Here is a 70189-nt window from a genome sequence, read left to right as displayed (position 1 = left end):
TCTATAAAAGTCTTTCCCGGGATCTCTGGGTGGCGCAGCGGTTTAGCGCCTGCCTTTGGCCCAGGGAGCGATCCTGGAGACCCAGGATCAAATCCCACGTCAGGCTCCCGGTGCATGGAGCCTGCTTCTCCCTCTGCCTGTGTCTCTGCCTCTCTCTCTCTCACTGTGTGCCTATCATAAATAAATAAAAAATTAAAAAAAAAAAAAAAAAGTCTTTCCCCTACCCTCCCATCAGGGGGAGAGTTCTTAACTACTTCTGGTTTGGCATTGCCCTATTCAAATAGATTTTTGCTCAAACTTAAAAAAAAAAAATTTTTTTTTTAACATGGGTCTTAAACTCACAACCCTGAGATTAAGACCTGAGCTAAGACTCATGCTTCACTAACAAAGCTACCCAAGGGCTCCAACCTTAACATGCTTAATATATCTTAGTTTAGATTTTATTTTTATTTTTTAAATTTTTTTTAAGATTTATTTTTATTTATTTATGATAGACACACACAGAGAGAGAGAGAGGCAGAGACACAGGCAGAGGGATAAGCAGGCTCCATGCCGGGAGCCCGACGCGGGTATCGATTCCGGGACTCCAGGATCGCGCCCTGGGCCAAAGGCAGGCGTGAAACCGCTGAGCCACCCAGGGATCCCCTTAGTTTAGATTTTTAAAAAAATTTTTTTTAGTTTTGATTTTAATTTTACAAAATGGTGCATACACTATGACTGCAATAATTTTTAAAAGTGTAATAACCAAAAGATGGGATGAGAGAGTGACATGTAACACTGAAAGGTTTTTAGGATTGTCTGTAATATTTTTCTCTCATTCAAAAGTTTTCTTTATTACATCATCTTCAATAAAAACATTAAAACAAGAGGACTTAAATGCTTGGGAAGTGAAGATTTATTTGTTTAAGTGGCAGGATTATGGATGTATTTTCTTTTATATAATTTCAGTTTGATTTTGGGAAAATAAAGAACATATTGAAAATGGACAGATAATAAAATTTTAAAAATACATGTTACTTACAAGAGTATCAAAAATATTAAACACAAAAAAAAAAAAAAAAAAAAAAAAAAAAAAAAAAAAAATATTAAACACATAAGTGTACAAATAAGTGTAATGGAAGATGTATAAGACAACCACAATAATTGCTGAGAAAAATTAGAGAAGAACTAAATAAATGGAGAAACATACCAGGTCTATGCGCTGGAAGACTCAACATAGTTAAGATGTCAATTCTCCCTAAATTGATTGATAGATTCAATGCAACCCAAGGAGAATTTTTGGTGAAAATACAAAGAACCTAGACCAGCCAACACAATATTGAAGGAAAAGATCGAAATTAAAAGACAACATTATGAGAAATCAGAATCTACTATAAAGCTATAGTAATTGAGACAGGTTGATGTTGACACAAAGAAAGACAAAATAGAAAAACAGACCATGATAGAATTTGGAAACAGATTGACACAAATGCAGTCACTTGATTTACAACAAAGGTACCATTGCCATCAGTGGGGAAAGATGGTCTTTTCGACAAATCTATTGGGGAAGAAAAAAGAACCTTGACCCTTACCTCCTATCAAACAAAAATTAATTCAAAATGGATCAGAAGCCTAAGTGTGAAAGGTAAAACAATAAATCTTTTAGGAAACAAAGGAATAGAATATTTTCATAACTCAAGGCAGGCAAACTGTCTTTTTTTTTTTTTTTTTTAGGCAAACTGTCTTGAACAGGATCTAAAACAGCATTACCCATAAAAGATTGAAAATTAGACTTCATTAAAATTAAAACCTCTCCTCACCAAAGACACCATTAAGAGTATGAAAAAATATGGCATAGAGTGCATTTTACTGCACAGATGATAACACCTCAATAAAAAATTGTTTTAAATGGACAGATAAGGAAAATTCCACTTCTAGAAGACAGGTTAGACATATCTTTCCCAACCCTTCCAACTGAGAACAGCTAATCCATGAACATTTTATAAGAAACAAACAAAAGAAGACTATGAAAGGTGGAAAGAAGGAGGCAGACTGACTAGAGATCTCTCTATGACACAGCAGTGTGTTCCTTGGGTTTTCTTTTTGCCTCATATATCACATACTGGGTGCTGGAGAAAATGGCAACCAGGAAATGCTTTATGGAAACCTGCCTTCTCTAGCCAAAGAACTAAGTAAGGAACAAACTAGTGAGACAAGAAACTTTTAGAGATTAACTAGTCTACTCCAGCCAAACACTACCCCCCCCCCAAAAAAAAGTGCTCCCTCCCACTCCTGCCAGTTGAGGAACCTAGACTTACATCTTGCCAAGCTATAAAGGGGAGCTCCACCCAGCCACTGGGATGGTATCAGAGAAGGCTGAGTAAGAAGTGGGGACTTTATCCCTTTTGAGTGGTAACAGCTGCCCTCAGTGTCATCCCATGGTGTGAATGGAGTACATGAAGAGGAGCTTGGACTTCTTATCCAGAAATTATCCACTCTTATCTAAATATTACAAGGAATACCTCCCCATTAGGAGTCAGTGAAGGCCAAGTGGAGAACTTGGACTTCCACCTCTGCCTAGCAGTAATGTGTTAGTGTCCCTCTTCCTCCACTGGAAAAGTGTCAGTGGAGGCCTGTTATAAGAGAAGATTAAATAAAATCCAAAATCCCACAATATTCAAAATGCCCAGGTTTCAGTTGAAAATCACTCATCATGGGACACCTGGGTGGCTCAGCAGTTGAGCATCTCCCTTTGGCTCAGGGCCCAATCCCGGATTCCTGGGATCAAGTCCCACATCAGGCTCCTTGCATGGAGCCTGCTTCTTCTCTCTCTGCCTGTGTCTCTGCCTCTCTTTCTGTGTCTCTCATGAATAAATAAATAAAATCTTAAAAAAAAAAGAAAAAAAATCACTCATCATATTACGAACCAGAAAAACCTCAACTTTAATGACAATAAACAATCAACAGATGCCAATAGTGAGATGACATAGATGTTAGAATTTTCTTTTTTTTTTAATATTTTATTTATTTATTTATTCATGAGAGACACAGAGAGAGAGACAGAGACATAGGCAGAGGGATAAGCAGGCTCCCTGTGGAGAGCCCAATGCGGGACTTGATCCCAGGACCCTGAGCCACTGAGCCACCCAGGCATCCTGATGTTAGAATTTTCTAATAAGGATTTTAAAGCAGCCATCATAAAAATGTTTCTACAAACAGATACAAACACACTACAAACAAATGATTAAGTTGAAAGTCTCAGTAAGGAATAAAAAAATATCAAGAAGAACCAAAATGGAAATTCTAGAACTGAAATATATAACTAAAATAAAAAAACCTCAGGGTATGGGCTTAACAACAGAATGGTGAAAACACAAGAAATTATCAGTGAACTATAAGACAGAATAACAGAAATTACCCATTCTGACCAACAGTGAGAAAACAGACTGAAAGGAAAAAAAAAAAAAAAAAAAGAACTGAGTGTTAGGGACTCAGACTATAACAAAAAATATAACAATCATATCATCTGAGTCTTACAAGGAGAGAAGAGAGAGGGTGAAGCTGAATAAGATACATGAAAAAATAATGGCTGAAAATTTCCCAAATTTGGCAAGACATAAAACTTACAGATTCAGAAAGCTGAGCAAATCCAAATAGGATAAACCCAAAGAAATGCATGCCATTATATATCATAGTCAAATTTCTGAAAGATAAAGACAAAGAAAAATCTTGAAAGCAGAATGGAGAAACACCTTACGTATAGGAGAAAAATAATTCAAATGACAGAGATTTACCATCTGAAACCATGGAGACCAGAAGAAAGTGGAACAATATTTTCCAAGTGCTGAAAAAAACCTGTCAACCAATAATTCTATATCCAGGCAAGATGTCTTCCACAAATGAAGGGGGAAATCAAGACAACCTCAGATGAGAGAAAACTAAGAGAATTTGTCACCAGCAGACCTACCTTGAAAAGAATGGATAAAGGAAGCAAGTTCTCTGAGCAGAAAGCAAATGACAAAAGAAGGAATCTTGGAATATTAAAAAGGAAGAAAAAAAAAACAATGAAAAGAGCAAAAATATGAGTAAATACAATAGGTTTTCTTTCTCTTTTGAGTTTTCTAAATTATGTTGGTGGTTGAAATGAAAATTAGGCCACTGTCTGATGGGGTTCTCGATGAGTCTGAGGAAATATTAGGTAATTATAAACAGGGAAGGGAAAGCAGAAGTAAGGTTTCTACACTTCACCTGAACTGGTAAATCACTGATTTCAGTAGACTGTGGTAAGTAGTGAGATCATAGAAAATAGGTATATTGGTCTTTGCTCCCAGTTCCTGGCACAGAGCTCCTCAAACCCTTGTAATATCCTAAGTGATAAGAGCACTAGGAGCATCTTTTGTTTTAATGTTTAGTTTTTGGTTCTTGACACAGAGTTCCTAAATCCCTTGGAATTTTCTGGATGACAGCAAGATCTTTTGCTCTAATGAGGTGACTCTTGGTGGTCTCCTGGGTGGGGGCTCCTTACCAGAAAGACCAAGCCATGATTAGGAGCTTGGGATTTTCAGCCGCATCCCCTATTCTCTAGAGGGGAGAAAGGGATTAGAAAGGGGGTTAATAATCCATCGTGCCTACATGGTGAAACCTCCATGAAAATTCCCCTAGCATGAATTCTGGAGAGCTTCCAGGTTGGCGAACACTTCCACATACCAGGAGGATGATATACCCCAAATAGAAGGATGAAATATTTTTTAATGCAAAGGAAAGAAATAAATTTTATTTATTAATTCGAGAGAGAGAGAGAGAGAGAGAGAGAGAGGCAGAGACACAGGCAGAGGGAGAAGTAGGCTCCATGCAGGGAGTCGTTTGTGGGACTCGATCCCGGGTCTCCAGGATTACGCCCTGGGTGGGAGGTGCCGCTAAACCACTGAACCACCCGGGCTGCCCTTATTTATTTATTTTAGAGAGAAAGAGAGCATGAGCATGACAGGCAGAAGCAGAGGGAAAGGGAGAGAGAATCTCAAGCAGACTCTATTGAGCGTGGAATCCAATGTGGGTCTTGATCCCAGAACCCCACAATCATGACCTGAATTGAAATCAAGAGTTGGCCACTTAACTGAGCCCCCAGGTGCTCTGATCAGATTTATTTCTTAAAATTCATGTTCATAGATACTCAGATTCCAAGAAGAACTTCACTAATAGAAATAACTACCCATCTTATTAAGTCAGGTTAGTTCTGTGAACGGCCACCACAATGGTCAAGTCACTCAAGTATATTTTGTTTCTTGTAGCAGTACTCTTTGGAAAGTGTAGCAAAGACTGGCTAGTTGTTCTTATCAAATTGTTTCTCTCTCCCCTCTGGGCATACTGATAAACCATGCTTCCCAGCATCCTTTGAAGTTAGTTATAGACAAGTTAATAAATTCTGGCCAGTGGAATGTAGGTGGAAGACCATAAAACCCTCCCATGCATGATACTCCATTCTTGCGCCTCCTCTGTTGGCCATACAGAAGATCCAATGGCGAAACGCATGAGAAGGTCCCAAGGGATCACGAAGCCACTAGCTAGAAGAAGCCCGAGTCTCCAAATTACCACTTGGCAGAAATTCTAAGTCATCTGACCACAAGCATCCAAGTGGAACAGAGTGGTAATAAACATTTGTGTTCACCCTCCGAAATTGTGTTTTTGTTTTGTTTTTAAAATAACAGCCTATCTTGGGCAGCCCGGGTGGCTCAGCGGTTTAGCGCCACCTTCAGCCCAGGGTGTGATCCTGGAGTCCCGGGATCGAGTCCCATATCGGGCTCCCTCCATGGAGCCTGCTTCTCCCTCTGCCTGTGTTTCTGCCTCTCTCTCTCTCTCTCTCTGTGGGTCTCATGAATAAATAAATAAGATCTTTATTAAAAAAATAACAGCCTATCTTGACTATACGTTTCTCAAGCTTCCTTTCTCTGCTTCTCCACAACGGAATTCATCAAGGTATTAGTTGTGACCCCACAAAAAACATAGTAAACTTATTTGGAGAAACTTGCTAACTCTTAAGTTCTTTTCATCAGCTTCCCTTACTTGCTGATAGATTCCACTGAACTTTTTTTTTTTTAAGATTTTATTTATTCATGAGAGAGAAAGAGAGAGAGAGGGGCAGAGACACAGGCAGAGGGAGAAGCAGGCTCCATGCAGGAAGCCCAACGACGACGTGGGACTTGATCCTGGGACTCCAAGATCACTCCCTGGGCCAAAGGCAGGCGCTAAACTGCTGAGCCACCCAGGGATCCCCTCCACTGGACTTCTGAGGCTTATCAATACTTTGAACTCCAACATTTAGAGCTAAAACAACCACTCTTGCTGTTCTCATTTTGAAGCTTATTTACTTATAATCTCTACACTTAATATGGGGGTTAAACTCACAACCCTGAGATCAAGAGGCACATGGCTCTTCCAACTGAGCCAGCCCGGCACCCCTCCCTCCTTGCTCTTTTTATTCATCATGTCATGGGAACTTATCACTTCATGTCCCAGCTGGCATCTAGATAAATGGCAAACACACAAGTTCCAATTTCTACTGAGGTGTCAAACACCGAACAGAGCTAGGATGACACTGTATCTGACAAAGCAATGGAGTTATAAGGATTTTGGAATTACATTACCATACTATCCCTAATCATTTAATATTAAAAAAAATTAAGTACATTAGGTGCTTTTTTTCCCTATCACCTATAGATGTGAATCTTATGAACCTGCACAGGTTCTTAACCTTTTTTGTGCCATATACCCTTTGTAAGTCTAGCAAGTCTGGTAAACTTAATGGGCCCTTTACCACAATAATTTTTTTAAAAAGATTTTATGTATTTATTATTTATTTATTTATTCATTCATTCATGAGAGACACAGAGAGAGAGAGAGGCAGAGACACAGGCAGAGGGAGAAGCAGGCTCTGTACAAGGATCCTGATGCAGGACTTGATCCTTGATCCTGGGATCAGGCCCTCAAGCAGACAGACGCTCAACCAGTGAGCCACCCAGGCGTCCCACCACAATAATGTTTTAGAATGAATACAATACATAGGATTTAAAAATCGACTGAATTAAAATACAGTTACCAAAATATTTTTAATATGTGTTTGTGTCTCTATTGACAGATTAAATAATAAAATATAGAAGAAGGTCTAGTAATTACTGCAATTTTGAAGTAGTGATGAGTGGAAATGACATTTTGAGATGACAACTGTTGTGAAATGAAAATATTCAAGGTTTCTATCAGAGTGACAAAGATCACAAATATTGCTGATACTAATTGGTTTGTTGCCTGCATTCATAGCACCCCTCCAAAAAAGTTAAATTTTGGGATCCCTGGGTGGCGCAGCGGTTTAGCGCCTGCCTTTGGCCCAGGGCGCGATCCTGGAGACCCAGGATCGAGTCCCACGTCAGGCTCCCGGTGCATGGAGCCTGCTTCTCCATCTGCCTGTGTCTCTGCCTCTCTCTCTCTCTCACTGTGTGCCTATCATAAAAAAAAAAAAAAGTTAAATTTTAATTAGAAGTTAATGAAACTAAAGATGAGCTTCTGATTTTATCCATGGAGTTCAGGTTAAGAACTCCAGGACTGAAGGCTTCCTCCGAACCATCGACAGTGTTTCTCTGAGTGCTGGAAATATAAGTGGCGTAAAATGTTCTTCTTTTGTATATTTTTCAAATTTTCCACAATAAGAGACATCACGTGATATTTACAGTATTGCTTGGTAAGATTCAGGGTATAGAAATAAAACTGCAGAAACAAAGCAACACTTGAAGAATATCATTTGTGTTGTGCCCAAGATTACGAATTCGAGAAACCACCAAGGAGCCGATACGGATGCAAGCGCACGAGGGTTTATTAGCAAGCTCGAGCTTGGGTCCAAGTACCCAACTCAGCTGAGTTAGGGTACTTGGACCCAAGCTCGAGCTTGCTAATAAACCCTCGTGCGCTTGCATCCGTATCGGCTCCTTGGTGGTTTCTCGGATTCGTAATCTTGGGCACAACATTTGGGGGCTCATCCGGGATCCGAGAGACCCCCAGGACCCTATCCGGAGGGTTTCACGCGTGGTGAGTGCACTCAACTTTTTCCACCTTTTGTGCGCATATTCTCTGAGAGCTCTAACCTGTAAGAATTCCAATCTGTATTAGGTCGGCATTGGCTTAGGCGGACGCGCTGGCGGGCTGTCGACCCGGGGTCTTGAGGAGACGTCCCTTGCCCCTGCCTGGAGGACGGGGTCCTCACCTGTAAGGAGGGCCGGCTGCCAGCCCTTCGGATTACTTTCTGTCTTGTCTCTGCGGCCGCACTGGAACGTTTGTCTGTTACTGTGTTCTTGTTACCTGTTTGCGCGCTGGTCTGTGTTACCGTGTTCTTGTTAACTGTGCACTTGACTGTTATTTGTTAACTGTCATAACTGTCTGTGCCTTGGTGTGGACGGGGGACATAATGGGGCAGACGCAAACGACACCCTTGTCTCTTCTGCTCTCCCATTTCTAGAATGTTAGGGAAAGAGCTAGTATTCTGAGCATAGACATACAGAGAGAGAGATTCCAAATTTATTGCATATCAGAATGGCCAACCTTTGGCGTGGGATGGCCCCGAGAAGGAACCTATTATCTCACAGGTTAAGGCCATGATCTTCAGGGACAAACTGGACGGCCACCCTGACCAGGTGCCCTACATCCTGGTCTGGCAGGACATGAGCAAGAATTCCCCTCCTTGGCTAAAACCATTTTTACTCCCCAAAGCACACAACTCGGCTGAAGGTAAGGAGAGACTCTGGGTCCACCGCCAGACTCTAGGGGCAGGTCTCCAGGCTGCCAAGCGCAAGCCGACCAATCTGGCCGAGGTATGGTTATGTAAGACAGGGTAAGGACGAGAGTCCTGCAGCCTTCTTAGAGAGAATACTAGGAGAGAAGAGCTTGCAGGACTTATAGTAGCAGAAAGAGTCTATAATAATAAAGTCCAGAAGAACAACAAACCAAACTAAGTGACCGGCAGATCTGAAACCTAGCCAGGATCCTGCTGGCCACAACCATGGACAACCCACAGGAAAGACAGAGACACCTCAAGAAGCTGGCTTCAGGCACAGGTAAGGAGGATGGCCCTGGTCCCTGGAAGGAGCGCCCTAAGCTAAACAAAAACCAATGTGCTTACTACAAAGAAGAGGGCCACTGGGTGAAAGACTGTCTTAACAAAAGACCTAAGGCCCCTGCCAAGATCTTGGAGATGGAGGACCTGGACGACTAGGGTAGCTGGGGTTCAGCACCCCTCCCCGAGCCCAGGGTAACCCTCAGAGTGGAGGGGCAACCTATTGAATTCCTAGTGGACACTGGGGCACATTTTGTTTTATTACAACCCCAAGGGAAATTGGCAAACAAGACTTCATGGGTGCAAGGGGCCACGGGCACCAAACGGTACTCATGGACTACCCGAAGAACTGGGAATCTCAGCATGGGCTGGGTATCCCATTCCTTCATGGTCAGGTCGGGATTTGCTCACCAAGATGGAGGCACAAATTTGTTTCCACCCCAAAGAGACAAAAATCCTAAACAAGGAGGGGCACCCTATTCAGGTGCTTCTCCTGAGTTTAGAAGAGGGATATTGTCTCCACCAAATGCCCTCAGCCCCAATGACTGACATTGACCATTGGCTGCGGGAATTTCCCCAAGCGTGGGCAGAAACTGGGGGAATTGGGCTGGCCTGGCACCGACCGCCATATACATTGAACTAAAGCTGGGGGCAGACCCTGTCAGGGTCCGCCGATACCCCATGCCTCTCATTGCTTTTAGGGGAATCACACCCCACATACGGTGACTACTGGACTCGGGCATATTGAGGCCTTGCCAATCGGCATGGAACACTCCCTTGCTGCCGGTTCAGAAACCGCACTCTAACGATTACTTGGGTGAGTTCTGTTCCGAGCACCCTCGTTTGATATCCTGTTGGAGGCGGAGGAACAGGACACATGCCTGCAAAGCACCAGGGACTTGCTACAAACCATAGCGGCTCTAGGATACCGGGCCTCAACTAAAAAAGCCCAGATCTGCAGAGCAGAGGACAGCACAGACCGTGACCAAGAAACTGCTGGAAGACATCTCACCGAAGTATGGTTTTCTTGTTAAGATTGGATCAGACAATGGCCCAGGATTCGTTTCTAAGGTAACACGGGGAGTGGCACTTGTACTTTGGGCAGATTGGAAATTACATTGTGCACATAGGCCCCAGAGCTCAGGACAGGTAGAGACGATGAACAGAACATTAAAGGAGACCTTAACTAAATTAGCCCTGGAGACCGGCGGGGACTGGGTGACTCTCCTCCCCTTCGCCCCATATAGGGTGAGGAACTCCCCATATAAGATGGGACTGACTCCCTACGAGGCCATGTTCGGTATTCCTCCACCTATTATCCCCAATTTAGCAGCAGGTCTCCAAGGTGAAGAGCCTCTGGCATGTTGGAACGTGGAGAAGGGTTCCATGTGAACAGCAGTTGAACATGGGTCAGTCGGTCCTGAGAGATGGGCGAGCGCTGTTCGGAAGGGACGGGCGTTGGCCTCCTTGCCCTCAGCTGACCGGAAGGGAGTCCGGTTCAGATCCCCGAATCTGGAGGGCAGAGATGGGCGCCGAGGTGTCCAGTGCGGTAAGGCAACCGATCTTGGAGAAGCCAGCGGGAGCCCCGGGGAGAGTTCTCTTTCCTTTGTGAAGGGCAGGGCGCCCTGGAATGGGCTCGCCCCGAGAGAGGGGCCTGTGCCTTGGAAAGCATCGCCGTTCCGGCGGTGTCCGGTGAGCTCTCGCTGGCCCTTGAAAATCTGGGGGAGAGGGTGTAAATCTCCCGCTGGGCGGTACAAACCTGAGGTGCTTGCTGAGTTTGATCACCAACTCCTTTTCTCCCTCCAAATGTTACAACGAACCCACGAGCAGCTGTGGCCTAAGCTGAGGGCCCTCTACGAGACTGGGCCACCCCTGGGCCCCCATCGATACCGGCCAGGTGACTGGGTGTATGTGCGGAGATACCAACACCAGACACTTCAACCTCGCTGGAAGGGACCTTACATCGTGATCCCGACCACTCCCACCGCTCTCAAGGTCGCGGGATTACTCCCTGGGTCCACTACACCCACGTGGGGCCAGCTGCAAGGACTTTGTTAAGACTGCGCAGTTCTCACTTACCCCACTAATGTTGCTTCCCTGTTAGCCATTTAAAAATGTGCATGCAATTCAGCCTTGTTTTTAAAGTTTTTTAAGAGTTAAAAAGATGGGAGCATCTTAACTGTAGAGAGGCTTTTGCAAGCAAGGGGGGTGGTTTATGTGCTGCCCCAAATGAGGAGTGTTACTTCTTTACTGACCACTCAGGAATAGTCCGGGAATCTATGGCAAAAGTCAGAAAAGGTTTGGCTAGACGTAAACGGGAACAAAAACAGCAACAAGGTTGGTTTCAATCCTGGTTTAATCATTCCCCCTGGCTCACTCTTGGAGAGCAACCTGGACCCATGATTGAGTCCTTCCTTAGGTTCCTCTGAGAGGGGGAAATGTGGAGGCCGAGAAAAATCAAGGCCATTCCACCTAAAGTTTAGCATTAGCACAAATACAGCCATCTTAGGTCCCTGTGAATAAGAGCTGAACTTTAAGGGGAAAAACTGCAGAATGTCCTCAATGTCCTCGGCAGGTAATCCCATATCAGAAAGACAACAGAGCCCACGCCCATGGTAGAAAGTCCCATCTTAGAATTCTTCCATCCCTTCTGGAAATCCCCTAGACCAGCCTATAAAAAACCAGCTGTAACCCACTTCGGGGTCAAGTCCCTGCTCCGCTGTGTCGGGTATACTTGGACCCAAGCTCGAGCTTGCTAATAAACCCTCGTGCGCTTGCATCGGTGTCGGCTCCTTGGTGGTTTCTCGGATTCGCAATCTTGGGCACAACAGTTTAGGGGAAAAAAGGAAACAAAATCTTGGATGAAGATGGAAAGACGGAACCTAACTTTCATCAGAGAGACTCAAAGCTGGTGAGACTGTTAATGCCATTTGTCTTTATAGACAAAGGGATCAATTCTTTAATTCATGATGCTGCCTCAGGGCTGAAGCACCATAACTCCAACAGGCCACAAGCCACTCTTGAGCCAAAAGTAAAAAAAAAAAAAAAAAAAAAAAAAAAAAGAAAGACAAAAACAAACAAAACAAAACAAAACCCACAGGCGCTATTACTCATGGGTTTAGTGATTTTTATTATCCACACCTTCTGCATCTTCCTCTCTTGCTAACTTCCCAGCCAGGACTCCTTTGTCTACTCAATGTTCCACGCAGTGGTTGGGAAGAGACAACTCCCAAGCCAGTGAAAGCCAAACTTCTTACCAGGCCCTATAAGACCCTCTTGGATCTGAGGTCTGCACCTCTCTCCCCAACTTCATTGATTTTAATTTTATTTATTTATTCATGAGAGACAGAGGCAGAGGCATAGGCATAGGCAGAAGCAGGCTCCCTGCGGGGAGAGCCTGATGTGGGACTCGATCCCAGGACCTCGGGATCATGGCCTGAGCCCAAAGCAGATGCTCAATCACTGAGCCACCCAGGCGCCCCTACCTTCCCAACTTCCAAATGCCTCCTCCTTGTGTCAGTCTCTTGATTCCTCCAATACATCAACCTTGTTCCAGCCTCGGGGACTTTGCCTTTCCTGGTCCTCCAAACTGTCATATTCCTCCTCCAGAGCTCTCCCGGACCAGTCTGGCTCCCCACGCGCGCAGCTCCAGGGTCCTCAGAGATTTTCCTGATTGCCCTGTGGCAAGTGTCCCCAAGCCACTCCTGCGGTCATGTTATTGCCAGCAGCACTCCCTGAAATCGTTTTGACACCCTTCCATATTGCAGTTGCTCTTACTGGAGCGGACGCTCCTTGAAGGCACGAATCTCCAGCACGGGCGGGCCAGCCCTGGATCTTCAGCAACTACCTGGCGCGGGAATGAAATGAATGAGTAAGTGACTGTAACGAGTGTGTATCTGCGGACTGTCTCCTGGCCTGGACCTAGAAATCGTCTGCCAAGCGAGAGCGCGTGAACAGGCCAGCTGCGTCGGCCTCCCGCGAGTCTCCGGAGTAGCCACGCCGACCGCAGAAGCCCTGCGGGGCCGGGAAGCGCGAAACCCGAGCCGGCGGAGCCTCGCCGCAGCTCTGGGCGCCGACTGCGGCTGCGCGGAGCGTGAGGCGGGGGCGGGGCGGGCGGGGCGGGGCCTGCGCCGCTCTCCGGAAGTGGGTTGGAGCTGCTGAGAGGGCGCCGGCGGGCGAGAGGGCGCGACGGGGCGCGAGAGGGCGCCGGCGGGAGGGGCCCGCCGACCATGGAGGACGAGCGGAGCTTCTCGGATATCTGCGGCGGCCGCCTGGCCCTGCAGCGCCGCTACTACTCCCCGTCCTGCCGGGAGTTCTGCCTCAGCTGCCCCCGGCTCTCGCTGCGCTCGCTCACCGCGGTCACCTGCGCCGTGTGGCTCGCGGCCTACGGACTCTTCACCCTCTGCGAGGTAAAGGCCGCTCGGCCCCTCCCCGCAGTCGGAGTCGGGGGCGGCGTTCCCGGGTCGAGGCCGGGTCTCTCGTCGGGCCTTCCCGTCGGTGTAGGGTCGGAGGGCGGGAACTGGCTGGCTCTGCTGCCGGGACAGCTGTTTTCTTGACGTTTAGTGACGTTTTGACACCTGTGCTCTGTGCCTCCTGTGGGCGTCCACTTAGACCTTGCGCGATAGCCTCAGACTCTAACTTCCAGGTGACCTACGTAGCACGTGCTCACAGGAATTCAGTTCCAGGGGTTCGGAGAACTGTTAAGTGCATCGACCTCATCCGTCGCTCCGAATCTTCAGAGGAGTCGCTGCCAACAGAACCTTTATAGAGTCTTAAGGAGAAACCGTCTTTGCCTCCACAACATGAGCTTCATCAGTTCTAACCTGTTTTTCAAGGCAGTCTACCCCCCCCACCCCCACCCCTTCCCCAACCTCAAGTGATTTCTAATGAATTAGGAAGTTTTGGTGATGCGTTGTTTCTGGGCTCACCATTCGGACTCATTCCTATTTTCTGAGCCTCAGCTTTAACATGTTTAAAAGGGAATTGCTGCCTGCCATGCCAGCTTCACAGTATTGAGGGTCACATGTAGTGGCTTTGTGGCAGCCCTCAAATAAAACGAGTCACCCTAAATGCTTTTCAAGATGAATTTTTTTAAGACTTTATTTATTCATGAGAGACACACAGAGACAGAGAGAGAGAGGCAGAGACACAGGCAGAGGGAGAAGGAGGCTCCATGCAGGGAGATGGACGTGGGACTCGATCCCGGGTCTCCAGGATCACGCCCTGGGCTGAAGGCGGCGCTAAACCGCCGAGCCACCCGGGCTGCCCCAAGATGAATTTAGTTTCAGATGTAGTGTCCTGAACTGAATATATTATTCTAGGAGTGATCTGACCAGGTCGAGGGTTTTTTCTATATTTTGGGTCTTGTTTCCATTAATGCATTCATTGGCTCTCTTACCATCAATGTATGGTAATTTGGCATAGATATGTGCAGAATTAAGACTGCCCTAAGTTATGCCAAACTGTATCTAGAAGTTTGTTCAAAAGCCAGTTAATATGGTTAAACTGCCAGGACAGTCCTTCTCCCCCCTCGAAAAAGATTTAATTTATAATGTAGTTGAATTTTAATACTAGCCTGAGTTCTGGCCGTGTTGTCATGTGAGGAGGAGGAGCGAACAGATTATTATATGTCCACTAACTGCCAGCTGCTTTCCTGAATGTCTCATTTTAACCTTAGAAGAAAGCCAAGGCTTAGAGTAATAATTTACCCAAGGTCACAAAGCTAGTAAATGGCATACTTGGGCTTCAAACTCAGGACTGACTCTGAAACCCTTTCTTTTCCACTATACTGTCTCCTCCTTGGGGAGGGCTTACTTAGGTAAAATTTTTAAATAGAAGTTTGTTTTTATGCCAGCTCCTTTTTGTACCCTCTTATCCTGGTATGTCCCACCTGCCTCCATGAAGGGCCCACAACTCAGTAACCTTATCTTCCTTCAAACTCCACTGCAGGGGATCCTGGCTCAGCGGTTTAGCGCCGCCTTCAGTCCAGGGCGTAATCCTGGAGACCCGGATGGAGTCCCACATCCGGCTGGCTCCCTGCATGGAGCCTGCTTCTCCCTCGGCCTGTGTGTCTTTGCTTCTCTCTCTGTGTGTGTCTCTCATGAATAAATAAATAAAATCTTAAGAAAAAAAAACCTCCACTATATTTCTTAAGGGGTCTGTGTATCAGAGTTTATCTTTGGGTTCAAAACTATTTGTCAGAGTAATGACTCTCAGGAGGGAGAAGAAATGAAGGAATTCACAGAAACATGTGGCTTAATTTCAGCCCAAATAAATATTGAATTGTTAGAATTTCAGACAGAAAAATGAAGTATAGGGATCCCTGGGTGGCGCAGCGGTTTAGCGCCTGCCTTTGGCCCAGGGCACGATCCTGGAGACCCTGGATCGAATCCCATGTCGGGCTCCCGGTGCATGGAGCCTGCTTCTCCTTCTGCCTATGTCTCTGCCCTTCTCTCTCTCTCTCTGTGTGACTATCATAAATAAATAAAAATTAAAAAAAAAAGAAAAATGAAGTATAAAGAATGTAGGTAGTAATGAAGTTTTGGGCAAGGATTACCTTATTAAAAAGCTGATAGGGATTAAATCCCCTTACATTTTTTGTACTTCATCCCTTCTTTCCTGCTGGTTTTGAATTCACAATTCTATTAAAAGTGTAGGTTATTACCTGATTTATTGCAATCTGGAATGCTTTACCCCCTTCCTTTTCTCAACTAAGCATATCTATCAATAACCACCAGCTCTTATATACCAGTGAAATTCTTCTTCCTTGGAAGTCTTCATGGGGTATCCTGTGTGCTTTGAGGTCTCTTTCTTGCTTTCTCTCATTCTGTTTTAATACTTAGGCACTAATAGTTCCATAGTAGTCTCCAAAAATTTTAATTTTTGTATTAATTTTGCCTCTAATACACCTGTAAGGGCTGGGGCCGAATTTTCTATTCTTCCATGTTTATTCAGTTCAGACTATGAACCAGACACTGTACTAGATACTAGGCATTTAATTAACTTAAAGTAGACATTTTTGGATCATCAGAGACCTAGCACATAGATTTTTCCATTCTCCATTCATTAATCAGTAAGTAATTACCAAGTACAGAGGTCAGCAAACTTTAAAAGGCCAAATAGTAAATATTTTGGGCTTTACAGGTCTCTCACAGTCCTGTTTCTTTTTCTTTCTTTTACAACTCTTTTAAAAGTGTAAAAACGGATGCCTGGGTGGCTCAGTCAGTTGGGCATTTGCTTTTGGCTCAGGTCATGATCCTGGAGTCCCAGGATCAAGCCTTGTGTCAGGCTCCCTGCTCATTGGGGAGTCTGCTTCTCCTCCCTCTGCACCACTTCCCCTGCTTGTGTTCTCTCTCTCTTGCTCTCTTTCTTTCTCTCAAATAAATAAAATCTTTTTTTTTTTTTTTTTTTAAGTGTAAAAACCATTCTTAGCTCAGGGTCGACCAGACAAAAACAGATCACAGGCCCAAATAGAGTCCTGATCCAACACTTACTGTATGTTACATAGAATGAAGTAGAAAAGTATTTTCAAAGAAAACCAGAGGCAGTTGGTAGTTTAAAACAGTAAAAACAGATTTAAAAAAAAGATTTTACTTATTTATTTATTCATGAGAGACACATAGAGGCAGAGACATAGGCGGAGGGAGAAGTAGGCTCCTTGTGGTGAGCCTGATGTGGGACTTGATCCCAGGACCCCAGGATCATGCCCTGAGTCGAAGGCAGATGCTCAATCACTAAGCCACCCAGATGTCCCAGTAAAAACAGATTTTATTCAGCAACTACTGCAGTAGGAAAAAAGAGACCTCACTGCAGAATTGGGCTCAATTCTGAATATAGCACGGACAAGTTGGAATTCATAGCCAAGGAGCACAGTGGGGATCAGTGGATGGAAAATGACTAAAAGAAAACATCAGTAGTAGTTCCAGGCATCAAAACCTCAAGAGGATCTAGGATCTCTTTCTTCCTAGATCTCTTTTTAAATTTTTTTTTCTTTTTCTTTTTTTTTTTTTTTTAGGCAGAGGGAGAAGCAGGCTCCATGCACCGGGAGCCCGATGTGGGATTTGATCTTGGGTCTCCAGGATCGTGCCCTGGGCCAAAGGCAGGCACTAAACCGCTGCACCACCCAGGGATCCCCCTAGATCTCTTTTTAAGATGCACTTCATTTTCCAGAAGCCCCTCCAGGAGACCCTCACACTCATTGACCAGAGTTGTATCATGTAATCATTTCTAAACCAGTCATTGGCAGGAGTGGGAACCAATCATGATTCATTCCGAGTTTTATTAGCAAGAGTGGCTGTTGAGTACCGTCTGCTACATTGTGCTAAGCATTTTATTATTGTACTGTCTGATTTTGCACTGTATATTCTGCTGGTGGAGCAGGAGAGGAAAAGGTCTGAGTCGTTATGAAAGACCTCTGAGAGTGGTGTGATGATAGATACTGTTTTGGTGATTAAAGTTCTCCTGTCCATTTGTTGTCTGGATGCTTTCATTATGCTTTCATAGCACTACAGAGTTGAAATAAAAGTGATTTCCTCTTCCATGCATGTTCTTCCCATCTTGTCAACTCATAGTAGAACACAAGCTTTTTTCCGCATTGCCTAGAGTAGACTGGTTAAACAGCGGACATCTGTGCGGAGGACCACCTGGTAATCTTACTGCCTATGTCTGGCTCTCTCTTCAGAACAGCATGATCCTCTCTGCTGCCATCTTCATCACCCTCTTAGGCCTGCTTGGTTATCTCCATTTTGTCAAGATTGATCAGGAGACATTATTAATCATTGATTCCCTTGGCATCCAGATGACTTCATCCTATGCCTCAGGCAAAGAAAGCACTACCTTCATAGAGATGAGCAAGGTGAAGGATGTGGTTATCAATGAGGCTATTTACATGGTAAGTAGTTAAGTAGTAAGTATTACAGGTTTCTCGAGAAGACGTAGCCCAGTGGCCTTTGCCTGGATCTAAACTGAGTCTTAATAACTTGATGTCTGTTCACAGAATTAAACTTGAAGACTCTGTTCCAGTATTGTAATGTTTCCTTTTTGGCTAGCATGTCTATAGACCATGAAAATGAAACTTGTATTGGAAAAATAGATTCCTGTATTTTTATAGAGATATAGCAGGATTTCACAGATACTAAGTCAGCATTTCAACTTTATTTTTTAGCTCAGCTTCAAAATCATCTCGTGGTGGTGGTTGTTGCTGCTGACATTTTGTCGTTTTTTGCATTTAAAGAATTCTCACTTCAAAAGCAATCAGGTGTTCTACTACTTGATAGTTAGAGATAACCATTTACTTTTTTTTTTTTTTTAAGATTTTATTTACTTATTCATAGAGACACACACAGAGAGAGAGGCAGAGGCAGAGACACAGGCAGAGGGAGAAGCAGGCTCCACGCAGGGAACCCGACGTGGGACTCGATCCCAGGTCTCCAGGATCACACCCCGGGCTGCAGGTGGTGCCAAACTGCTGTGCCACTGGGGCTGCCCGAGATAACCATTTATTAAAAGGTCTTTAGCCTTCCCTTGAAGAAAAAGAAAACAAAACGAGTCTCACTTAGATCTCTGCTATTTGGTTTATTTTCTTACAGCAGAAGGTGATTTACTACCTCTGCATTTTATTGAAGGATCCAGTGGAACCACATGGGATATCCCAAGTAGTACCCGTCTTCCAGGTGAGCATAGAACACTTGTCTAGAGCTTCTTCTCCAGAAAACCCGGTACCTTTCTCCATTCTCTGCATATCTACTGCTACTTATATTCAATAGGAATGTAAACTCCTGTTGTTAAGCGTATTTGAGGACACCTGACAGCTATTTTTATTGAGAGTTTTGGATTTTAGTTATTTCAAGTTTCTTTCTAAAGCAAATACAGGCTTTCAGAAATATTATAAATTTATACAGATTATAAAGAAAAAATAAATAGCAGTTTCTGCCTAGAAGTTACCATTCATCTGCTTTGTTAGTCTGCCAATACAGGGTTTTACATAAATGTCACTGATCTACACATGCAGTTATACCTAATTTATGTCTTGCTTTTTAAATCTAATATACATATTTTCATGCATCTTCAGAGGCCATTATACTATTTTAAATAGTTCTATTATCATGTTGAGTTTATTTAGCCACTCTACTGCTAGCTTTGAAATCATCTCCAGGTTAGTTTTTGTCTCGCTCTTACAAAAAATACACAAACACAACTATAAGTATATATTTACGTACATAGTTAACTCTGCCTTACTGCCCTTCCTTTTTTCACAAAGGATTTAAGGCCGCTAAGCTAAAATTCCTTTGCATTATAGTTCAAAGTTATTTTAGTAAAGCTTATGAACAGTGTAATAGATTTTTACAGTTTGAGATTTGGCTCCAGAGATTAGACAACTTTACTGTACTTTTGGGAATTTGTACTTGTTTTTCTACAGTCTTGGCTAACTGTGGGTTTAGTTCTTTGTTTCCTTTAGTATGTAGGTAAAGGAATCTAAAGTTATTGAATTGCTCTTTAAATGACAAAGATTTTTCATGTTTCTTTGAATTATCTATCCCTGTTTCCTCTTGTTCTAAACTATCCATCTCCTTTATTAGTCAAGTAGAATCTAGATATTGATTATGCATTTATAACAACTTACATATTTTGGGTAACAAACTTTTATTAAATATGTTTTCCACATATTTTTTCCCCATTCGGTGACTTTTCTTTTAATTTTGGTTGTATCACATTTCATTGTACAAAATACCTTTCAATATTTACATATTAAATTGCACTTCTCGTCCTTGAGGGCGGTTTCACAGCTTGTGACATTTATGAGGGAGTGTGTCCTTGTTATTCCTCTTGCTTTCTTAGCCAGTAAGGTGCTGTTTGGCCTGAACTTCTGCCTCTTCGAGCTCACACCTGAGCCATTTAGACCCCCTGATGTGGTGAGATTGAGGTTACCCATAGAGGCAGCACCATTAAGTGCTCTCTTATGTTCTCTTCTGCTCTCTTATCCTGACTGCATTTCTTGCCTTTGGAATTCAGAGTGCCAAGCCCCGCCTGGACTGCTTGATTGAAGTGTACAGGAGCTGCCAGGAGATCCTGGCACACCAGAAAGCCACACCAGCAAGTCCTTGAGTCCCAGCATTTCAGAGGCCAGTATTATCTTCCATGGGAGATGACTCCTAAGCCATAGTGGCTGGTTTATTTTCTGTATTCTAAACCATCAGGCAGACACAGTCCTAGGAACCAGTATGGATGCAGTGGATCTCAGAGCCATACAGCAGGTGCCTGGAAACCTAACTCATTGTGTGATGTTGAGCAAAGTATTTATGTATATTTTAGCGATCTCTTTGTAAGGTTTCGCCTACTTTATCAATTGAGGGAAGATCTTAAGAAACGATATGTCAAAAGTAATGTTGACGAAGAGCACTTTGTGAAATTCCTCAGCATGTTCAGGTTTACTTTTTTGTAGAGATTTGTGGAGCAAGACAATGGGAAACTGACATCAGATCTCTTACAAAACATGATTTCCAACTGCACGGACCCCTGTATAAAAGTCAACCCCTTCACGTACCAGTGAGTAGGAAGACATGTCCTACAAAAGACTAGCCTCTGTCCACCTAGCTCCTGTGTTCTGTAGAGGGTGAATTTATGACAACTCTCGTAATAAACCGATCTCTTTCCAAAACACACAGTAATTGCCTGGTTCACACACAGCTGCTTTTTATTGACAACATGAACATGGCATTTCAGTCATGAGTGTCAGGCACATTAATACTCTACTGTTACTCAGCATTGTCTGTGGTTTCAAAACCTTATTTTGCCAAGAGGGGTGACACCAAAGGCCAGACAGATATTCAGCTTTGGTTTCCAGACATGTTAGAGGAGAATAAACACACAAACAGTAGAAGCTTTTGATTATAAGGCAGTTTTCTTCTGTGTAAAACTAATAAACTGTGGGAGGACCCCTGAGGGGCCAGGAGGGAGCGAGGCAGGGTGGGGGAAGTAGCCTGAGCTCAAGTTCATTGTGAACACAGCTCCGTTCTTGCTTGTTTTGGCCGTGGGATCCTAATTTTTTTTAACTCCCAAGTCGATATTATTCTCATGGCCATAGAGACACTCAGGACATTAGAAAACTAGAGTTGTAATTGCTGCCTTTTCCATCATCCCAGGAGTAGTTATTTGGAGCCTAATGGTACATGTGATGTTTGACTTGTTTGAGGTAGAAATGTCTCTGCTAGATCCCAAGGGCCTGGGCAGCAATAGAAATGGGAGATGGCTGTAAAATTTCCAGCCTCGCAAAGCCAAGGTCATTTAAAAGAGGCATTCTCATGTGCTGCTTTTTTTTTTTTTTTTTTTTTAAATCATGCTTGTCAGTTTAAAGAGTGAGGGAGGGGAAGCCTATAGCAGCTGAGGTGTTCAGATAAACTAGTTCCAGCCTTGAAGTTTTTGCAGTGTGCAACACACATACATACACACATTGTTGAAGTCAGAGGCTTGGTTCTTGGATGCTACTGCTAAACCCATACAGTTTTCAGCACTTTATTGAATGCTAAGACTGCCTTAGAACTTTGAAATAAAACTCGGTTTCTCCAATGCCAGAAAATCAGAGTATGAATGAACTCTTTCGTCTTTTTGTTTTCTGTTAGAGGAGGGTAGAGACAAAGTTCATCCCCTCTGCATTCAATACAAGGTCTCAGTTGGGGATGGGGGGTTATAGTTGTATCACCTGGATATTCTTAGAGTGGGACAGAGATCTCCTATGTGCCTTCTCCCCTCTGACTAATTCCCAGCAGAAGTTTGCCAGAAGTCTTGAGGAACAAATCCAGGCCCTGGATTCTGTTTCTGACTCATCTTTGGTGGCCTCACAAAGCAGCAAAAAAACAGTGCATTTGCTTGGTCTTTCAAAGAGCAAGGAAACAAGTGACGACCACCCCATCCTACAGTAGGAAGCACAGCCTTCACTGAGCCCTGTCCAGTCACTAAAATGAGACAGGGAGAAGTCAGGTTGGACTTACCCCCTGCCCTTGCTTGTACCCAGTTGGGCTGACAGTCCAGTGTGAGGGAGAACAGCTTCAGTCTCAGCAGGAATAGTGCCTTTTCCTTGTCCTGCAAAGATAGGAGCTGCTGCTCCAGAGGGGGACTGCAAATGCCTACTCATTTGCAGTGGGGAAGGAAAACATGAGTCTCTTCCTTTTTCTCCAGCCCTACCGATACCTTTCCCACCTGGGAATGGAAGTCCAGTTTTAGTGAGTTCTAGGCTTTTGTCACAGTTCAGATGAATTGGAAATTTTAGTCCTATCTTGTTCAGGGATGTTGGGAAAACTTCAAGTATAAATCCCCACGTAAGGACCATATACAGTATAAAAGATACCAGCCTTCCCAAGAGTATCAGTGCAGAAAGCCTTGACTTACAGCACTGATGCCCTCAGTAACCAGTAACAGTGGACATTCCCAGTCTGTGTCTAGAATCGGGCAGCATCCAGAGCTCAGCATTCTTGTGAAAAAAAGTGGTTTCTATACCAGGTCTGGATTTTTGAAAGTTGGGCCCTGAAACATAAGGCACCTAGAGAGTAAAGGCTTCGTGGACACTGAAATACACATTTCATAGAACAAACAGGGCTGGGTTGGGGGAGGGCTGTCAGGCCCATCACAGTAGTATCATACCCCAGGATACAGATCGCTAACCCCAGAGGTACCAGGTGGTTGGCAGGGAAAGGGGTAGAAGTTTTCACAGCAGCGTTGGCCCTCTGGCAGCACATGGGACAGAAGCAAAGAACTGCTGTCCGTCCAGTTCCCATAGCTGGTGGGCGGCAGGTGGGTTAGGGGGGGTGTTCACAGTTGTTGAGCAATGGTTCATGTAGCTGGCCATGATGAAGGTAGCCTCTGCAATCTTAAGACAACAGAAACAAAGGAACTGAACTGGCCTTGGCTTGAATCCTGGCTTTCTCACATACTAGCTGCTATACGGGGTACATAACCTTCCTGGGCTTCAGTTTCTTAAAGTATCTGGGAGAAAATGTCCAAAGGGAACCATTTCTATGAGGCTCAAAGGCCCAGTGAAATGGATGCCTGTTGGTCTGCAGCACCACTGTCACACAGTACCCTCCTGAGAACAGGAGGGGTGATACTCAGCTCTGCTGGTCTCCAAGTCAGGGAAGTGGATGTCCCTGGAAGAAGTGTCTGTATAGCCTCTCCTTTAGCAGGAGCAGTATTAAAAGGAAGAGGTTGGGGAAACTCCAATTTTAGGATTAAAACAAAAGGGTTTCTACTTACTCTCAGAATGGAGTCAGGAACTATAAATCAGAATTTAAGCTTTGGAGTCTACTTTGTAACTGTTATTTTTGCTAGTCCGTATTTCCCGCACTGAGCATGATACAAAGCTTTTAAAGTAGAAGAGGTCTCTGGATGGACTTTAAGACCATAGAAAAGGGGGAGCATGTGCAGACGTCTTACTTTGGGACTGGCAGAAGCCAGGAGAAGGTGAGAGCACACTGAGGAGAAAGCTGGCTGCCCTGGCTCTGGGTCTGCTGCAAGAAGAGCAAGTAGACACCTGCCTCCAGCCTATGTGATGCTGGGCTGCAAGGGCTGAAAGCACTATGTGGACCAGAGTGCATGCCCTCCTGGCCAGCCCCTCATCCACCAGCTCAGCAGTGACTCCTGAGCTGCAACCCTACCTGAACCCTTTGGAGGATTGATTGTAGACAAGGCCAAAGTTTCACCTGGGGAAGGCCCTTCTAGAGGATGGTCATAACCCAGCTTCCATTTTTTTTCCCCCCAGCTTCCGTTCTTAACTTCAAGCCCACCTCCTCATACTAGATAAATCCAAGTAACATGTTTTAGCAGCTTTCAGACCCACCTTGGGAGCAGCCATCTGGAAGAGCAACTTCTCAATGTGACCTTTCCCAGAGCCCTGGTCTGGAATGGATCTAATTACAAGCATGAAGTCATCCCGGCAGCCACCGAAGGTCATTACTGAAGAGTAGGGGTATGTGACGTGCACTTGCTGTGAGAAGAAGCCAGTTAGTTCTGGGGAAACTTCCCACCTGCCTCCTGAGCTGCACCCCGTTTCTTCCAGGCACAATTAGCCTTAACCAGAAAGGGAGAACTTGGAAGTGGTCCTAATTTGGAGGTCTACATCTTGAATGTCTACAAACTGTGTCTAGACTAGAGGACAGCAAGGCTTGGGGAGGGCGGGTAGGGAAACTGTGGTCACTTAGCTCGGGACTTTCAGTCCAGAGAGTAAGAGAAAAAGGCACTATTCAGAAGGAGGGGTCAGAGCCAGCCCTCGTTGTTTTGTACCATAGTATTGTGGTCCAGGATGCTGACACCATCCTCATTCACAGCAATCCACACCAGAGTGCTCTCTTTGGAAGACAGCTGTGCAGGCTAGGGAAACAGGAAATCCCATCAGACACAACCACAGCTAGGGATGCTCAACCATAAGAGCTTTCTGAGGAAGAAGGCACATTCAGGGATCTGCTAAGCAGTGGTTTGTGACCTTTTCTCATTGTGGAAAACTTGAAAGATGGTATTTGTACAGCATGCCGAAGTAAACACACAGAGACATCTGGCCTTGGAGCTCTGGCCACCTAATTACCATCTCAAGGGTGGAGGGGTACCTATAGCCCATCCTGCCACAGTACACTGTAGGGGCTCTGTGCTGCAGAACAAAGGCCAGCCCTGACTGCTCTGTCATGGGCATGGAGAATGGGCTGTTTTCTCCTAGTGCTGGCAAACTGACAGCATTCCACCCACAGCCTCTCCTGGCTGAAGTGCATCTTGCTTCAGCCAATTTCCTAGGAGCTGCAAAAGAAACAGGAAAGAATGCAATCTTATGGGCTTTATGCTCCACTACTGAGAAAAGGGACTATCTGGTGGACAATTCCTGGAATGACTGATTTTCACTGTCATAGCTACAGTAGAGCAATCCAGATTTCCTAGCTCTCCTACCCAAAAGGCTGAGGAGAAGGATGGACATGTCCTCATTTTCAGAAGCTTCTCCCAAACTCCCAAGACTAAGAGGTTCCCAGGATCCCTCTGTCATATGCCCTTATAACATCCCTATACTTCTCCTTCCATATTGTAACAGTTTGTAAAATAACTTACATGTATATTTAGATAGAGAATATATATAATTATTTGATTAATGTATGTCTCCCCCACTAGATGGGAAGCTCCATGAAGGCCAGGACAGTATCTGATTCACTCATCTCTTGCAATCTCATACAGTGCCTGAGTCCTAGTAGGAGCTCAGCAATTCTTTATTGAATAAATGAATGTCCACTGGTCTAATCTCTACCATCAGTGAATAGGATCATGATCCAGCTTTGAGGACATGATTGATTATGAATAAAGTTTATGCACATCAGACACCTGGCCAAGAAAAGTTCCAGCTAAAATTACTACTGGCCACCTGGGCTTCACTCAGGTGAAATTAACTGTTGCCTGAGTAGTTAAGAGTCCCCTGTGGCCATGCTAAGTCAGCAGAGATGCATTCGTTTAGATTACATAGTTACATATTGTTCTTTTGCACCTTTTAAAAAATGAAAGCATTTTTGAGATGGTAATGTCAAGTTTGAATCCTTGTGTGTGAATTAGTTGGCCGTATATTTTTTCTTTAGGGGTAGCACTGAGAAGTCTGAAAGGAAACATGAATGTTACCCAGAAATAATCCTGGCTGGAAGTCAGTGATCACAACTGTGCTCTGGACCAGAAATGGTGGAGAAACGGCGCCCTCTGGTGGTTGCCAGCGTGCAGGCGGGCCCTGCAGACTGGACTGGCTCCAATTGGACCAGATGTGGACAGCAGCTTGAGGAGAAATCTAGGGCATGTTCCTGAGGGGGGTGTGGGGGGTGGTAATCACTCCTTCCCCCTGGAAACCACCAGCACTTACCCGAGCAGCAAAGAGCTTAGCACCAAAGAAAGGCCATTTCCGGGCCACTGTCAGGTAGATGCGGATGCACTCGGGAGGGGAACAGCCTTGCAGTGCTGCCCACTTTGTGGTCAGCAGATCTGCCAGGTGCCTAGTTTGAATGAATGGAGACAAGTGGGCCACTGAAGTGCCAACATGTTTTCACTGCAGCTCTGAGGCCTTCCCCAGCCCGACAGCCCCTGCCTCCCCACTGCAACTCCCTCCAAGACCTTGCAGCCTACCTCAACTGTTCAGAGGGTGCCCCGTGTCTGTAGCGCCTTGGGTAGAACCTGTCTAAGACGTGCTGGAGGTGATGTTGAACCTTGGCAGGGAGTGGGCTCCCAGGGCCTGGTGGGCTGGGCCTCTCTAAGTCCCCATATTCTACCTGCGTTGGAAGCACATGAAGGGGGCAGTCAAGAGTCTGGAGGTGGGTGAGGTGGGGCTGGGGCTGCTGGAGAGGTGAAATAAACCATTACACTTCACTGCGTCATTGATGGGGTGAGGGTGGATGCGAAAACACTTCTTTGAATGACCCTTTATCTCAAATTTCATAGACCCTAGAGAGATCACCTTATAGTCCTAGATGGTTATTTACATCAACCTCCCTGTTGCAGTGGAGGTTAGTGCCTTATCCAAAGACAGTTAATCAGTGGCAGACAAGGGCAAACTGGATATTCTGGCTTCCAATCCAAAAATATGAGATACAGTACTGAAGATGCTATAGATCCTAGAGTATTTCAGTGTTCCAGAGGTGGCCTTTGGAATCAGACACTGGGCTCAGATAGATACCAGCTCTGCCATCTGCTGGCTCTGTAACCCTGAGCAAGTTACTTAAACTCTCTGGGCTTCAATTTCCTCATCAATTAAGTGAGGATAAGAACTAACTGGGATAAAACAAAATGTTTTAGCAGAGGCTTCTTTATAGGGTATTTGGTAAATGTTTACTACTAAAAAGTCCAACTATTATTTCCCCTCCCCCCCAGCATGTACATTCAGATGCTTTCTCATGGGAACCACAAGGGCATCCCAGATACTTCCAGCAAGACAGCCTCGTAAAGGTAACGGAGAAGAGTCGAAGTCTGAGTGCATTCAGATTCTAAATGTTATACAGTTGTAAGTACAAATTTTAGTACATCCATTCTGTGATACACATTCTTTTGGTAGCATACTTAGTACAACCCCGTGGGGGCGGGCAGGGAGGCATTTTTGTTTTCTGTATACAGAGAAGGAAACTAAAGCACAGACCACTGCAGTGACCTGGCCACGATCTTGCAGCAGGAAGGTCGCTGGCACTCAAAGGCAGGACTCTGGCTTCCACCACCAGAGTTCTGCCCATAATCTGTATCTGCAGAGAAGGGCTCTGCTGGTAAGGAGCCAGCTTCCCTCCATAGCAGGGCCACCCTCCTCTCGGGCACCACAGGGTCTGTGGTCTCCTGTTTCAGGCTGCATGCTATGTGCTCCCTGTGAGTCTGATCCAACTCCTGAACAGAACCTTACCTGAGCCATCAGGGCAGCCATCTCAAGAGCCAGCTCCTTGTTGACAGGAAACCTCCCTGCCACTATCTCCCCACTAGTCTGGGAGGCGAGCAGCAGCCGCTCCCGCTCCGTCTCCCCTTTGACTTGACTCCGAAAGTACAGCCTACAGGGAAGACAGAAGAAGCCAAGACTCAGCTGGGATCCTAAATGGATGAGGTCATCCTGGCATCTGTTCATCTTCATTTCCAAAGAAAGAAACTACTCTTTTTATACCATCTGTGAGCCTATTTTTTATTGCCTCCAGAAAAATTTAACTAAGCACAACACAGGGCAGATAGAGTGCCATCATATCTCAAGCAACAGCGGCACAAGGTACACCTGAATATACTACTACCTTACTGGATTTGGTGAGGGGAATCTGCTCCCTGGAATCATAGCTTATTAGGGAGCTGGATGAATTAAAGATTCCAAGAGACTAATGGAAGTTATTTGCCTGGAGACAGATCTAGGATGGGATTTTCTTATTCGAATGGACAAAAAATCATGGTATCTACTTCTATATTTGCTGGAATTGTTACAGGAGCTATTTATTCTTTGGCCTTAAATATCTAGTGCTCATACAAAATTTCACTTTCCTAATGTAACGTGCAGCCATCGCACACCAGGTTGTTCTGATTTTTTTTGGCAGGGTAGGGGTGTGTGTGTGTGTGTGCAGTTCAGGAACCAAGAGCCTGAGCTACCCAGGGCCAGCCTGGGCCACCAACTACTGTCCACAACACAGTGTTGTCTGTGGATCCACTGTCTGTCCAGCACAGGCCAGCCTGTTGGAGTGATGAGTGCCCCCCCCCCCCCGCCCCCGGTGGCAAGCTCTCATGCTTGGCCCCACCCTAGGGCGGCACTCAGGACCTGTTCTTGTACATCAGCTTCACAACACGCGTGCCACCCTCAGCCTTGCCAGAGTGCAGCTCCTTCAGGGCTTGTTCCCACTTGGAGATGGCATCACAGATCTTAAAGAGGCAAGAGAGGAAAGTCAGGAAAGGCCCTGGGGCAGGACTCAGGAAGAGCAGCAAGGCAGGGTTGAGTGACTGTCCTCCATCAGGAGGCTGACTTGCAGGCCTCATGTGCCTGGGACCTAGAGGTGCCTTACAACCATCTCACAGACAGGAAGAGCCCTGGGCAGGGCATGAGCAGCAAAGCATGGAATGCTGCTCCCATTGGCCTTAACACCTGAGAAGTCTCCCAGAGGCTAGGCAGGCCTCAATCAAAAACTGTGGCCCCGTATTACCAGCTCCATTTCCATTCCACTGACCACTATTCTCTTCCAACAAGTGTACTCAGAGGCCTACTGTGTAACCAAGCCTTACAGACACGCAGACATTTACAAAGAGAATATATAGTGCAGTATTTCAAGGCAACTTTGGTAAAAGACTATAGAAGCCTTTGCCCCGTTGCCATAAAAAGAGCAGACATGACCAGCACTCAAACTCATCAATGCAACAGCGCATTCCCATAAACACTTAACATCCCCCATGGGGGCTAATCACAAACCACAAGACAAGATAGGTCTTAAATCCCATTCAAGGGCCTTTGACTTGATATATATATATATACATACACACACACACACACACACATATATATATACAATTTGAGATCCTTTCTACTGGCGCTAACTGCTTAAAATGTGCTTGAACCTGTAAGCACAGCATGGGCCCTGGCAGACAGGGAGAGAATGAGGTGCCAGGATACAACGCCACAGGTGTATAGCTGCCATCCTCTGCATGTGTACAAGGACAAATGCCTCCCTGTCCTTCCCCCACCAAGAGGAGAAGCAGCTTTTCCCCTGGATACTGCATAGCCCTTCAAGGGTAGGGGAAATATGTAGGGAAAAACAACTTTTCTCTGCCTGTATGGGTATGTTTTAGGATGCCACAGAATGCTGGCCCACAGGAGCACCTTGGGTTCCAAAGCCAACAGGCTGTGAAATAGTAAGACACCAGCCAGAGGGGCTCTTTCCCCACCACCCAAACCCCAAAGCCTTGGGAGTGTCCCAGGAGGCACTCAGTGGGATTTGTGGGCAGGCCATCACCTTGACACCCCCTGGCAGGCAGTGTTCCAGGTCCCTGCCGGAAGGATCGTCTGTGAAGAGGGCAAAGCCAGAGTGGGAGGACTTTCTCATGCCTGTCTCTTGGTTCAGACGCTGGAGGAACTCATCAACTGTGGAGGAGCCATCAAAACCGACCACCTACATGGGAGAAGTGTTAGTCCCAGAGGAAACTTCCTGAGAGGAGCTCAATAGGGCTAGTGGAGCAGTGTGGGTCTGGAAGGAGGAAAGCTCGGCTGAAAGGAGCAAGGGCACATGGCAAATGCTGAAGGAAGCTGGCTTCCGTGGTCACATGCAGAGGGGGAGTGCTTCAGGGATAAGCCTGCCTGCTGTAAGCTGGAGTCAGAAGCTCTGCTGCTCCTTTCTGGCCACTCTTTTGGAGGCCTTTGTCATGCCACTTGTTTGGTCAATGTGTCAGCTTCCCCATTCAGGCAGTGGCTTCAAAAGATCTACTTCCCAGGTGCCAAACAGCAAGGCACTTTTGCAATTCGAGATCCTTTCTACTGGCACTAATCTCCCCACCCCTACCTGCAAATTGCAGGCTCTTCCTTCTGCTTGTTTGCCTATTAAGAATCTGCCAAGCCTGAGGAGGTTTAGTACCCACCTGGCCTAAGGTGTTCTCTGGGGTCGGGATATGAGAGGGCTCAGGAGAGGGAGCCGCGCTGCCTCCTCACCTGGTAAGTCCCATTGGTGAAGTGCACAGGGATGCTGAAGGGCAAGGAGTGGTGGAAGGGGTTGCGTAGCAAGATGGACACCACTTCCATGCGTGATGGCCTGGCCTCCCGCTCCCCGGCCTGCAGGGTCCGCTCCACCGCACGCTGGCAGTAGGTGGCATACTGGCCGGTTTCATTTCTAGAGACAGGTGACAGGTGAAAAAAGAAAAGAATTCCAGGGGATCCACTCATCCCTGCTACCCTGGCACCATGGCTGCCACCCTGACCCAGCCAAGATCAAATCTGCAGTGGGGCCGGTGGTGAGTAAAGCCCTGAACACTCTGGTGTGTGGTGTTACTCTGTCATTCAGGGTCTATCAGCAGCAGGTGGCTGGCACAGATATTTTCTCCAGAAGAACAGGGCAACAGATAATGAAAATGTGGGAATGATCTGGGGACACTGTAGCTTCACGTCAGCACAGCCACTAAGCATGCATATGGACACAGACTGGTGTGCAGAGTAGCCCTGGCAAGCCCAGACCTCCACATGCCCATCTGTGGACATGGCAATGAGGGACGTCTCTGTGACCGATGTGCAAACCTCCAGGGGCAGGGTGATCTGATCCATCCTGGTCCCCCATGGCCCACTTCACCACACCACAGTCAGCAGTGCTGGAGTGGCTCACTCACCTGGGATCTGCATGGCGCTGGAACTGCTGTTTCACGTACCAGAGGAAGTGGTGCTGGGGCAGGAAAAGTGGGGTGCACAGAGCCAGGAGCTGCCAGCACTGCCGGGAGAACAAGCAGCATGGGGTGGGTGCCAGCTGTGCAGTACCACCAGCCCTCACGGCCCTGAGCGACCGGGCCTTCAGCACTCTCCAAACCAGGGCCCCCAGCCTTCTGTGGCCTCCAGATTGGCCATCTGGTCAGGCTTTGTCCAGAACAGCAATCACACAACCTGATTATGCACAGACACCTAGGAGAGGCACAGCCGTACGGAGGCAGCCACTGGTACCACATGTAGAGGGGACCTGCCCAGAACCCTCCTTCCACCTTCCAGCCTACTGGGCAGCCCCGGCCAATGGCTGCTGTCAGCAGCTTCGCCCTGGGGATGCCCACCTGTACGAGCGAGTATTTCTGAGGTGGGCGGCAGCTGGTCTGCTTCATGAGTTGGCAGTAGATCTCGCTCTGCAGCTCGGGGTGAACGAGGCAGACCTGCAGGGCCGTCTGGGCCAGAGACACGTGGTAGTCCACGGAGGCAGCCTCCACAGGCACGTTGATGAAGAGCTGGCAGGACTGGCAGGAAAAGGACAGGGGCCCAGGCAGACCAACGGCCCCTTGATTAGTACCCGTAGTGGCAGTGGGCAGACTGGGCGGCCCCCCATGGCTCCCGGGAGGTCCGGGTTGCCACAGGCAGCCCTTTCTAAGAGGGAGCGCGCCATTCACTGCCTGAGAGCAGCTCTGCCTGCTGAGAAGGCTGCTTTGGGATAGGATCTTTCTTCCTTTAAATGTGTCCATTACATAAGCAAGACATTTTTTAAAGAGAATATTCAGATGGACACAGAGAACATTCTAAAATAGGTCAGAATCTCTCAGGTTGAGAAGCAACCTAAACCTGGCCTTTCCTGCTGCTTGCTACATGAGGAGGGGAGTTCCTCAAGGGGGAGTTTTACTGGCACCTTCCAAGGGAGCCGCGAATGTCTCCCCGCCATAATGGACAGTGGTGAGGACCCTCTGGGACTCCTTCCTTTCCATTCACAGCCCTCTATGAGTTCCCCCTAACTACAAGGTTCCATGGGTTCCACCTGACTATCACCACAGTGGGCAAACTGCTCTGGGGTGAGCCTGGCCTCATGGGGAGGGGGCCACCTGTGGGTGGGCTGGGCTTCCTCCCTATTTTACCTTGAAGAGCTTGAGAGCCTCGGTCTGCAGAGCCTCTGAGGGCAGGGTGGTGAGGGAGGTGTACAGCCCATCTTTGCTGTAACACAGCATGGGGTGTCTCCAGAGAGGGGAATCTGCCCAAAGCAAGCACCGAGAGCCACGCAGTTAGCACCAGTGAGGGACCTGGCCTCCCACCACCTCTTTGATTTGTGGGGAAAACAAGGATTGACCATCTGAGCACATGCGATGTACTGTGTTTATACCCACGGAGTGTGAGGTATGCAGCCGTGCACCGCATCTAGCGCACAAGGACGGCTTACAGAAAGGGAGCTACTGCTCTGCTCTTGGGGCTGAAGTAAGTGAGGTTGGGGTATCTGAGCACAAGCATGTGTGTGCAGGGGAGGCCGCTCCCTGCAGCATCAGGTCTCGATGGGGAACCCACATCAGCCTGAAATAAGCCTCGGAGGAGCAGTGAAGGGGTGTGTGGTATGTGTCATTTGCTTCTTGGGGTCCTGAGAATCACTAGCAAAATAAAGATCCAGTAACGCCCCAGGCTTAGGTTAGTCCAATCCCAATTTAGGCTTCATTAATTAACAAACTCTAACTCTTAATCAGCTACCTTTTTTCCTCAACCCTCTGCCCAGCCAGCAAAGCTGCAGTGAACAAAGTAAAACATTGACTGAGGTCACTGGAAAATCGGCTTCCCAAAGAAACTCCCCCAGATACAGAGTGGTCATCTTCATTGAAACAGGGCTCTGGAGCTTGGATGAGAAAGGCCCTCTGTGGCTTAGATGCTTTTAAAACAGCTTCAGGTACAGAAATGCTTTCTTTGGGTTTCTGACCAACCACTACCCAGACACCACCCCCCCACCCAAGCAGTGATGGCCACCCTTGCTTTACCTGGGTCTCCCTCCCCATCCATCAGTTTTCCAATGAGCTGCTCATAGGCAGTGCCAACCCTGGCACTGCTGCCGCCTGCAGCCACTGTGAGGTGGTAAAGCCACGTGTCCTAGAAGGGGATGGAAGCCATCTGGTGAGACTGGAGTAGGAAGAATGGAGGTAAGCGCTCCAGAGAAGCTTCCTTGAAGGGGCCAAGCCCAGGGTGATATGAGGCTAGTCTGGTTGGCACAAGTCAAGGCCATCAGTCTCTAGGAGGAAAGACCTGGGATCAGTGAACATGAACCCAAGTTTCTAAGCTTGAGGTGCTATCTCATAGTCCCAGTGGAGAGAAGCTGGTCACTGGGAGGGAATTCACTATAAGAAATCATCCCAGAGAATATGAGCCACCAAAATGTCCAGAAGGGACTTGAATCTGGGGAGGCTGGGAAAGAAAGATGGAAGATGAGAATCACAGGACTGAGCATGGCCATGGGGGCCCAGCCCCCTCCCTTACCTTTTCATGCTTAGTGCCAATGAGGAGGTAGGTGGGGCTATGCTCTGGGGGGTGGATCACCAGGGTGCAGTGGGAGGACAGCAACCGCCTGCTCCCTCCAGCCTCATAGTCCTCGTCCGAGTCACAGGATCGATCTACTTCCTCTATGCGCGCGTCCCGCACAGGCAGATGGCCCAGGGGTCGCTGCGGACAGGAGGAGCCTTCCATGAATGGGAGAGCCAGCAGAGTACAAGGCAGTCTCCTCTCTCTGAACCCTTGGGCCCTGTTGGGCTAGGAATCATGGGCATGGCCAGGTCACAGATTGAGGGGGTTAACTACAGCTCCCCGGCTGAGGCTTGCCTTGAGAAGCACAGTTAGACCACACAGGTGGAATCTGTGGGCCACGCACATTGGCCCTTTAGGCTAGTGGGATCCAGCCAGCTTTGTACTTGTGGTGGCATTGGGTGCGGTAGGGGGGAAAGCTGGGGCCTGCCATCAGGACATGGAGAAACAGGAATGTGGTCTGGGGAGAGCAGAGAGTAGGTGCTGTCAGGAAGCCATGAAGTACCTTGTCCTCATGACTTCGATAGTAGTAGAAGGTTTTCCCAACAAGAGCACACCAGACCAGCTTGGAATGGCCATGTTTTACCTATAAAACAGAAATTAAGACCACATTATTAGAACCAGGTAATCCCACAAGTAAATCCAGGACTGCCAAAGAGAGGCCACAGAAAGGCAGATCTCCAAAGACCTGGTCAAACTCAGGTCCTTAAGTGGAGATGTCACCCAGACTCCCTACTAACAGAACCAGCCCTTTCACATCGAGGGTCTGTGGTGTGTACCCTGTGATACCTCATCCATTCTTGTGCCACATGCCATTAAAAGATTAACCAGGCCAATCAGGGGTCCTGTCCCAGGACTGTGTTCATCAGCTATAAGGATGCTGAGAGGGAGGCAGGGCCATCCACGGTAGCCTGAAGCCCCCAGGCCGACATAAATCACAAGGGCATTGCAAGTGCACAGAGGGCAGAGGAGGCCAGCACGAGCCACAGCCTGAATGGGGAAGCAGAGGCAGAGAGAGCCAAGAGTACGGAGCTTGCTCACACAAGTAGCTCTGCTTCCTGCTGGCCTGCTGGCCTAGTTCATGTGCTTCCTTGTTAACTTCCGTCTTCTTGAGGTTAACAAGCACTTCTCTGCTCCTTAGGCCACAAGAGTCCTAACTCAAACACCTTTAGGGCAGGTCTGGGATCCCATGTCTTGGAGTGGGCACACCTGCCTCGCCTATGTCATGGCTTCCCACTCCTCACAGAGGCAGGTGCAGGTGGGGTGGGTGGCAACTCCCAATAACCTCAGAACAGGTACAAAACATTCCTTTCCTTCCTGTCCTGGCGACAGCTTGGTGCTAACAACCCTCATCTCTGTTTTCATTCTCTGACACTAGGAGTGGTCAGGCTGTGTTTGAGGCTAATCTCCAAGAGCCAATTCCTGCAGACAGGGGCTGTAAGGGGGTCGGCACTCAAGAGGCCCATATTCAGGAGGCCCACATCCCTCCCCACCGGCCCCTCCAATACCTTGGTCAGCCAGCCCTTCACAGTGGGCTTGGTGCCGCCCCGAGGCAGGGCTGGAGGCCCCACGGCCTGGACCCTCAGCAGGCTCTGCAGCACCCGGATCCACTCCTCCAGCAGGCCAGGTGAGTCTGCTGTCAGGTAATAGGTTTTCTTCTCAGAGATAAGCTGTAGAGGAGGGATTGGGGGCCAGGGGAGATGGCATGATGGAATGCCAGGGACCTGGCTCTGAGGCGGTGCAAATCCCTGAATCCACCGGGACTTCTTTCTTGCCACCTGGGACTCAATCCCTTCTTTCCTTTGTTCTTTTCCCCATCTCTGCTGCCTTCACTCTGGCTCACCCATTCAGTCTCTTCTTCCTCCCCAGTACTAGAGGCACATCCAGACGGGGATGTGAGGTTTCTCCCACACACTCATTCTTCCCCAGCTTTGTTTCAATCAGAATCCTATCCAAACCCAATAGCTCCTCATCTAAACCCCTGGCTGCTAGGAGCACACCCACCTGGAATGTCTGTGCACCCTCCCCACGAACAATCTGGCAATGGGAATTCAGTTCCACTACTCCCTGAGGTTTCCGGATGACATCACTCTGTAAAGACAGGAATGGGGAGGAAAACAGTCAGAGCCTTCCCAGAACACATCGTTCTCCCTCAAATGTGACTCTAGGCCTCAGACAAAGGAGAAAGCGATCCCCAAGCTTTCCTGCACTGTGATATGAAGGGTAACTTGTTCTGGATCCTGGTTCTAGCTAAATGGGGCAATAATTAGAAACAGGTTCATCTGACCCAGGCCTTGAAAAGTATAGATTGAACCTTTAAAACTGGGTCAGAAGCCAGCAGGTTATTACTGAGCTATAAAGCCTTTACAGTCTTTCTACATCTTTATACCAAGTATGGCAAATAAGTGTCATACATACATATCACCATTCCCCTCTCCGGTGTGCCCGCACACCTTACTAACCACTCAGAGCATGCCTACTTGCTGAGTGATACAGGCCCAGAATCCTCAACAGCCACTGACAATCGGCTGGAGTTGCATGAGCGACACAGCCTTTTCACTTTCTTTAAAACATTAATGTTGGTTCCCCAAGGAGGTCCTGTCAAACTAGATCTCAACATCCAAGGCTCCCTAGTTCCAAACTACAGGAAGGAGGTGGAGGAGGTCATGGGCTCTCTGTTAGAACAACCCAGATGACGTGAGGGCAGCCAGGGAAAAATTCTTTTATAGGACCAGGCATTAAAAGAAATCAGCTTCTGAAGTATGAAGGAATCACCAAGCCAACTCATCTAGAACGGCCTCTGACGCCTCTGTACCTGATTTCACTCCAAGAACCAGTGACCAGCCTCGTGGTTCCATGTGAGGCTCAGAGCCTCGGGTATCCAGACAGGCCACCTCTCCCCACCTGCCAGACCTCTGGCCTCTGGCCGTGGGCCATACCAGCCCTTCCTCTAGCCTCTGTCGCACAATTCTGAGTTTGGACTGGGGCCCTTGTGACTACTGTCCTTGGGGAGGAGGGTCTCACCGGAGACTTGTAGTACATAATCTGTCCCTGTCTCAGGACAAACCAGCGCCTCTTCCACGTCTTCACCCGGCTCCCCATTTTTAGCAGGTAGCCTGACTTCTCCAGTGACTCCTGCAGGGGTGAGAGGGCACAGAGGGGAAGAGGAGTGGACAGAAAGAGGGAGTCACTTGGGGTTTGTAGATGTCACCCAGGCCAAAACGTCCCAGTTGAGTTACTGCTTTGCCCTCAATTACAAAGTCTTGAGTACCTACTCTGTATTTTCAGGGCACCAGGCCCTACTAAAGGTTCAGAGAGAACTAGCATAAAGCAAGGTGATCCCGCCATGGAAGGGTCCTGCTGGCTAGGGAAGATAACACCCACCCCATGAGAAGGCAGCAGGCCAGGGGCTGCACAAGGGAGCAGCTAGCCAGGGAGGGCTTCACAAAGACCCAGATCTGAACTGGCCTGGGAAAGAAAAGTCAGCTTCCCTTCAAAGACGCACCAAGGGGAGGAAAAGGCCCTCGTGGGCAGCAGGAAAGGAGAGTGAGATTTGGGAAACAAGGGGCACATCAGCCAGGCTGGGGCAGGGGGCTGATGGAGGCGGGGAGACAAGGCCCATCGGCACAGTGGTGTGGCCCAAGGACCGGGGGATGAGGGATGTGAGTTTGCAGCACGGCTCTGAGCCTCAGGCTTCTTATCCATAAAATGGGGCCCTAGTCCTGAGAAGATGGTGAGGACACATGAACCAAGGACTGAGGACAGTGTGTGGCACAGTGTAAGAACCCCGTAAAGGTCAGCTCTCGGCATTCCGGGGTCAAAACACATGTAATCTCCTGGGGCCGCCGGGGGAAAGCCCACTGGCTACTCCTAGCTCCATGAGGAGCTCACTAGGTCCCCTCTCCTTCCTTGCAGGGTCTGTGTATACCTGCCTGCCCCCCAGCACACTCCTTGGCACTTCACACCTGTCACTACCCCCTGCCACTGCCTTCACTGTTCCCCAGGACGCCTATCTCCAGGCAGGCAGCATCTGCTGGAGGCCTGCTCCCATCCTGCCTGCCTCAACCCGGCTGAGGGCGCTGTGCTCCCAGCTCACCCCGCCCAGGCCTGGCCCCTCAATGGAGTAGGAGGAGGTGCGCTGGAGTTTGTGCTCCGGCTCCGAATAGTCGCTGTCCAGTGAGCAGGCATCTGGGGGGATGGCGTAGTCGCCCTCGGAGCTCAGCGAGGACATGGAGACACCTGCCAAGGGAGGAGGAGTCCAGGCCTGGGTCCCCATACCCCTCCCGGGGCTGCAGGGACTGCAGGGACCTTCCTCACCGACCCAGGATCTCTGAGTCTGGAGCTGAGGGTCACAGGCAGAGATGAAGCAGGGAGCCCTGGAGAAGCCCACCCGTAGGAAGAGGGCTTGCTGCCCCGCACCCTGCTGCTCCCTCCTCTGTACCTCTCTTGATGGCCCTGGGGCTGCCCAGTCCACTGGTCTTCCTGGACTCTGAGCAGGGGACCGAAGATCGGAAACTCGCCTGAGAGCTGCAGTCATCGTCGGACCCGGAGGACTCATCCATAAAAGGCACGCTGCTGATCTGCGTGGCTCTCTGCAAGACAGGTGCCCTCCCCCACTGCAGCTCACCTTGCCAAACAAGACCCTTCCCCTCGGCACTTGTGTTCCTGCCCACGTGCCCGGGGTGCAGCCAACACAGCCTCCCCAGGCACTCGACAGACAACTGTTGCATCTGTGTCCTCACCTCCAAGCTTCTCCTTTGGCCTCCCGCCCCCACATGGAGTCCTCCATCCTCCGTGGTCCCCAAAGGAGCTGCCCCATCTGAGCTAACTGGCTGCTATGACCCTTGCTCCTGCCACTAGGGGGCCAGGATGCCACGTGGCGCAAGCAAGAGACAGGAGCTTTATTTATTTATTTTTAAGATTTTATTTATTTATGAGAGACACAGAGCGAGAGAGAGAAAGAGAGAGAGAGAGAGAGACAAAGAGAGAGAGAGGCAGAGAGAGAAGCAGGCTCCATGCAGGGAGCCCGACGTGGGACTCGATCCCCGGTCTCCAGGATCACACCCTGGGCTGAAGGTGGCGCTAAACTACTAAGCCACCAGGGCTGCCCGAGACAGGAGCTTTAAACCGTGTGTGGGGATAAGGAAACAAGAGGCCATCTCGGTGGGCAACATTTAGAAAGACAGTGTCAATGTTGGTGAAAGCGTGGGAAAAAAGATACTCTATAGTGTGATAAAGCCTTTTAGGAGGTAATTTGGCACTACCTGCCAAAATTTAAAATATGGATATCATTTGCCCATAAATTTCACCTCTGGAAATACATTATACTAAGTCCACAGAGATATATTTGCACAATGATATTCATTACAGCATTGATTTTAGAGAAAAACATAGATATGACCTAAATTGTTAATCAGTGTGGGCAGCCTGGGTGGTTCAGCGGTTTAGCGCCACCTTCAGTCCAGGGCATTATCCTGGAGACCCAGAATCGAGTCCCATGTCGGGCTCCCTGCATGGAGCCTGCTTCTCCCTCTGCCTGTGTGTCTGCCTCTCTCTCTCTCTGTATGTGTCTCTCATGAATAAATAAATAAAATCTTAAAAAAAAATTGTCAATCAGTGGAGGGCAGGTTAAGTAAGGTAGTTATGGGGGAATCTATACCAAGGGGTACTGGACAGCCCTAAGGGGAAGCAGAGCTGTGCACAGAGGTACGGCAGGAAGATGTGACACACGGTCACATAAACATACAAGGAGTAGAAGGATGTGTATAATGTGATCCTCGCTGCGTGCATGTGTGTGTTTGAGAGAGAGAAAGAGAGGGACAGACAGGGACACAGACAATATTTGTCGATATACCGGTAAATTTGTCAGAGAGCCTCACAGGATAAACACCAAACCATTAATGATAGTGGCCTCTGGGGTCAGAAATTAGGGAAAAGCAATGTGAAAGAAAATTTAACTTTTGGATTTTTGGTTCTTCTATAAAATGTTTTATAAAGCATTACTGTTTTGAGCTCAAAAACCACTAATAAAATGAAAAATGTGTATGACGTTATCTCAGTTGTATCTGACCTTTGTTAAAAAATATGTAGAGATATGAAACTAACATGACACTGCGTGCCAACTACATTAAAAAAAAACCACGCAGAGATATTATGAGAGTATACACAGGAATATTTGTTTGAGTATGTATGAAAAGTTCTGGAAGGAGTCTTCTTGGGAACAGACATGTGAAAAGATGGTGAGGACAGGTGAAGCAGGCATAGGTCTAACATTTAACTTTTCACTTTGCCCACAATTGTATTGATTCAAATTTTTGTAAACATACAATTTTTATAATAAAAATCTAATAAAAATAAAATGACACATACATGGGAGCTGAGCTCCCTGCCCAGACTCATGTGTGTGCTGAAGCCTGACCCTAGAGGCCCACTAGAGCCACTACATGGAGAAGGGGCCTCCTGGATGGAACACCCCCACCTCGGACAGCAGCTTCTTACCCCCTTCAGGGCTGTGTAGACAGGCACGGTGACATTCTTGTAGACAAGGCCAGAGAAAGGCCCAGGGGACGCAAGGGCAGGAGGGCTTGAAGCTGGAGGGGGTGGGGAAGAGGGATGAGATTAATTCAGGTGCCATAACTCACTCAGGGGCCTGTGGGAAGTAGAGACGTGGGCCAGCGGAAGATATCCAGGCAGAGAGTGTTCCCTGAACAAGCACTCCAGGAAGACAGGTGGGGTGGCAGTCCTTAGGATGGGGGCTGTGGACTTCAGCCCCACTTTTGCCACTATGGAGCTCACATCATGGGGGATTCAGTGGCTGGCCAACTGACTCAGGAGCCAGAGGGTTAGGGATGTGGTTCCTTCGTGGGGATGGGGGAGGCGGCATCTAAATTGGGGCACTGAGGAGCTCTCCCCACCCCCCAGTACTGGGCATTACTGAAGAGAAGCCAATGCAGATGGGGGAGGCTGGGTTGGAGGGTCTCACCTCTAAAGTCCCTTCCAGCTCTGTAATTGGCTACAATCCTGTTCAAGGCCCCGCCCACCCTATAAGTGAGTAGTTGACCCCACACAGCTTCCTTTTCCCTCAAGGTGGCCCTGGCTGTGTGATTTCAGTGAACCTCACCGGCTGGGGGAGGGAACGGGGTGACAGGTGACACTGGCCCTGGGTGTTGCTAAGAGTCTTCTCCCTGCATGCCCACCCTGTCCACCACGTGGGACTCACCACAGCAGGTGACATTAGTTCTGGAAGATGCATCTGAGAGCTGCATGCCAGCCATGGCCACAGCATAGATCCGGCTCTCCTGTAACGGAAGGCCCCATCGGGTCAGAGCCCAGTGTGGAGCCCCGCCCAGCCCCTCCTGAGTGTGGAGAGAAAAGGACGCTGTGGACACAGGCCTCCATGGAGGCTTGGCCAACTACCGGTGGGGGAATCCTAGGCAAGTTACATCTGAGCCTCCTCCTCCTCAGCTCTGAAGTGGGGTAATGCTCACCTGTCAGGCTGTTATGAACATCATTAATGTAAACATTTGATAGCATCCAACAGATATTCACTTCTTCTCTTGCCTCCACCCTTCCCTTGGGGCAAGGAAGTTCAAGAGGAGGAGGTCAGTGACCCGACCCATTTTAGAGGATCTTACCCATTTTAGAGGCCCTGGGTCCCAGGCTCTCACCCCTCAAAGCTGGGGTGTTGATAAGGAAGTGGGTGGCCCGTGGCAAGGGCATGCCCTTTTGCAAGCCTGTTGTTTGGAAGCTGGGACACAGTTTTTTCCTACAGTAACAACGTTATGTTCACAGTTAGGCCCAACCTGCAAAGCCTGCCTGAGCTCCCCCAGGACCCTGAACTCTGCTGTAGAAGACACAGGGATGGGAACCTCCACCCTTAACTCCTCTTTTACTCCTCAGGATTCCTGTGTCTGAAGCAGGGCCCTGGGCCTAGGGAGCTTTACTAATAGTTTTGATGAACAACCCAGAGGCCCCACTGCTGCTCTTTCTTAACTCTTCTCCATTCAAGGGAAAGGGAAACAAAGGCCCCGTCAGGGGGCAGGGGAGTCACAAGGACTAGGGGAGGTGGGCCCGGCCTGGGGCTGGAAGGGCCATGGGGTGCTACTGGGTGTCCCCCAGAGGGGAGCAGCGGCTCTGGAGGGCTGGGTGAGACCCCCTCCCTGAGCTGGGTGGAGGGATAGGAAGGTAAGAGACAGAGAGGCAGGGGGAGGGGGTCCCAGGAGGGGATTATTCCTGCTAGTAGTGATCATGGAGCTCAACCAGGACAGGCCTCTAACATTATAGAGGAAATGCAAAAGAAGCTTGAGGGATTTGGGTAAAACAGACAAGAGAGCGTTTTTACAAAAGTTACCCACTGTCCAACTCATGAGGCTGCTCTGGGGATCAACCAAAACAGGGCTTGGCATGCTCTCAACTGGCAGATCAGTCTACCTCCTCCCTCCGACTGAGGAATGTCCTCCTCTCAGTTCCCAGTCTAGATTTCCCCTCAGGTGGCCGCTGCCCAGTTGGTCCCATCTAAGAAGAGAGGGTGGGCACCTGTCTGGTTTTTTTTTAAGATTTTTAAAAATATATTTTATTTATTTATTCATGAGAGACACACAGAGAGAGGCAGAGACACAGGCAGAGGGAGAAGCAGGCTCCATGCAGGGAGCCCGACGTGGGACTCGATCCTGGGTCTCCAGGATCACGCCCTGAGCCAAAGGCAGACGCTCATCTACTGAGCCACCCAGATGCCCCTATAATCTTTAGGAGCAAGATACAACAAGGATCATGAACAGGAGACAACTCCTCCTTAGCTGGTAAGGCCACTGCGGGGTCCCGGGGCTTGCCAAGAGCAGGGAGGGCCTGTGGGAAGACCCAGATCCCACCATCACCCCCAGAGCTTAGCTAATGTCACATGGGGAAAGTGTTGTCCGAAGCACCTTCTATATTTATTCACTCCCTTCTTCTCTGGCTGTCCCTCTCCTTCCCCTAACACACACTCATCACGTACAGGCAGAGCACAGGAACTCCTCTGTCCATACAGGTGGACAGCTCTATTTTGGCAAAATGGCAAAAGTGAGCAGCGCTTTCCTCTGGTAACACCTGCTGAGGTCTCTTGTCACACCCCTTGCCAGAATGCTCCCTCACTGCCTGCCTCTGCTTTCAGATTCTAGATCGTTTGTAGTTACAAGACAGCAATGAAAAAAAGGAGGGATGGTTCTGACGGAGATCCAGCCTGGCCGGGCCCTTGCCTCCTTTCCGACATCCTCTCCCTGTGCCCCGCCTGCCCCTTTGCTCCTTCTCTGCCCCCTGTCCCTCCACCTCACCCTTCCAACCTGGGAGGCAGCGCCCTGTGCGGTGCTCCCACGACCTCAGAGCTTCAGGGACAGGGCAGCATCACAAGGCCTGGAGACTGGCCCTGGGTAGACCTCCCAGAGCTCCCGCCAGGCCTCGCTCCCAGGCGTGGCTGTGTCTCCGGCCATCAGGCCCCCTCACAGTGATCAGTGTTGGTCAGCAAGCACTGCTAAGGACCTGGCCTGTGTGCCTGCAGCACTGAGGCTCCCAGACCGCCAGGATTTCCAAAGGAACCCCTGGAGGGGCATCTGGGTGGCTCAGTCAGTTAAGCCTCTGCCTTTGGCTCAGGTTATGATCCCAAGGTCCTGGGATCAAGCCCCACATGGGGCTCCCTACTCAGCTGAGAGCCTGCTTCTCCCTCTCCCTCTGCCCCTCCCTCCTGCTCATGCATGCACTCCCTCTCTCAAATAAAGAAATAAAACCTTAAAAAAAAAAAGAGCCCCTGGAAGGTGCTACTGAAAAGGCAGGTCTCCTGGGCAGTGGTGAAAGGTGGTGTCTCCCTGAAGTACGCCTCTCAGTACCCTATTCCTTATGCTGCCAGGAGCCTGACACTCAAGACGTCTCCTACCTCGGACCCTCATACCACAGCAGCATCCAGGGGTCTGAGCTCAAGTAAGAGGCTGACATCTGCTCTCTGATGTCCCCTAAGAAGCAGCGTAGCTGGAAGGCTAGAGCTGAGCTCTGGAGGCAGCAGGGCCACATTTAAAGCCTGGCTCCTGGGCAGCCCAGGTGGCTCAGTGATTTAGCGCTGCCTTCAGCCCAGGGCCTGATCCTGGGGTCCTGGGATCGAGTCCCGAGTCCCATGTTGGGCTCCCTGCATGGAGCCTGCTTCTCCCTCTGCCTGTGTCTCTGTCTCTGTCTCTCTCTCTCTCTCTGTCTCTCATGAATAAATCAATAAAATCTTAAAAAAAAAAAAAAAGCCTGGCTCCTCACTAACTACTGCATGACCTTGAGTAAGTAACCACGTCTGTGGGGACAGCAGTTTCCCATCTGTGACACAGGACAGTACTAAGTTGTTCACACTTCCGCCGGGCCGTGAGCTACATGCTCTCATGTAGCTCTCATGAGAGCTCTCATCCCACCTTCCACACTGACCTGCTCAACCTCATCCATGTCCATCCACCCCGTTTTCATTTTAACTGTTTATCATGGAAAATGCCAAACAGGCAGAAAGGTGAAATAAAGAGACTAAAGAATGACCTCACGTAGCCACCTCCCAGTTCTCCGAAGACTGACACATGGCTGGTCTTGTTTCACTGGTGCTCCCAACCCCAGATCACTGATTCTGAGGCAGTGCCACCAGACATCACGTCCTTTATCCAATATTACAATATGGGAGCTAAGGCTCACAGACAACAGTAGCCAGCTGTGAACCACTACCATGGGTACTTACTGCCAGCTAGTAGACTATCAATCCTCACAAACAACCCAATAAAGGAAGTACTATTATCCCCATGTTACAGATGGGAAACCGAGGCATGCAGGTTTAGTAACTTGCTCAGGGCGCACAGTTAGCAGTTGACCCCTAGTGGTTTGATCCGGGGATCTGTGCTCTTTACCACCACACTGCACCACCCCGAAGAGTCAAGAAGATTAAATGAGAACGTTGTGCACAAAGCTCCCAGCTTGGCGTGTGGCACATGCTCATGAAACAAGAGCCAACCACCATCTGCTCACCCAAATCCTGGCTCTACCCCTTGCTAACTGGTCATGAGGACGAGAGCCTCATCTCAGGCTCCACGTGAGGCTGTGTTCGGTGAGCCACTCTGCCCCCCTGCCCCTCTGCCCTGCAAACCAACTGCCTCTTACCCAGGATGGAAACCGGTGCAGGGGGGGTGTGGGGGGTTTGTTGCCCAAATCCACTTCCTCCAGCTCAGCTCTGGGGGCCTTCGGGCTTTCTCTTTCCTTTTCCTTCGCCATTGGGGGTTGCTCCTCCATCTCCACATTCTCTGGTTCCTCCCGGAGCTCAGCTCGGGCCTCCACCTCAGGAAGGCTGGAGGGGTGGAGGGCTGAGAGGGTCCCAATCTCAATGCTCACCACGTGGTTGAAGTGCCCAGGGCCCACCTGGGGCTGGCTGTGGTGCCGCTTGGCCAGCTGGATGCTGTCCCGCGGGGTGCTGGGGACCCGCACCTTTGGTAGGGTCAGGCTGCAGCCCGGGCTGCCTTCCCTGGCAGAATTCTTTGTCCCAGGGAGTGTCCCTCCCTGAGCAATGACCAGGCCCTCACCCCAGGAGGCCGAACCATGTCTGTGGGTGCGAGGCTTCATGCACAGCCGGTGGGGAGAGCCCTCTCCCAGATGCAAGGGAAGGGCCTTGGAGTCTGATATTTCCCCAGGATGGACCACGATGGGACTAGAATCCTCCAGGGAAATTCCTGGAGAAACAGAGTCCTTGCTCTGCAGGGCATCTGGGGAAGGTGCAGCCATAGTTGCCTTCAGGGCACCCTGGGCCTGAGGACCACTGTCCTGCCCTATCGGCTGGGTTCCTGGACCTGAAGGACCAGAATCCTGCTCTGGTATTTCCTGGGTGGCCACCAGCAGCTTCCCTGAAGGTGCCATCTGAAGAGCTGTGGTTGGGGTGAAAAACAGGCATATTAAGAGCTTCCTCAATTCAATGTATGCCCTGGCACACGCGCGTGCGCACACACACACACACAAAGGCCTGTCCTGCTTACCTTCTAGAGCATCTTGGAGGACTCCCACCTGCTCCGCCAGGTGCTGATTACTGCTCTTCAGGTGCTGGTTCTCCATCTCAAGCTGGGCAAAAAGAAAAATAAAGATTTAGAATATTTAGCTTACAGGTTCAGGCATATAATTCAAAATAAGATTAAAATCCTTTTTAAAGATCAAATCTTTGAAAAAGAACAGTTGGTGCCCCAGCAATCCAGGGCTGGCCCTCCCAGGAGCTCTGACCTACCCCTTTCCTTTGTGCTAACCAGTTTTGGTTGGGATAGAATTCCATTTAGCAGCCCCTGCACCTTTTCTAGGTATTTTAACTTTTTAAAAAAATTGTGAACTATAATACATACACAGGAAATTGCATAGCATATCAACGAAGAGCTGAACAAATGACTCTGAAGTGAACACTCATATGACTTCTGCCAAGGTCAAGAAATAGGAATTTGCCAGCATTGTTAACAAACCGGGATGTACCCCCTCCCATTCACACGCTTCTCTCTCCCCATGAAGGCAACCACTCTTCTAAGTGTACAAGACTCACCCCCTTGCTTTCTGGGTTTTCTCATCTAAGTATGCACCCCGACACACATTGGCCCAGTTGTGCCCATTCTGGTATAAATGGAATTATATGGTGTGTGCTTCTAGGTCAGGCTTCTTTTACTCAACACACTATCTGTAAGACTCATGTTTGTGGTTGCCCCATTTTCTTTGGAATGAAATCCAACCTACTTTTTCGAGCACCTTTTAGCAAATATGGAGGCATCCTAGGTATCAGCTCTGCACTCCAAGAATTTATAGTCTAGCAGGTGACATGAGATATGCACCCACAGCAGGAGAGGAGAGGCAAAAAGAGCTGGTCCCCCCTGCAGGTATGAACTATGGTGCCAGGGTGGAGGAAGAAAAGTTGGCATTTGTCCTTTTCCAAAATTCGATTCCTTTCCTTTCTTTTTTTAAGATTTTACTTATTTATTTATGTGAGACAGAGAGAGAGAGAGGCAAAGACACAGGCAGAGGGAGAAGCAGGCTCCATGCAGGCAGCCCGACGTGGGACTGGATCCCGGGACCCCAGGAGCACATCCTGAGCCAAAGGCAGACACTTAACCTCTGAGCCACCCAGGTGACCCTCGATTCCTTTTCCTCTTGTTTCGAGAAAGAGGTTGCAGTTTGTTTTTCATTGCTAGTAGCACTGCAGCTTCTAGCCTCAAGTCTTCCTAAATCAAGCTGTAGCAACCCATGAGCTACGGAAATGAATGGCTAGAGGTGGAAAGCTGGGGGGATAGGGGGTTTGGGGGGCAAGAGGTCAGGGACTTGGTGTCTACTAGGTACAGAGCTGCTGTTTGGGGTGATGCAGTTTTGGAAACAGACAGTGGTGGTGGTCTTACAACATTTTGAGCGTACTTAATGCCACTGAACTGGGGCAAATGGGAAATGGCATGTATATTTTGCCAATACCACAAAGAAGAAAGGAGAGGACAGAGGGGAAGTGGGGAGGGCAGCAGTAGGGTGTATGTTCTCACACCTCAGATGGGAGATTCACTCCTCCCCAAACGCATGCAAAGCTGATCAGGAGCCCTAGGGAGACCCAACGGTGACAGAAGGAAGGGAAACGTGAAGTGATGAGTCTGAGTGTTCAAGCTGAATGAAGGACAAATGATTAACACAATGAAGGTCTGTCAAGGCCCCACAAACAGGAGACTTTGTGCTGGAGGATGGAGGGACCCCTGCCATATGGCCACTCCAGGTTTCTGGAGAGGAGTTTTTAGCTCACCTCTGCTAACTTCAGGGTCACCCATTCTTTGATCTTTGCAGCTTTCTCTTGGACAACTTTTGCTTCTTCAGCTCTCATCTGCTTCTGCAAGAAATCAAAGGTCTTTAGTTAATCATAGCAGCCTCCAGTAGAGTGAATGACAGGGGTAGGAGGGGGTGGGGGGCCCAGAAGCTCTGAGAAGGAATATCAAGCAACTGGGGTGGGGGGGAGTGGCCCAGTGGAAAAAAATTCATTTATGAATTTAAAAAATATTCTTAAGGTGGGTGGGAAAAGCCTTCCTAAGCATGATACCTATCCTAAAGCCATGAAAGAAAAGACTAATGAATCTATACTGTCATTATAAATTACTATCTGACAAACAAAAGTTCCCTTAAAATCAAAAGCAAACTGGGGGGATGATTTACAACACAAATGACTTACATAAAGAGGGCCAATTTGAAATAAACAAACCAATAAATACATGCACAAAGAATATGAACAGGAAATCAACAGAAAGAAATAAAGGGAAAGAAACTCATGAAAAGTTGTTCAACCCAACCATAACTTTAAAAATGCCCATAAAAGTCAGACCTCGTTTTTCTTCCATCAGACTAACACAATTTAAAAGTCTGATATCATCCCAAATTGTCAAGGATGTTGGGAAACAATCCCTCTTATGGAAACTGGCAAAGCCTTTTTGGGCAGCAATTTGATAATATCTGCCCGTGTTTTAAATGGCTGACCTAGCAAACTCACTGCTTAGGGATCATGAGTTGCAATATTATTTGATAAAGCAAAAAACCCCAAACCGGACATAACTAAGTGTCCACAAATCGGGGCTTGGCTAAATAAACAAAATGAAAATGGAATGCTGTCCTTTGATACACAAGAAACGTTCACAATGAACCCTGGAATGATCTTAAGGTTATCCAGTTTAAGGGGTTTGCACACTGGCCACAATCCAGCCTTCCACCTGGTTCCCAACCCTCCCTCCGCCCCACCTATTTTTATAAATAAAGTTGTCCTGGAACACAGCCATGCCTATTCATTTATGGTATTGTCTAGGGCTACTTTCACGACACCATGGCACAGCCGAAGAGTTGCAACAGAGACCACGTGGCCCACAAAGCCAAAAGTATTTACTATCTGGCCCTTGAGAGAACAAGCTGGCCAACCCCTTGCCTAGTCCGATACCCTCCTTATGTGGCTGCAGAAACTGAGGCCCAGAGGGTGAAGTGATTTGCTTCTATCAGTTTGGGCAGCACAGCTGGAACTAAAGCCAGGTGTACCTACTTGTAGAACAGCATTCTTTCTTTTCTGACCTTTCATTATTGTAAAATGTTTCTTTTTTCTAAGTTTTAGCAGGAATCATTGTGCCCACTCATCCCCAGTTGCTGCCACTTCTATGAACCACACAAAAAAGCGGTAAGGTATCTCTGGCCACACCGTGAGGTTGCTTGTTGGAAATGATGGTGTCCTGGCACCAGGGGATAACTGGGTAGGTGAGGCCGAGGGCAGAGGGAAGGCACACCATTCGGAAGGAGTTAATGGGACTATAGAGGGCAGGAGGCCGGGAACTGGCAGAGGGATGTTCCAGATACCCTCTCTGGAGCAAAGGGGCTAGCTGAAGCTGGAAGGTTGGGCGGTGGCCTCTCAGCCTCCCGTGTCTCTGCCCCCTCAGGTTCACTGAGAAACTTTGGCCTACCAGCTGATCGAGGCTCACTGTCCAGCTCTGTGCTGCTCTGCCACTAAAGGTGTCGTGTCCCACATGTCAACAGGACACAAGGCCAGGGTGGAGGAGGACAAGCTTTCCTTGCCATGTCTGATATTACACAGGGATTACCTGAATTTACTCTCTGGAGAGCCCTAGGGTATATTATGACCTCTACCTTACAGATGCGTAAAATGCGAATCGGTGACTTATTTGCCTACAGAGAGCAGCGGGTGCTGGGGATGGGGCGGGGAATCAGACCAGAAGAAGTCTTGCCTCCAAGGTCCTTTCCCCACTATATCCCCTGCCTAGCTCCTCCTAATGGACCTAACAGTTAAATCTCCATGTGAAAGAATAGTCTCATGAGGGAAGGGAGTGAGCTCCCCTCCACAAGCAGAGGGGCTCCATTCAAGAAGCCTGTGGCCAACAGGTGTGGAGGCTGCAGAGGGCAATGGTGCTGCGCTGCACATCAGACCTTACCTGCTTCTCCAGCTGTGCTTCCAGCTGGCTGATGAGCTCATCTTTGCTCTGCATGGCTTTCAGCAATTCTTGGTACTTCTGGTGCAGGCTGCCTCCTAAGTCCACATTCTTCAGATTGGACAGTTTCACCTTCTCCTCCATCACACCCACCTTAAAAGTACCATCATTACATAGGGTTGGCATAGGTGTGTGACATGGCCACTAACCTGCCCTGGGACACTTCCCAATGCCCCAGCCCACGATCCCCAGGCAGAGCTCTCACCCAGAACAGTTGGAGCCAGTTAACTCAATAATCATTTATTAAGCCTCATCTGGGCAAAATAAGGATGTGACAAGGAAGAAACGGTTAGGTACTGGGCCATCTAGCTCGGGGGGGGCCCCAACAGGGTCGAGTTGGGCAGGACAAACAGCCCAGAGAGAAACTGCTTCGGCCTCATGGTGGCAGAGACATCTGCTGCTCACTGAAGGTTCCCTGTGCTTCTCACTCTTCCCCAGCCTCTTGTAGTTAGATGGCCATGGTATTCACTCCAGCCCATGAGTCTGAGTGGAGTGACTCATCATTTCTGGACTGACATATTTAAGAGCTCTCTCCTTTCCATGGCAACCAAGGAGGCTGCATGTTCTAGAATGTCCAGGTAGAAGATGGAGAATTCCATCAGCCTCGATTCCCAAGTCCCTGTAGGAAGTAGAACCCCAGCTAAGCCTCGATGGAGAGATACCAGGACAGAGAACTGAACGGGATAACCTGTTGAGACCTGTTACCTCAGCGTAACTTGGCCTATTTGAACTAATCCAGCCATCTGCTCATGTACTAACCCTTACCCAAAGACTCGTTCATGCTCAAAGAGAGCTCCATACACCTGAATTAATTTGTTCAGAAGAATGAGACATGACTGCTGGTTTTTCTTGTCCCCATGAGGAGTTGGTGAGGGTGATGAGTATGTCTGGGTGTGTTCCTCGGAAGGATCAGGGAAGGCCAATGGCCGTTTCTGCACAGTCCTGCCCATCCGCTGGCCCGTTACCTGGGTCTCTGCGTTCTCTGCTCTCTGCTCTGCCTCCAGCAGCCTCTGCTCCAGCTCCTGCATCTGCTCAACCAGAGAGGAAGGACAAATGTAGGTGGGGTGTCCCTACCACAACCATGGTTCCAGAGCAACATGAGCAAATTGTGCAGACACTCCACACAGCCAGACTTAAACTGCTCATCTCCAGTGGCTCAAGGGTGTCAGGGCAAAGATTTTCATGGCAACCCTCTGCTCCCTTATCCTGAGTTTATGCGGCAGGTGAAGAGCCTAGAGCTGCTGTCCTCTCTGCTGAGTGAGTAAAAGCCTAGTTCTTTCCCCTATGTGTGGGGTGCCTCGGCAGGCAGCAGAAACATTCTTCATGAGGCAGTGCTGCCCTGAGCCCTCAGTCTCCTCGGCACCAGGTCCCAGGCAGTGCTTGCCACTGCTCACCACATGCCTGCCATGGAACATGCTCCCACGTGAGCCCCCACCACGTCAGCAGCAAGAGAATGTTCCTTTCCACCCAGGAACAGCTCACTGGCTGGGGACAAATATTTATCCCTTATCAAGGACATCTCTGACTATAAAGGGCATTAACAGGCATCACCTTATTTGATTTATTTAATCTTCAACAGAGAGGCTCAAGACACATTCTTAAAAATTCTATCTTGCTACCAGTAGAGATGTGTCATTTAAGTCTGAGGAGCTGCATAATTCTGGAATCTTATGCCAACTGGCCCAAGCAAAGGGACCAACGTTCTTACACACGGAGACTCATCGGGGACCAGCTCTAAGCTAAAAGCTAAAGAGATGCTCACGAGCCCACACGGCAGCTTCGCAAGCTCATGGTGACAGAGTGCGGGCTGGATTGCAGTTCCCATCCTCCCCTGGTGGGCGCTGGGCTGCCTGCACGGTGTACGTCATCACACAGAGGCTCTGTGGAAGCCAATCTCTCCTGCCAGGAGCCCCTTGCTTCCATGTGCCATGTGCCATGTGCCATGTGCCACAGCCCAGTCAGTTACCTGCTTCCCTCCCTACCCTGCCTTACACCAAGGCAACATGTATGCATTAAACATACACTAGAGGCAGAACAGCCCAGCCTCGTCCTCCATGAGGCTGGACAGGCCTCACCTTCTCAGTTCCAGTCCAGCCTCACCCACTTCATCTCTGCACGTCTGGCCTTTGCTCCAGCTACTCAACCTTCTCTCTTTGGCCTGGACCTGGTTTGATATTTATCAGCGAACCAAGCAATCAATCCCTCCTCTTTTTTCCCAATCTATCATCGGCTCAACTGAAATTTTGCCTTCCCTTCTCGATTAAAGGATGCAGGAGAAGGAGCTCCCCAGTCCGGTGCTGGGCAGTGTGAAAGGAGAGTTCTCTGGAAGGAGTTCATGTTTGAGGACCTGGGGCATGTCTTTGCCTCAGGCCAGCCTTTTCTCATCTACTTTTTCTCTTCTCCTTGGGGCTGGGGAGATACAGATGCTTTCAGCACACATTCCCTATGAAAGGATCTGAGGATCTCAAGTAAAACTCATGATTTACAACTCATGCGACAAAAACGCCTCCTGGGCTCCCAGTGGACAGGACCACGGCTGATGGGCATTCATGCCCTCAGGCCAAGGGTGCCTACAGCTCTTCTTTCCTTCCTTTCCCGGGTTTCATAATCATGATCAAACCTCTCGACTCAAGTCTGAGAGGGTGGGTTGGTGCTGGCCAGACAGAGGCATCAGTTAGAGCCAGATGGCCTTTCCAAAATCAAATAGTTCTGGAGTCTGGGTTACAGGAATCCCCTGACCTTCAAACAGCTACAGGTAAGGTAAGAGCATAGCATAAGCTGATATTATGATTAAAGAGGTGGCTGCCCAGAGCTACAAGAATTCTACTTAGTTGGAGGGAGGTGTAGGTTGACACACAGCAGTGGCTCCCAACGACCAAGTTAGTACTATATAACCTGTCCTCCTTTGGCACTGGACCTGACTGGGCCAATCAAGTTCTCTGTCCCCAGGAATCTGACATCTGGGATCAAGAGACCAGAGACAAGAATCAGGGGGCTGCATGGGAGATTGTGCACAAACTTCATCAAGTCATGTTAGGTAATTCTTTCATTTCTGTGAGCTGTCCCAGGATCCTCCAAATTAATTCCATTTGCTTAAGCTAGCCAGATTTGTAGTTTTAGCTCCCCTTAGAAATAACTCTAATACAGTTGCTGGGAGCATCTAAATTTTTTTAGTAAGATTTATTTATTTATTTGAAAGAGAGAGCATGTGCACAAGCAGGAGGGATAGACCAAGAGGGAGAGAGAGAAGCTCAAGCAGACTCTGGGCTCAGCGCAGAACCGAATGTGGGCTCCATTTCCCAACCTGTAGATCATGACCACAGACCCAAAACAAAGAGTTGTATGCCTAACCGACTGTGCCACCCAGGTGCCCTGGAAGCATTTAATTTTTTAAGGAAATACAGCACACAATGAAATGAAATGAAATGAAATGAAATGAAATGAAATGAAATGAAATGAAATGAATACAACGAAATACTGAATAAGAAGGCTTTGGATTCCTGACAAGTTTCCTAGATTAACCTTCAGCTGGACCATTCAGATCTAACATCTGTTCTATAGCTCAGAAGACATAGGATTTCCATAGGAAATGATCATTCATATTCAAAACCTTCTGTAACAACTGTCTGGTATTTTCAAACTTCTGATAGAAAAACTTGTCTTCTAGTTTATGGATGGAGAAACCAAGGTCGAGTGAAGAATAGAATTGTATTTGAGTCCTACTGCTCAGCTGGGCATACCCACTGGGTGAACAGTGGTCAAGGCTGGAAATCACTCTGTTATTGACAACACAGTGAGCATTTTTTTTCCCTCAAGAATTTTGCTACTAGACATCCCTTTAAAGTATGCTGTCACTGAAGCAAATGGAAAGGAACGCACTTTCCATCGCCTGGGGTCTCCACCCAGTCTGGGCTGGCTGCCACAGGGTCCCCATACTCCTGCCAATCCTCCAGCTGTACTTATCTTCCCAGCAGGGATACTCAAAACTCAAAGCATTTTGTATTCGCCTTTATTCTGGAGTATTTTTTCCCCTCTAAAACTAATTTTGAGCACTAAAAACATTCTGGACATCTGGGACGTTTTTAAGAGAAGAGTGTAATGACCATCCATGTATCCATCACTATTCTCCAAAAATTACCAGCATCCTGTCATCCTTGTTTGAAAAGAATTATTTTTAATATTAGTTTTCCCTTTCTTTTTATAAAAACACATTTTCTCCACTGCCCTGGGAGTACTCCAGGTATGTCTATGCTGGAATGTCATTTTTAGAGTTTTCAGACTTCATTTAATGCCACCTTTTCAAGATGGCAGACTGTTCTTTACACTTGTATATGGGGCCACCCCTTCTTTGGGTTCTATTTCTCCTCTGAGTGGGTTCCCTAGTACCATGTCCTCAGCTGTCCTTTGAGTCTGTGGGCCTTGGGTGATGCACTAGCCAAGGAGGTGTCAGGTTCGGGCAGATGGCTTTGAGGAGGATCCACTCTCACCAGCTGTGATCGGCACAGGAGACTCATAAATAAGCGGCCCTGGCACTGGCCGCAGCGACCTGATGACATGCGCTTGGTGCCAACCTGGTGTTTAATCTCCGTGTCCACAGCTCCTCGTTACACTCACAATGCTGTGAAATGGCAGCACCATGGCAGCAACTGTGGTGGACACTCTCTTGCACTCCCAGCACAGTCCCGTGTGTTGAGCTGTGGCCTGAACCAAGCACCACACTTGCTGGGGCTCAGCTGTCCTTTGAAAAAGGGATTCAACATTCTTACTACTGCTTTGCACTCACCCCAGAGACCGGTACAGGGAAGCACTAAGTGTTCAACCTGACTGGCTCTGCCACAGTGTGGCTTTAGGGTAAGTTCCTTAACTGCTCTGTGCCTCAGTTTCCTCACCAGGAGAAAAAAGAGTAATGAGTCTTCACCTCTGACGGTTGCTGGGAACATTACATGAAGTGGCTCATGTTGTTTTGTTTTGTTTTAAGATTTTATTTATTTATTCATGATAGACAGAGAGACAGAGAGAGGCAGAGACACAGGCAGAGGGAGAAGCAGGCTCCATGCCGGGGGCCCGATGTGGGACTCGATCCCGGGACTCCAGGATCGTGCCCTGGGCCAAAGGCAGGCGCCAAACCGCTGAGCCACCCAGGGATCCCCCCATGAAGTGGCTCATGTAAAGCTCACGTGTACTGTGTGGCCCTTACTGAGCCATTTACAGTAAGCTACTTGTTGGTTTCTCATATACAGAGATGATGCTTTTGCCTGGGACAGTCTGGTGTTCACCTGTTGTCCCACAATAATTACTAACAGAGCTTTCTTTTCTCCCTCTAGAGTGTCTTGGGTTAGATGGGAAATCATATGGTTATCTGACTTATGATCCACCTACAGCAAGAATGGCTTCAAGCCAGAGGCTGCCAACTATCGTCTATAGGGTGTCTTGTAGGATAGGCAGCCTTAGGGGTATTTAGGTGACAGATAGAACAAGGCCACTCACTGCATGTCTGGCACTGGCTTAAACACTTACACGTATTGACTCATTTAATCTTCATCCCAATAGGAGGGAGCAAGTACTACCATTAGCCCTGTTGTGTATATAAGGAAATTGATGCAGAGGGGTTGGGTAACTTAGCTAACAAGTCACATGGCTGAGAGGCAGAACTCAGGAGGGCTGGCTACAGAGTCTAACTATACTGGTAGCCACTGCGCCTCTCATACGCAAATCTCAGTAAAAACTGAGATTCCACACACAATCCTTGGCTCCTAGCTTCCCTTGAAAATTCAGACCTGGACATGCTAGGGTTACATTTTCTTATGGCTATAAGTGGACTTCTTGTCTAGCTCTAGCACATTCCCAAAACCCACCTGTCTCACCTCTGTAAGTTAACCTGCAAGCATCTGAGTAGCAGCCTCCAGTTTCAGCTATTAAATGGTTATCTCTGTTATAAAGACAGTGGCTTTCAAACTTATTTTTTTTTTACTAGATCTTTTGTTTAATTAAAATCCTATGTTTAGTCCCAAATATATAAAATACAGCACCATGAGGTGCCCTAGTGTCTGACTACAGATAATACAGGAGAGAAAGGGCTCTGAGTCTTATCTGTGAGTTACCCTGCTCCTCTGGGGCACATGGGGCTCAAGATGTCCACTAGAAAGACAGCTGAATGAGGCTGAGGCAAGGCCATGGCAAGAGCTTGTGGCTATAGATCTCACTGTCAGGGGTGTAATGACCCATGCAGAGCTTACTCAAGGCTGATTCTTGGGTCTTACCCACAGAGGGTTTTAATTAGCAAGCCTGAAGCTGAGACCCAGGAACGAGCTTGGGAAGAAAATCTCAGGTGATCCTGAGGCAGGTGACCCACAGACCATACTCTGAAAAACACTAAACTGGCCCCAGAATGCTAAGCATAGCCAACTTCTGGGATACATTCTAGGGCCAAGCCCACATCATCACAGGGCTTCTCAAATGGCTTTAGTGATACAGAGCTCTATCAATACTATGGTTCCAGAAAAACACTATAGTGGACCCTATTAAAAATAGGTAGGAGAATAAAAAGCCTCTCTCTCTCTCTCTCTCTCTCCACACACACACACACACATGCCCATACACAGTGAATAAAGTTCTAGAAGGTATCTGCTCCCAAAGCAAATTGGATCTGTCAGCTAAGGTCAATTCTGTGATGACTTTATGCAGACTTCAACATAGTTCCAGCTAGTCCTGACAGCCCTAGTACTCTCCTTTCATAGTACCTGGCCTTTTCATAAATTGAGGTATTTAAATATATGTTTTTCTGGCCTCTGTGTTCTATCCATACATTGAGAAACTGATGCCTACAGAGAATCACTGCCTCTGTATAATCTATAGACTGAGAGGGGAGGAGTGACAGTAATTGTTCCTTTGTTTAAGGGGACTGAACTGAACCATTCATTGTTCAAGAAATAAAAGTCTTAAACTACAAATTTTTGGTTTATAAATGTAAAACTGAGTTATTGCATTTTAAAATCTTGGTGGAGCGAGTAAGAAATTCTAGAAAAGAGGAAGTGTACACCTTCCTATTGGAATGGGTCTGGGAAAAGTTGCTTCGGTTAAAAATATTCAAGCTTGGGACTCCTGGGTGGCTCAGCGGCTGAGTGTCTGCCTTTGGCTCAGGGCATGATCCCGGAGTCCTGGGATCGAATCCTGCATCGGGCTTCCTGCATGGAGCCTGCTTCTCCCTCTGCCTATGTTTCTGCCTCTGTGTCTGTGTCTTTCATGAATAAATAAATAACATCTTTTTAAAAAATTAAATAAATAAAAATATTCAAGCTAAAAAATGAGGGATGTTTTATTATATTACTACTTCCTCCTATAAGTCCACTCAAATCTCTTTTGGAAATAGGGAGTAAATAAATAAAAAATTTAAAACTTGTGTTAGTTCTAATTATTGATGCCATGTGTTCATCATTGTAATTTCTACTGTGGATAGCCCATCTGTGGATAGTTACTACACTCCCACTTTTCGGATGGCATAACTAAAGCACAAGTTTAGCAAGAATGAAAAAAAATCCAAGGGACTTTCAGATCCATCTATACAGCCTCCAAGAACAGTATCAAGTTTCAAATTGATCTGAACAGCCTTTGTGACTTCTTCAGTACACGAAGGAAGAGAGCCAGCGGTGGGGGAGTGGAGGTAGCAGGGACGGGACTGGTGCCAGGGAGCAGAGCAAGATGTGAACTCCAAGACGTCAGCCATTCCCTCGACTCCTGTACTGGATAGGAAGTGAACCCACAATTCACCTGGCTACAGAATTACGTGGTCCTGGCAGTCTGCATGTCCATGGCAACGGCACACCAGGCCTGGCAAGGTATAACAGCAGAAATAAGGTCTAATACTGTTTCCCCTCACCCTTAGGTGAGGGATTATGTGGTAACCTTGACATCTTTTCTTTAAAAAAATGTTTGCTTTTTAGCACAGATCATTCCATGTCCAGAATGGCAATTCTGCAAAGAGGGAGGCGAGTATGAGTAGGCTGTGGGATGGGGATGAAGGCAGGTTTCTAAGCCTTAGCAGCCAGTGGGCAGTATCTGATCCCAGGAAGGGCTGGTCCCCTGGGAAGCACCCAGGCTTGGCCTGCCCTGCACAACAGCCAGCAATGAGTGAGCACAGTCATCCAGGCAGTGCAATCCCCACCGGCTGGCGGGTGAGAGGGCTGGTCAGAGGGACCCAGCTGACCTGGCTCACCGGGTGTAGGTGGGTACTGGTGATAATTAACTAGTAAGTTCTAGGAGCAGCTACAAAGACAGGACCCGGGCTTGGCCCCAGCACGAGCTCTCCTGAGAAACCTGGGTCATCTCTTCCTATTGACGTATTGGGGAAAATCTCAAAGTGAACTGTTGAACCTGTCCTGTTGGTTTGGGGATGATTGCAGGTGATAGGCACAGGCATGACATTGAGCAACATGGTATTTATGGCTTTAAGGTTTCCTGCCAAGAGGTCTGGTGTTGGGCTAATGTCTTGGTACTCTTCCTTAATTCTTCCAGCCTGTGATTCCTAGTCAAGATTTCTTTCTCCTTTATCCCACACCCCAGTCTCTTCTGCCCCATGTCCACATGCTTCCCCTTTCTTTACCCAAGTCATATTCTGAGCCCCCAACTTTTAATGGCATTCCAGCTATATGACAATCAAAGGCAGCCTGGAAGAGAAGATAGGGCCAATCTTCTAAAAGTTCAAACTATTTAGACCCAAGGGGCTGCAAAGAAAGAAGGTGCTTATTGATGTGTTTAAGGACCCTAGGGTATAGGGGAGGAAGGCACTTTAAGATAGTTTTTATTATGAAATATTTCAGGAAACACAGAGAATAATATTTTTTTTATAACATTCTTTTTTTTTATAATTTTTTTTAAAAGATTTTATTTATTTATTCATGATAGTCACACAGAGAGAGAGAGAGAGGCAGAGACATAGGCAGAGGGAGAAGCAGGCTCCATGCAGGGAGCCCGATGTGGGATTCGATCCCGGGTCTCCAGGATCGCGCCCTGGGCCAAAGGCAGGCGCCAAACCGCTGCGCCACCCAGGGATCCCGAGAATAATATTTTAAAACACGTATCCACTACTCAGCTTTATCAAATCTTAATTTCTGCATATCTGCTTCTAGACATCTTTAAGAAATTGGCCACTACAAAATAAATAAATAAATAAATAAATAAAATAAAAAAAAAGAAATTGGCCACTACAGAGAAGCGAAATCCCCAGGATACTCTTAAATTTCACTTCTAGCATCTACCCCACACTTCATTGTGTTTACATTTTACCTCATTTGCATATATCCCTAAACAACAGCTAGACCATCTTGTAGGTTTTAAAACTTTATATAAACCATATTGTTCTCTATGAGTCCTCCCATCTTTTTTGTTCAGTGGTGGTGTTTGAGTTTTATACATTTAGCTCACCTGCTTCGTTTTTACCTGCAAGGTAGTATTACATTGTACAAATACACTCAGTATGTTTACCCACTTCCCTGTTGATTGACATGTAGGCTATTTCCAATTTTTCATACAGCAATGCTACATCCTTGTATGTGACAAGACATTCTTTTTTTAAATATTTTATTTATTTATTCATGAGACACAGAGAAAGAGAGGCAGAGACACAGGCAGAGGGAGAAGCAGGCTCTATGCAGGGAGGCTGATGTGGGACTCGATCCGGGGTCTCCAGGATCAGGGCCTGGGCTGAAGGCGGCGCTAAACCGCTGAGCCACCCAGGCTGCCCGAGGCTTTTATTTGTATGAGAGAGAAGGGGAGAACAGATACTGGGGAACAAGTAGCAGTCTTTAAGCCTGGAATTTAAGTCTAGAATAATGTTAATAAATGGAGTGTAGAACTTTCAAAGCAGTAGAGTTGAGAATGGAATAAAGTCTATTAAGTCTAGACCAGAAAGAAAAAGAGTATTTAAAAAAAAAAAAAAAAGGAGTAAATAGAAGACACAGAATGCAATGGTAGAAATAAATCCAAATATATCAGTCAAAAGAGACATATATAAGAATGTCTTGTCAGGACAGATTATTCTCTCAAGCATTCAGTTGTTCTGGATCATATATTTATCTTTACTATAGGTTCTGTTTTCCTGGGAGAATCCTGTGTGATCTGCTGAGGTCTTGTTTCTCTAGAGAGGTTCTGTATCTATTCCTACGAGGTCTCCTAGGGTCATCACTGGCCTAGGATTTAGCATTCCTAATCCACACAAATAGTATAAATTCTAATGCTAAGCCAGTACGATCATCAGGTTCTCAAGGAGGACTTTTATTTTGCTTTCTTTTGTTTTTTTTTGTGTGTCCAGAGCCTTGGCTAAGCATGAAATGCTGTTCTGTTATCTCCCTGTATTGGTAGATGATTTTTTTCCTTGTCTACCTTTTTATTTATGGTAAAGTACTTTGATAGTCCTGACTTTACATGAAAGTTTCAGTTTCAGCTCCAGCTTCCAACGGGCCAGACCTCATCTCTGTCTCCACAGATTAAACCTCACACTGCTCACTGCTACAGGAAGGCCAGTCACATAGCCTGTCCTACTGAGCTGCCAGAGTTGAGTACCACTTGGGTTTTCCTCTTCATTTTGCCCACTATTTTCTTCAGTTCGTGGCTCTAAATAATATTAATTTAAATATTTAATCCAATATTTCTAGGTGTTTCACAGCAGTATTTTTTTTAAAGGTTATTTTGAGGTCCACATTACTAGGAACAGAAGTCTCTTTCCTCTGACATCTTTCAAACCAGCCGGGAGACCCTTACTTATCCTCCACTCACATATCCTAAGGCAAAGTTCTCAAACTCTACAGTGTACAAATTTAATTTCTGGGAGCTCCTTAAACATGCAGACTATGAGCGGCACCCCCAGGAGCCCTGGATCAGGAGGACTGGGGTGGGGCCCAGGAATGTACGTGCTTAGTAAGTTCTCCAGGTTTCTGGCATGGGTGACAAGGACCATCCTTTGAGAACCACTATCTAAGGCCTGCTTCCCTCTTGCTGAGGTGGCTGAATTTCACCCTTTCTTAGTACCTGAATCACAGCCACAGGAACCCTGCTGGTTTCTGTTTTGCAAAGCCTGAACTAGGAGACAGCAATGACAACAGACCCAAAGTTCACAAGTTCTACTTCAGGCTAGTCCAGGGCCACTACCTCAGCAGTGGAAATGCAGAATAATGCCAATAACTTGTCTTCCTAGACTTCAGGGAGGGGGGATTATCAATAAAACAGGCTATTTCCTCAGGCTTTACAAACCAGACTTTGACATTACTTAGAGAGGACTGGACTGAATTTCACTTTTGTACTACGAAAGAAAGGTTGGCTAAGCAGATGGATAATGTAAACAAAATTAGAAAGAAGATAGTTGATTCGGTTAATATATATACATATATACGTGTGTGTGTGTGTGTGTGAGACTGTGTGTATGTATTACTGCAGGTCTCTACTCCCCATATAGGTTATGCTCCAAAATGCTTCTGAAAGTTAGCTGTTTAGAATGCACTTTCCTAGAGAAACATTACAAATGATGGTCAGTGTCCCAGACCAGCCCACCTTAGCCTAGAAAGCCAATAATTGTTCCCATTTAAGGCCTATTGCATGCCCAAACCTTTATATGTGACCTGACATAATTCTCAAAATAACTGAAAGACAGACATTTGTGTCCCTCCCTTACCAGTGAAGGGACTTGCCAGGGTCACACAGCTAGTAAGTGGCAGAGCCAGGTGGGTCTGGCTTCAAAACCTGTGTCCTTATCACCAGGAAACCAGGCTGCCTTCCATAGCTCTTAGGCTTAATAGAAGGTGACAGTAGGATGAGGATTTCCATTTTTCTCCCCTAAAACATTTTCTTTCCTCACACTGAAAAAGAAATAAAGGAATAATAGAACCTCCACTGCAGCCACAGTTGACGCAAGAGGTAATAGAGGACCAAGAAGATTTCTATCATTTCTCTGAAGCGGGAAAGAATGCAAGATGCAGCTTAGTAACCTGCTTTGATTTTGGACTTAAAAACAAAACAAAACAAAACAAAAAAACCCCTGGATTCCATTTTGCATGTGTGGAAAGTATCTTATTACAAGTTCACCTTCTGGGCAGCCCCGGTGGCTCAGCGGTTTACCACCGCCTTCAGCCCAGGGCGTGATCCTGGAGATCCGGGATCGAGTCCCACATCAGGCTCCCTGCATGGAGCCTGCTTCTCCCTCTGCCTGTGTCTCTGCCTCTCTCTCTCTCTCTCTCTCTGTGTGTATGTGTGTCTCTCATGAATAAATAAATAAAATCTTTAAATAAAGAAATAAATAAAAAGCTCACCTTCCTGCAATGAGTAGTAAACAAGCTTAGGGATCTAATGCACACTATAGTGAATATAGACAATAGTGCTGCATTATAATCATCAAACTTGCTAGGAAACTGAAACTTAATTATTCCAACCACTGAAAAGAAATGACAATTATGTAATGGGATAGAAGTGCCAATTACCACTACAAAGGCAACCATATTATAATATATAAATGTATCAGATTAACATGTAGTGTACCTTAAATTATATAATGTTATATGCCAAATATACTTCAATTAAAAATTGGGTAATAACTCAAAAAGAAGAAGGAGAAGTGGAAGAAGGAGAAAGTTCACCTTTTCCAACTCCAACTCTGTCTCTCTGTCTCTGGCTCTGGTAGAGACCTGTGCGGCGACACCAGTTAGCTCTCCAGGACTCACCTTGTCCGCCAGCAACTCCCGGATCTTGCTGGCCTGCAGGCGGAACCGGAAGAGCTGGGTTTCCAGGGCCAGGCAGCGCTTCTGCCAGTCCACGCTGGCCCGGGTCTCCACCTTGAGTTCTGCCATGACGGGAGCAACTTCCAGCTTGTTCCAGGGAGCCCTGGGAGCCAGCACACAGCGAGGGGAGAGGATCAGTAAGGATGTGAAGAGGAGGGCTGAGAAAACAGGGCTAGGGGATGCCAGTCACTGCTCTCCCTCTGTTCCACCTCCCTTAGCTCAGTGTGTCCCGTTCAGTCATAAGTTAGCTGAGCAAACTCAGGAACTCATTGTGACAGCCATAAAAAAAATTAAAAAAAAAAAAAGGGCCTCGTTTGTTTTTCATTTGATTACCTATTTAACAAATATGTATCCATTCAACAAACATTTATATGCTAGACACTGTTCTAGGCACTGGAAATGCAAAGGTAAATAAAAGAGGTCCCCTTATCTTTGAGTTTTCCAAGGAACTCTTAGGAAAGTAATAGCAAAATTACCATGTACTCAAATTGCTTCAATACGCAGGTAAATGGGAGCAGGGAAATGGGGTAGACTGTGGGGGAAGGAATGATGAGGGGGACGATGTTTAGGGGAGACTTAAAGTGAGGGACAGATTCATTTGAGATCACATAGTTAACTGGAGGAAGAACCCTGGTTTCCAGTTTAGTAATGATTCTACTACACCTATATAGATTTATCTATTTAACAATTAGTCTTTCTCTCTTTCTTTCTTTCCTCTTCTCTCCCTCCCTTCTTTCTTTCCTTCAAGTAGGCTCCATGCCCAATGTGGGACTTGAACTCACGACCCTGAGATCAAGAGTCCTATGCTCCACCAACTAAGCCAGCCAGGTGCTCCCATCTATATAGATTTTCATTTTTTTTATTTTTATTTTAAAGAGTTTATTCACTTATTCATGAGAGACACATGGGGGTGGAGGGGCACAGACACAGGCAGAGGGAAAAGCAGGCTCCATGCAGGGAGCCTGATGTGGGACTCAATCCCGAGCCTCCAGGATCACACTCTGGGCTGAAGGCGGCGCTAAACCGCTGAGCCACCGGGGCTGCCCCTATATAGATTTTTAGAGAAAAAGGTGTTCTCTTTTGGAACAGATTCTCACCCTAAGTTCGAAAATGCAAACCAAAAGATTGGTAGACATTTTGCTGTAGACTGTAGGTAGACTACAGAGGTAGACTCCGGGGAATGCCACAAGTCTTTGCATCAATTATACAAATTCAGAGCAAATCAAGTAGACACCTATAATATTCCCAGTTGGGGGAATATACTCAGATGTCTCCTGGACAAATTTTAGAGAAGATAAATTAGGTTGGGGATGAGAAAATACAGAAGCAGAGAGAGAGGACACAGAAGACTGAACACAAAGGAGCAATGAGCTGGAAGACACATCTGTCATCAGGACTTTAAAATGCCCCTCCCCCCCAGTAATAATGATGCTTGGCAACAAGCATAAATTTGGTCTGCCCCAAACCATGACATATGATTACTCGAGCATCAGGTGATTGTTAAGGAATGACTTTTAGTTTTTTAGGTTGATAATATTTTTACAATGTGATCAGTCAGAGATACATATGACTTACAAGAGAAATGATATAATCTGGGATATATGCCTTAAAACACTTTATGGTAGGAATGCTGGATGGCTTTGTCCTTTAGGCGTCTGCCCTTGCAGGACATGGGATCAAGCGGAGTCCAGCTCCCTGTTCACTAGGGAGTCTGCATCTTCCTCTCCCCTACCCCTGCATGTGCTCTCTCTCTGTCAGATAAATAAATAAAATCTTTTAAAAATAAAACAAAATAAAAAATAAAATACTTCATGGTTAGGGGGTTAGCAGTAGTGTGGGGAGGAGATATATGAAATAAGATTTATCAAATTGCTGATATTTTGAAGCTAGTTGATGGGCACCTGGGAGTTCTTTATATTTGTTTCTCTATTTGAATACATGCCTAGAGAGTTCTGTACTAAAAATTTGTTTTTTAAATCCCTTTTCACTTCTTCAGGAGCCACATGGCCTCAGAAAACCCAGAACCTCCTGTACTGTTGCCGGATACTACCTTGGTAACCAATGAGCTTATCTTCAATGGGTTAATCACCTCACATTTGACTTTTACAAGTATCTGTCTCCCATACCACAAATAGCTATGATTTATTGTGTTCTTATTGTATGCCAGGCCTGTGTGGCCTCTTTAATCCTCATGAAGATACGTAAGGCAAGACACTCTCACAATGAGGACAGGGAGGAACTGAGAGGCTATACAGAGTTCTAGAGCCAGTAAGTAGTGGGGATGGTATACTTGTTCCAAAATTCCTACTCTTAGCAACTGTGCTCTTTACCTATCCAGAAACTGAAAAGAATTCTGATTTCACAAAGAGTGAGCTGGATTGTTAAGAATGAGAGAACTATTTTATGGGATCTTTCAGGATCCTTGGCACTAAGGTGAACCCATATTCAAGATTTTCCAGGGCATCCTGGTCTCAAACATTCTGACACCACAACCTCTATAAGCACAGACATTTATCATGAGTCTCGACTTTCCATTTAGAACGCAGGGTCAGTAGACCTGTAGAGAAAGGCCCAACAATTAAACACTGATGGGTCTAGTATCTAAGTCTTTGGGTTCTGGGCAGCTCAGAACACTGGACATGTGACCTCAGCCCTGCTCTCCCGGGACTGTCATACTGAACAATCCCAACATTGTGACCTCCCAGCAATCCCCACCTCAAAAGACTGGGACCGACTGGAACGGCGCAGGAAGACAAAAGACAAAAACAAAACATGACCTTCTCTGAGCTAAGATCACAGCTGAAAAGACAAAACAGAACCTTGTGGAGCCTCTGGAGAAGAGAAGGCTGGGAGGCTTCATCGTGTTTGATTTGCTTTGTCCTTTAAAGGGATTTTGCTTTTTCTCATATGAATAAAAAAAGCGGCAGATCTGAAAGTAGGACCTGGGAGTCTTGCAATCTAGCTGAGGGCTAAGAATTAGCAGTAAAAACACCCAAATAACACCAAGGGGCAAGAGAAACTTAATCCTTTCGTGGCATTGAAAGAGTTTGGTGTATTTTAATTCCCTGTTATTGACTGTCAAAGCTGCAGCTCAGATTTCATGAGGACAGTGGAAAACCAAATCATCAAAATCTCCAGGAGCTTTGGAAGTAAAACACATCACTGGCCTCTGCCTAGCCCTGATATCTGAAATTATACCTAGACTGCAGGGAGTCCTTTCCCAATCAAGCATCTTATGACATCACATTTTTGAACAGATCAAGTGCTCTGCTGAAGCCTCTCCCTGCCCTGGAAATGCTAGTGTAGGGGCTGGACTTGTGCTAGGCTTGTCTCAGCATGTGAGGAGAGCTATAAGCTTTCAAAAGGGAACTGGAGCAAGGTGCCTACTGCCAAGCACATGGCCCAGAGGCTCTTCCGACAGAAGCAGGTGGTTGCCGCAGCAGCTATAAAACATGAGATGTTAAGGCAAACTACCAGCAAATTGAACTTCATCTGCTAAATCACCTCGCACTTGTCTCTCCCATAAAGATGTGCAAAGATGAGCAGAAGAGAATTTACAGAATGGTTTTTAACTTTCCAAAGTATTGTGACAGGTGTGATTTCTCTCCTGCTCCTCTCAATATCCCTGAGATGTAGGACAAGAGATATTATTCACAATGAACAGATAAGAAAACCCATCACATCCATGACTTGAGATACAGACCTAAGTAGTATCAGAACTGGGCCAAAAATCCCAATCTCCCAACATACAGAACATCCTCTTTCTGTGCAGATGCTTCAATAATGGTGGCGGAGTCTCATGCTATCTGACTAGCCTAACACAGAACATTAATGGCAAAACAGATGGGGAGATGAGAGAAGGGACAAAACCTAGTACAACTGTTCATTTTTTATTCTGGAAAGCTTAAAATATATACAAGTAGGGAGAATAGTACAGTAAGTCCCCATATACCCTCCCCCCAGCTACAAAAATCAACTCATGGCCGCTCTTGTGAAACCCACTTCTCTTGATTCCTACTAGCGCCCAGCATGCTAAACTGCTCAGTCAGTCTAACCTACTCAGACAGTCAAATGACTGCACCACCTGGAGCCCTGCTTTGGAACTCCCTCAGTACCCCGGCATCCTGGACTGACACAGCCCAGAGGTTGGTGGAGTATACCTCTGAGGCAGGGGCTGGGGCTGCGTGCAGGGTGGGTGATGAAAAGAGCCCACAGGGATCATCAGGTAACCTCAGACTCTAGGCCTATTATCAGAGAAAACACAGACTTGACCTGGGATGGCTTTGGCAAGTTTAGGGATTTGACCAGAAATTGACAAGATGCTGAGATTAAATTTAATTCAACCAAAAAATAAAAAAATAAAAAATAAATAAATAAATAAATTTAATTCAACCAACTTTTGTGAAGTGATTCCTATGTACAAGGTTGGGGACATAAAGATGAGTAAAGATCCCATGGCTTGCGAGCCTCAGGTCTATAGTCTGCATATCCTGGAACTTCCCTGCAAAGAGGACCAGCCAATACAAGACCCTAAAAGAAAGAGGTCAGAGGTCACCGCAGGTGGCTTCACAAGGTATCAGCGACTCTGTTCTGGGTACAGTTTCCACTGGGTTCTCCCATGTCACCTCACTATGGTTCACTCCCTGAGTGTGAGCACCTTTTGTCATTTCCACTTGCTAGTGATGGGCTACCACTATCTTCTAAAAGTGCTCGACTTTGTTGGCCACCCGTCCAACTGTGGGAAAGAAGAGCTTTGTGCCCTCTTTCTGGGGATAGAGCTGCGGGAGGATGAGTAGACACAAGTGCATAACTCCTTCTGCCCGCACCTTGTCATCTGATCAAGCCAACAATATGCATTTTACTCTTGGGTGCTAAGCAGCACATTTCACAATGTTGGAAGAGACAGGAAAAGGCGAGCATGTTCCAGCCTCCCGGGATTTAAATACCAAAAGGGACAATCAGAAGTAGCATCGTTTGAGAACATAACCAGTAAAGAGAAACAGCAGAGTGTAGTACTTACGGTCCTCCCCTCCCTTCTGGCATCAAATAAGCCTGGGTTTGAGTCCTGGCTCTGGCACTAATTAATCTTGTGACCTTAAACCATTTGCTTAACCTCTTGAGCCTCAGCGCCATTTTGAAATTGAAAGTAATAATATTTCAAAAGGAGGGCAATAATATTAGGCTGAATCGTATGAAATTATCAGCATTTAATGATTTTTTGACCTTCAAAAATGGCAACTTCAGGGATGCCTGGGTGGCTTAGTCCGCTAGGTGTCTGACTCTTGGTTTCAGCTCAGATCATGATCTCATGGATCGTGAGATTGAGCCCTGCACCTGTGCGGGCTCTGCTCTTACCTGAGAGTTCTCTTGAAGATTCTCTTCCTCTGTCCCTCCCCCCACTTGTCCTGTCTGTCAAATAAATAAATAAATCTTTTTTAAAAATGGCAATTTTATAGACCACACTATGTCATTTCTTTTGAGAATTAAAGGTGATATTACAGAAGCCTGGCATACAGTAAGCACTCAATAATGACAGCTACAATCGACAGTGAAAAGGCAAACCACCAGTGCCTGGGTATACTAGGGGATGGGGTCCATAGATGTGTTCACTACCAGATCCATTTCAGCAAGAACGGGATTTTTAAAAATTATTTTATCTCATTATTTTTGAATACTGAACAAAGGAGTATATGGTATAAAGTAAGGCTTCTTCCCACCCCTCTACATCAGCCACAGTTCTCCCCAGAGGCAGCTGTGCTATGGGGCTTTATGTCTTTCAGAGATATCCAGTGCAGACACAAGCATTCACATATATGTTGCATGCACAACACAAACACAAATGGTGACACACAATACACACTGTACTTAACCTATAACTGAGAGTTCTTCCTATATCAACATACACACCTGACCTGTCCTCCCTCCATGCTTTTTAACAGCTGTATTGTATAAGGGTCCCTTATTGACAGACATTTGGGCTGTTTGAAACCTTTAGCTAAAACAAAGCTGCAACAAATATATGTCATTCCATAGGCATCAGAGTATATCTGAAGGATAAAGTTCAGAAATGGAATATCTGAAGGATAAAGTCCCAGAAATGGAAATGCAGGATATACATTTTTAAATGGCCAAATAGTCCAAATTGCCTTCCCCAAGACTATTCGAATTCATATTCCAGCCAGCAATAAGTGCCTGCTTCCCGACGGAGGAGATCAGTTTTGAATTCATTCTTGACAGAATGGAGAGAAGGCTCAGCTGGGCTATCCAGAGAATGCAGGATGGTGGCTCAAGAGCCAGCCTGCTGTGAACTCGCCCAGATCAGGAGTGAGGGAATCCTCACACCTTAACATCAGCATGTATCAAGCACTCTGCAAACCACAAGGAGCACAGAGTTCCCTATATGGTTACACAGCCTCATAGAGAAAAGGGACTAGTGAAGACGAGGGCAGGATGAGGGAGCAGAGTAGGAGGTACATGCTTCTTCCCTAGAGCTGGTGACTTCTGAAAAGGGCAGAGCGGCACCACATTTTCTCAACTCAGTTGTTAGTCTCAATGAGTTGAGACCACAGGGTATCCCCACCCCCACCACCATAACTAGCTCTAAGCAGGTCCTCTCAGCAGCCTACTGGAGGAAAGTGGGCAACGGTGAACCACATCCCACATGTGGAATACAGGAGGCTCGGGTCTGAGTTTTGCCTCTTCCGCTTTTTTAGCTATATGACCTTGGGCAAATCACAATTTCTCTGAGTCTGCTTTCTCCTTTGCAAAATGGGGATAATAACACGCAGAAACTCTATCAAGTGTTAGATGACATTACCATACAGAAGTGTTCGGTGTTCGGTGACATTACCATACAGAAAGTCTGGCAGGTAGAAGACAGTCCAAAAAGCCTGGCGAAAGAACTCACGACTTTTCCAATGCCATTGTTATTAAGATGATCTTTCAAAGTAGAAAAAGTTTTACCTGGAACTGAGGCTCTGCACAAAAGAGTTTTATGAGATGGGCTCACAGTAAAAGTTCTAGAGATGTCCTGGAAGGGACAGATCCAACAGGGAGCGGATTCTACTTCCAAGTGAGGGTCTTCACTGCCTCTGCCCCCCTGCACCCCCGCCCCAGGAGGGTTCCCAGGTGACAGAGTCCTCTCTAAGGCTCCCGGGACACAAAGCTCCTGCCTGTCACTCAGTGCCCAACTTGTTTTCTTTTCTGCTTGGCTGACCTGCTTGTAGGAGTCGAGCCTGACCCAACAGAGTCCATAAAGGGGCCGCCGAGAAATCACAGAAGAGATTACCTGAGACGAGGCCGAGGCCGGGAGGAGAGCCGAGGGGGGACGCGAGCGGGAGGCCGGGCGGCGCGGCGCCAAGCCTGCAGCGCGCCCGAGGCCCTTCCCGGGGCGGCGGGCCCCAGCCGGTCCCGCAGTCCCGCTCCTCCCGAGGGGGCGGCTCCTCCCGAGGGGCGTCCGCAAGCCCAGCCGCGCTGCCAGCGCCGCGAGCGCCGGGTGGGGAGGCACCTGCTCCGAGTCGCCGCACGGCCGGGGGCGGCCGGTCCTCCGCGCCCCGCCGGTGCCCCCGGGCCGCGCACGCCCCGCGCCGCGCCTCCCGCCCACCCGGGACCCGGGCGCCCTCCGCTGACCTCGCGTCCTTCTGGGCCGGCTCGGCGGCGGCCGCCCGGCCTCGGCTCGGCGGCGGCAGGGGGCGCGGGGCGGGGCGCGGGCGGGCGGGGCGGCGGGGCGGCGGGGCGGGGGCGCGGCGGGGCGGGGGTGCCGGCGGGCGGGCCGCACAAAGCCGAGCCGGGCCTCGCGGCGCCCCATGCAGCGCGGCGCCGCGCCCCCTCCTTCAAGGCCGAGGCCGCCGCGGCTCCTCGGGCGGCTCGCGGGCAGGCACAGGAAATGACCTCAGCGGGCTCCAGCCTCCCCGCTCTC

The 70189-nt window shown here is 47.4% G+C and overlaps 2 protein-coding genes and 1 long non-coding RNA gene across 9 annotated transcripts; 2 read left to right on the top strand and 1 right to left on the bottom strand.

Annotated features, from left to right (window-relative positions):
• Positions 1-13200: 13200 nt before the first annotated feature.
• On the top strand, positions 13201-20731 carry PIGH (phosphatidylinositol glycan anchor biosynthesis class H). 3 transcript variants are annotated; one of them, XM_025443757.3, is made up of 4 exons: positions 13201-13482; positions 17754-17963; positions 18697-18744; positions 20084-20731. In XM_025443757.3, the coding sequence occupies exons 1-4, from the start codon at positions 13303-13305 to the stop codon at positions 20174-20176; spliced, it is 531 nt and encodes a 176-aa protein (XP_025299542.1). In that variant the 5' UTR covers positions 13201-13302; the 3' UTR covers positions 20177-20731. The 3 variants fall into 3 exon arrangements, with proteins under 3 accessions (XP_025299542.1, XP_025299541.1, XP_025299539.1); XM_025443756.3 differs by having other exon boundaries at positions 13202-13482; positions 18664-18744; XM_025443754.3 differs by having other exon boundaries at positions 13204-13482; positions 18661-18744.
• Positions 18361-69970, bottom strand: PLEKHH1 (pleckstrin homology, MyTH4 and FERM domain containing H1). 5 transcript variants are annotated; one of them, XM_049113283.1, is made up of 29 exons: positions 69560-69713; positions 62215-62374; positions 50476-50538; positions 49454-49603; positions 47284-47367; positions 45512-45593; positions 44649-45403; positions 40723-40858; positions 40002-40093; positions 37945-38095; positions 37600-37742; positions 36528-36638; positions 35508-35594; positions 35012-35173; positions 34009-34089; positions 33462-33644; positions 32969-33077; positions 32090-32202; positions 31307-31483; positions 30878-30975; positions 30210-30387; positions 29521-29676; positions 28338-28438; positions 27453-27594; positions 26198-26340; positions 25938-26067; positions 24344-24430; positions 23901-24047; positions 18361-18594 (listed from the first exon to the last, which is right to left on the bottom strand). In XM_049113283.1, exons 2-29 carry the CDS (start codon positions 62338-62340, stop codon positions 18574-18576), a joined length of 4008 nt encoding a protein of 1335 aa, XP_048969240.1. In that variant the 5' UTR covers positions 62341-62374; positions 69560-69713; the 3' UTR covers positions 18361-18573. The 5 variants fall into 5 exon arrangements, with proteins under 5 accessions (XP_048969240.1, XP_048969239.1, XP_048969238.1 ...); XM_049113282.1 differs by lacking the exons at positions 18361-18594; positions 69560-69713 and adding exons at positions 20748-22934; positions 69901-69970; XM_049113281.1 differs by lacking the exon at positions 18361-18594 and adding an exon at positions 20748-22934.
• On the top strand, positions 32199-39556 carry LOC112657697 (uncharacterized). Its single transcript, XR_004818343.2, has 3 exons — positions 32199-32880; positions 34882-35130; positions 37419-39556. It is a non-coding gene; the product is annotated as an uncharacterized LOC112657697 (long non-coding RNA).
• Positions 69971-70189: the final 219 nt, after the last annotated feature.

Source organism: Canis lupus, chromosome 8 (genome assembly GCF_003254725.2).
Source record: "Canis lupus dingo isolate Sandy chromosome 8, ASM325472v2, whole genome shotgun sequence".
Classification (NCBI taxonomy): domain Eukaryota; kingdom Metazoa; phylum Chordata; class Mammalia; order Carnivora; family Canidae; genus Canis; species Canis lupus.
Note: the sequence above shows the minus strand (reverse complement) of the source record. Positions and strands in the feature narration are given on the sequence as shown.

Coding starts and splice junctions, on each gene's coding strand:
- PLEKHH1 (XM_049113282.1), bottom strand. CDS start 62,340: ATGGCAGAACTCAAGGTGGAGACCCGGGCCAGCGTGGACTGGCAGAAG. Junction 40,859..44,648: donor TGCACCGGTTTCCATCCTGG/GTAAGAGGCAGT, acceptor CTCCACACTCAG/GAGGGGCTGGGCGGGGCTCC. Junction 30,388..30,877: donor CAGCGCCATGCAGATCCCAG/GTGAGTGAGCCA, acceptor ACCTGTCTCTAG/AAATGAAACCGGCCAGTATG.
- PIGH (XM_025443754.3), top strand. CDS start 13,303: ATGGAGGACGAGCGGAGCTTCTCGGATATCTGCGGCGGCCGCCTGGCC. Junction 17,964..18,660: donor TCAATGAGGCTATTTACATG/GTAAGTAGTTAA, acceptor ATTTTCTTACAG/CAGAAGGTGATTTACTACCT. Junction 18,745..20,083: donor AAGTAGTACCCGTCTTCCAG/GTGAGCATAGAA, acceptor TTTGGAATTCAG/AGTGCCAAGCCCCGCCTGGA.